The following is a 72,089-nucleotide window of genomic DNA, read 5'->3' on the forward strand; positions in this document are numbered from 1 at the left end:
CACATTGCACACTTCAGGATATTATTTCTTTCCAATTAAAGCCTTCATTTTAAATTTACACACCATTTGAGTTTGAAGATTCAGTTGGTATTGCAATCCCTTGGTAGTTATCCCTAGGGCTACTCACCACAAGGTTAGCAGTTCGGTACTAACAGCCTCTATAGAGAGTTAGCACCTCATGTTAAAACTGTCCTTGTTGGTTTCTGAGACTGAAACTTTTCTGAGAGTGGAAAGCCCCATCTTTCACTTGTGGTGCGGCTGGTGTTTTTGAACTGCTTACCTTGGAGTTAGCAGTCCAGCATTGCCACCAGGTCTCCTACGACAAAACACTTAGACCCTGGGAATGATTGATGTCAACAAACATGGAGACCTCCAAGGAATGCGGAACCAACAGATGTTGAAAGATAAAGGATTTTTGTCCTAAACTGAGTCAAAAGGAAGAAAACACTGACCTCTAAAGCTAGGACTATGAATTCTGATGTCAAACCTTAGAAACTGACAAGATATAAACTGTGGAAAGTTATCAACTTGTCTATTTTTAGCAGCACTAGATTGTTAAGGCAGTTACTGAAAAAATATCTATAGAAAGTATTAAATGAAAACTTAATTTGCTGTGGAAATTTACTGCAAAATCATAATAAAATGTATCATGGAAAAAGAAACAACTATGAGGACTCATTCTGAAAGATCAATAATTATTTGTTGAAAGAATAAAGGTATGTATCTGAAATTCAAATAAATGTGTATATGACAGAAAAAATATTTAAGAAACCAAAGACTCAAACCAAACTCACCAACACTGAGTTGATGCGGACCCACAGCTACCAGATGGAGAACTGCCCTTGGGGGTTCATGAGCCTGTGACTCTTCAAGAGTAGAAAATCCTGTCTTTCTGCTGCATAGTGGCTGGTTATTTTGAACTGCTGACCTTGCCTTTAACACACAAACAGGTGATCACTACAGTTCTAAGGCTTCTTATTTTAAAGTACTAGAGTTAAAGCTTTCTGAAGAATTTTATCTTACTTAGAAAATATCAATCAGATTTATTTGAAGAAAGAACACCATTAATGTAGAAAGTTTATACAAATTTATATACGGTTATGCAAACATCTTAACATTACATAATACATGTGGAAAACAAAATTTATTGAGGCTATATTTTAAAAACTCATCTTTTTCACTGCTTAAAATGTAGTTACTAATAAATAAATGAATTATATATTTTATTTTGTATGTTATTATAAATTTAATATATTACATGGAAATATACATGTTCTTAATTCCAAACTGAAATATATGAATTTGCATTTCTCTGTTGTTGTAGATATTATAGAAAATATAATAATGACTATATTTCTATAAAAACTAGGAAATAAGACTGATTTAGCTGTACTTAAGGAATTTAAAGAAGCCTAAGAAAGAATTAATGGCACAGATTAGCATTAATAAACAAAAAGGAAAATAATCAGGATTTTAACATTATTTCTGAAACTACATTTACTCAGAATCATGTCTCTCTGTTCTGATATCATTTCTAAAAGTTAACTATAGTTTTGTCAGCAATTATCCCAACACACACACACACACACACACACACACTTTCTCTCATAAATACACTTAATACACTTTCTCTCATAAAACACTAATTTATAATATAAAATTTGCATACTCAGTTCTATTCTTTCAGTTTTGTAGTAATAGTATATATATATATTAGGATTCGGATGATGCTCTTAATAAAGAATAACCAGGAGATAAAAGTAACATAGACACCATAGAATAGTGGATAAAAGTAGATAAGTAGGTAAAAATTCAGCGTTATATCTGTTGGGAAGAATAGCATTATATCAGACCTCCAGTTGGGAGGAGGAATGACTGAAAGTGCTTTGGGGGCCACTAGACGGTGATGGTCTCTGGTGACGTGCACCGAGTGGGCCACACCGACTCTCCGGAGGCCTCCTGGGCCGCAAGCCGGGCTCCGTGGAAACCTGGGAAGGTGAATCCTGGACCTTCAAGGAGCACAGCATTACTCCAGAGGCTGCATGGGAGAGATCACACACGGACACTCCACTGGGCAAGCTCTTCTCCCATCAAACACACTTCTAACTTAAGTCGGACTTAAGTCGGAAAACACAGGACGTCTGAGGACATAGAGGAAGCCATACCCAGAGAGCTGAACTTCTGGGAGGCGGACAAACATGGTCTTGCTACATCGATGCCCTGTATGCTGTATGAAGATATGTATTATTCCGGCAAACCTGTGATGGACATTCTGTTTTATTTGTTTTTGTTTGTTCATATCTCAGAGGTCTTGTGTTATTGGGATCACACTCTTAAAGTTATGCTATAGTTTTTCTGTTTCCTGGCAAATGACACCCAGGATTGATGAACCTATAGGGACAATGGGTAGAATAAAGGTTTAGGGGTGGGGTGGGGGTGAGACACAGGGTGGGGGTAAAAGGGAGCTGATGTCATGGAGTCCAGGAAAAAAAATTTTGTTTGGAAACTGATTGTGGAAGCAACTGTACATTTCTGCATGACATGATTGAAGTAAGGAATGATATAGTAACTCCCAATTGATTATAGTTTTTAACAAAGTCAGCATCACATGTAACAAATATTAATCCACTATGTATATATAACATTGACAAATATGGGCAAATGATCATAAAACTAAAAGTACCCTGCCAAGTTCTATCAGAGTCCTAATTACTTGATTTAGTAATTATTTGCTTTTAGAAAATAGTTGAGTGTATTTCCTATTCTTGAGTTAATTTAAACAATATCAAATAGAAATATATAACATTTATATGAATTTACTATATTTTTCTTCATATTTCCTTCTTTTCCTTTTTTATTCACACCCTCCCTTTTAGAAATCATTCATTCAGTCCATTTTTTTTCATTCATCCATTTCACTAGTATTTAACAGACACTGACTATGGTTCAGAGCCTGTATAGGTTCTTGGAACATAATAAGAATGACAAAAATAGATAAGAGGTCTGCTGAGAAGTTAGTGGTAAAAATAACCAAGTAAGTAATTAAAATTAAAAAAGATAGTATCCACCCAAAACGCTCCTTGATCTAATCTGCTATTGTCAGTGTGCTTTTCACAAATGACATATTTAAGAATGAAGAAAGTTCATTATTTGACTAATTGAAGTCAAAGAAAAGGTATAAATGCTTTATATAACTAATCCAGAAATAAAAATGAAATGACATATATGCATGCATTAGTTGAAATTAAATATCAATAATTATTCTGTGTATTTTCTTTACTCTGCTTCTTAATTTGTATAACAAAGAAGTGATACTCTCAACTCCACAGAAGTCTTGTAAGCGCTGAAAGAGGTAACAAGCACAGCATAGAGATATGCGCTCGAGTGATAACTGTTCAATGCATTTAGTGACCCTTTTTAATATTAGTCTTTATATGTCCCAGAATATTCTTACATAGTCATTCTAAAGTAGATGGACTAAGAACACATAGATAAATAGACCTACATCCTAGCCCAAATTATATGACAGTAAACAAAGATAAGAGAATTGCTTATTCCATTTATAAAACATTTTCCCATCTGAAAATATTCATAATAAAGAAGTACATTTCCAGAGGAGGACAAAAGCAGTGAATGCTTTATTTAGAAAAAAAAATAGCACAAGAAGTTCTGTTAGAATAAACTGTCAATGCTTCCATTCCAGGGATATTTATCTGAAAAGGTTTCTCTAAGAAAATATTTCAGAGTAACCTAAAGTGAGAATCTGGCATGTGGCATTTCCTGACAAGTGATTTAGGATTCTATTCTAACCCAACCCTTGTACTCTTCATTTGCTTCCTGTTTTCTAAGAAAATAATCAATGCAGTCATATTGCATATTTTACCTACTGATTCACTTTTTATCAATCATCCACTCACTGCTCCTGACATCACCATAATCTCAATCCAATAGACTGTGACTTTCTTGAAGTGAAAGGCTGTTTGGGTCTGATGCAGTTTCTTGTGTACCCTTGACACAGCCTGGAATAATTTTTTTGTTTGTTTGTTTCTTTTATTTTTAACATTTTATTAGGGGCTCATACAACTCTTATCACAATCCATACATATACATACATCAGTTGTATAAAGCACATCTATACATTCTTTGCCCTAATCATTTTCAAAGCATTTGCTCTCCACTTAAGCCCTTTGCATCAGGTCCTCTTTTTTTAACGACATAACTAAATGTTCTAAAACAAAACATAGAATATAGCTCCCCAATCTCTCTCTACCACAGTGAATTCTGATTCAAAGTGGCTCTCTATGACAGAAGATAATTAATTGCCCTGTAGGATTCCGGTGGCCACAACTTTTCTAGAAAGAGACAGCCTCACCTTTCTCCCACAGAGCAGCTCGATGCTTAACGTGCAGCAGAATGATCCACTGGACACAGCGAATGGTCAATAAATGGAATCATCTACCCAAGAAAGCATATATGGTTATTAGATGCCATTGAGGTGTTACCAAGTCAAAATGACTCTAGAGAACAGAGCCCTGTTGTCTTGTCCTGTAAACCTATCCCTGAGATTTTTTTTCTCTTTTTGCTGACATTCTACCAAGCATGATGGACTGGTTTCTTCCTATATGTGACATAAAGTCACACCATCCTGGATGATAGAGAGGGTTCTGCTTAGTGCAACGTGTCTTGTCAAGTATTTCCTCCTTGGCTTAAAAACAACACAAATTAGCCCCTCGGTGTCCCCCACAATTCATCTTAAATTTGGAATTTACCAGTTAATTATTCAGCAGTTAGTTAATCACTCCAGGTAATTCTGGGCATAAATCTGGGATGTAGGGGAAATGTTCTGAATGGTCAGAATTGACCATTTACATTTTTTAAAAACATGCTTAAAGATTTTTCTTAATTTCCTTTTCCCTTTGTGCTATGTGGACATTGAAAATAATTCCTGGTTGTTTTTATAGATCTGTAAGTAACATCACATAAAAAATGAAATAATTTTTAATTTTCAGCTTTGCATTCTATTTGTTAATTTACCCACCAGAAAGTGGTGTTTTGACAGGAAATTGTGTGTAGAAAGCACATTGGTGGAATAAGTGAAATGGATACTAAATCTTTAAACAGTATTTCTACATTGCCTGTGTATGTATGAAACAAAACCATTTAAAGTGTACCTGTGTACATAACTCTGTAAAGACACTGAAAAATTATACTAACTTATTTGTGTTAAAGATTTTTTTTAATCTAGACAATATACAAGCCAAATGGCATATTTGTGCATTTGTAAATGCTGTATTGGGTAGACTAGATTTTTTTAACTCTCCCTTTTTCTTTAATAATATGGCTATGCTTAAAAGATTGCATACTGAGCCAAGTATAATTTTTTTAGAATTCTTAGAAGAAGGTCATCCCCACAAGAGGCCTCATTGGTTATATATTGATTGACAGGTCAGATTCCACCCCTTCACTCATAATCCTCTCAAATTGACACCAGATTATGTAACGACCACAATCTTAATCTTCATAAAATCATATATACATTCCATTTCCTTTCATGACTTTGTGGAGGCTTGGCCTAGTTTTACAATACGAAACTATACTGTTGTTTGTTTTTCTTTTACATTAGACTCCTCACTTCTTAATGGAAAAATAATATTTCCATTTTCAGAAGCTTCTAAGAATTCATGTTAAACAATTGATACCTAACAAATTAAAACATGACATAATTCATAAAGCATTTTATTAGGGGCTCATACAACTTTTATCACCACCCATACCTACATCAATTGTGTAAAGCACATTTGTGCATTCATTGCCCTCATCATTCTCAAAACATTTGGTCTCCACTTAAGCCCCTGGTATCAGCTCCTGATTTTTACCCCTTCCCTCCCCCTCCCAATCCTTCATGAACCCTTGGTAATTTATAAATCATTATTTTGTCATATCTTGCCCTATCCAACGTCTCCATTCACCATTTTTCTGCTGACTGTCCCCCAGGGAGGAGGTTATTTATAGATACTTGCAATTGGTTCCCCCTTTCCACCCCACCCTCTCTCCACCCTCTTGATATTGCCACTCTCAACCCTGGTCCTAAAGGGATCATCCGCCCTGGATTCCCTGTGATTCCATTTTCTATCTATACCAGCGTGCATCCTCTGGTCTAGCTGGATTTGTAAAGTAGAATTGGGACAATGATACTGGGGGCGAGGGGGGGCGGTGAGAATTTAGGAACTAGAGGAAAGTTGTATGTTTCATCATTGCTACACTGCACCCTGACTGGGTCATCTCCTCCCTGCCACCCTTCTGTAAGGGGATGTCCAATTATCTACATTTGAGCTTTGACTCTCCACTCCGCACTCCCCCTCATTCACAATGATAGGATATTTTGTTCTAGTGATGCCTGATAACTGATCCCTTTGGTACCTTGTGATCACAAAGGCTGGTGTGCTTCTCCCATGTGAACTTTATTGCTTCTGAAATAGGAGGTCGCTTGTTTATCTTCAAACCTTTAAGACCCCAGATGCTATGTCTTTTGATAGCTGGACACCATCAGCTTTCTTCACCACATTTGTTTATGCCCCTGCTTTGTCTTCAGCAATTGTGTCGGGAAGGTGAGCATCATGGAATACAAGTTTAATAGAACAATGTATCCTTGCATTGAGGGAGTACTTGAGTGGAGGTCCAATATCCATCTGCTACCTTAATACTAAACCTAACATATATGCACATAGATCTACTTCCACATCCTCATATATATTTACATAGGTAGATGTCTTTATTTAGACCTCTATAAATGCCCTTTGCCTCCTAGCTCTTTCCTTTCTCCACTATCATGTTCAGCCTCCATTTGGGTTTCAGTCATTCCTTTCGGTTACATTGCCCTTGGCCAAACCCTCCCAGGCCACCTACACCCTCCTCACCAACAATTTGGATCACTTGTTAATCTCTTGTCCCTGAGTTTTTTAACACCACTGCCTTTCCCCCCAACTCCCCTTCTTCCATGTACCCCAAGAACTGTGGGTCCTATTGTTTTCTCCTCCAGATTGTTCATCTAGTCTATCTTATTGTGGAGATAATAAAATGCACAAAAATAAGACAGAGCAAACCCAAGTAACAAAAGGAAACAAAACAACAAGCCTATGACACACAAAAACAAAACAAAACACAACAATAAGAAAGAAAAGCTTGTAGTTAGTTCAAGGACAGTTTGTTGGCCTTTAGGAGTGTTTTCCAGTCCAGTCTGTTAGGGCACCAATCTCTGGCCCCAAAGTCTATTATTGGCATTCCCTGGAGACTTCGTTGCTCTGTTCCCCTTGCTATTCTGTTGAACACCCTTAGTCTTTGCCTCGGTGTGGTGGAATCAGATCAGGTGGAAGTCCCATACTGTGTCTCCAGTGGTCCCCTGTTGGGCTAGTAAGGGATGTTGTGTCTCATAATGGGGCCAGCCATATGGTCTTCTCTGTGGATTGGCTAATCAGAGCAGGAATATTGTCCTCAAGGCCTGGAGGGCCAGTTTGTGCTCCACTCTCTCTTCCTCCCCCTTCATTTGCTCCAGTGTGCCCTGATCTGATATGTCCCTCTCCCTGAACTGCAGATTCAGTGATGTTCTCTGAAGCAAATTCTCTGGGGGAAGGGGCAGGTGTTCACATAGTTGGGATTGTGGCCTGCCCCTCTGACATCTCCACTTGTTCCCTACTCAATGCCAGCATATTGCATTTGTATCTTGGAACACTGGGTTGAAGTACATGATATAATTTAATGTAAGTATAAACTTTAGGTTATACTCAACTTTGTAAAATATCTAATAAATACATACACTCATTCCCAGAATTTCAAAGTGTTTCCAAATTAATATAAAGAATATTTTATAAAGATTCATTAATAATATGGATGCCATCACATTTCAAGTTTAAAATCTCTCATTGATTAATTGTTATCGTAATTTTTTCTTAATATTTATTTAATATGGTATCATTAAGATATTTGAATGTATTAAGAATGAACCATTTTTATACTTTATTCACAGATTTTCATTGTATTCAAAACATCTTTACCAATAAATATTTAAGAAAACATCTCATAATGTACAGTAAAATTATGAAATCATTGTTTTAAGCAGAAAATCATTAGGGTATTAAAAATATTTTCAAATTCCATGTATCACACTTTATTTTAATGTACCCTGATCCATGTGAAAATTCAACTCTCACAGAAATGCATGGTTCTTCTCAGGAACTTACTGTACCATCAAAATGCATGGCCCTCATGCTCCTGTCCCTCTATTTAAGGAGGTTTTTCTTAAATTTTGCAGTTAAGCAAACAAATGATCATTATGAAATCCAAAACAAGAATCCTCTGTTTGAAAAGTCTAGATCTTTGAAGCATATTCTATACTAGTTCTTTTGTCATTTATGCTCTCAGTTGTGTGATTATTACTAGTAGTAATCAGTTGTCATTTAGTATTTTATCCATGATGATCCCATGTGTTTCAAAAGAGAAATATGTTCCATAGGATTTTCAATGCCTGTTTTTTCAGAAGTTGATCAGTGGTTGCTTTTCCCCGCAAGGAGTCTCTCAATAGACTCAAACCTTCAAATGTTCAGTTAGCCACTGATTGTTTTGGAAGTGTGTGTGTGTGTGTGTGTGTGTGTGTGTGTGTGGAAATATTTCAGTGCAGGCAGGATTCTCCACATAGCTTCTCCAGCTTCAGGGCTTTGGTGTAGCACCATGTGTCTTATAAACAAGAATGACTCACAGGGAGTTAGTGTGTCCCTCCTCCAGTGAGCTATTTATCTTCATCATCCTCAAAATGAAGTCATCAAGCTGAGACCTGATTGATAGGCAAAATTCCACCCCTTCCTCAAGTCAATATATTATGTAACTGCCACACCTACTAAATGTAGCTATATTAAAAATTAAGTCGTCAACATTTTGCTCTTGAAACTCTTAGGAAGATGATAATAAACATACGTAAGGCCAAAGTTTTATGGGAAATTTCATTGTGCCCATGAAGAACCAGTATATTGACCAAGAAGCAATCACTTGAAAAGAACAAGGAAATACTGTGTGGTTTAAAACTAGGACAGATGTTTGTCAGGCTTGTATCATTTCACATACTGGTACTTACTGAATTTGAGAACCCCTAAAGTGAATAACTGTGGAACCAGATTGAAGGAGGATTCATTACTATTCTATGATAAACACGTGACCCAATTTCACTTTTAGAAAGGAAAGAGGATTTGAAGAATTTACTGAAGAACTACAGACTTCAGGATGAGGTATGCCTTAAAAATAATAATCCCAACAAATGAACAAGCAATATCATGATAAAGAGATAGAACTTTAAAATGTGAACTATTTAATTTAAATTCATAAATAAAGTCCAAAAATAGATAATGCATAAAATGACACCTGCCATTGACCAATTGTGGTGCAAAGACCTCTTTAAAGTACAGCAATCTCCCTCATAGGCCTATGATGCTTCTGACTCAACCTACGCATTTTATATTGCCTCAGGTAAATGCAAAGCAGGCTAATAAATACGGAAGGCCTGATAAGAACAGATTTATTTGAATTATAGTATTGGTGAAGAATATTAAATATACTATGGACTGCCATAAGAGCAACTAAATTAGTGTTGGAAGAAGTAGATACAGCCATAATGTTTCTTAGAAATAAGCATGGCACTATTTTGTCTCATATTACTTGAACATACTATTGGGTGGACTAGTCCCTAGAAAAGTACATCATGCTTGGCAAAGCAGATGGTCAAAGAAAAAGAGTAAGGCCTTCAATCAGAAGGAGAAACACTCGGACTGAAACAATGAGCTCGATGTAGTAATGATCATTAGGATGGTGGGGTTTTATCCGAGTATATAGGTTCACAGAACTGACTAGAGGTCCCCTGACAATTGTATCTACTTCTCCATCTCTACCTCTTTTGCATCTTCTTCTCATTCTTTTTTAACATATACATTTTTACATATATACATATATATACTATATTTATGTGACACCTGAACATAATGACAGAATAATAGAAAATATAGATGTGTAAACATGCACCATGATATTCCAGTGGAACTAGTTTAGGAGTGGGGATGGATAGTTGAAAATTAGCTCTCTCTATAGAATATTCTATTCCATGATATAGGTGTGTAATTTGCCAGGATTTAATTATTTGTTGAGGAAAATATCTGTTGTTGTTGTTTGACTCTCTTATATTTTAGATGTTTTATTTTAGAGAGATGGTCAATGGTGGACCACTGGGAATATAAAGACTTTGTTGTTATTTGTATGTGCTGTTTATGTGTTGAAAAGTATTTGGAATGAAGAAATCATTAGTTTTGCAAAATCCTATCATTGCAGGGGGGAAAAAAGGAGCTGTTACCAAGGGCTCAAATAGAAAGTTAAAAGTTTAGAAAATAATCATGAAAACTTATATACAAATATGCTTGATATAATTGAAGTATGGAATATTATAAGAGCTCTAAGTATCTCCAAAAAATGTTTTTTTTTTAATCCTATCATGACATTTCTAATGTCATTTCTATCACCAAGGCCTATTTCTGACTACTTTTTCTTTTTGTTACCAACTTTCAAATTACAATCTCAAATAATTATCAATATTTCTTGACTATATGTTCTGTCATTTGTAGAATTCTCCATTTTCTTCATCACTAGTTTTAAAAGTCTGTACAAAAATTTGAATAATATTTGTTTTAAATATAGATTTCCTTGTACACATATTGATTATATTGCATCAAAAACAGCATAGTATTTCAAGATATAGATTTAAATGTTCTTTTAAGTGCTAAATGCTATATTATTACTCTTCAGTGTAATTATGGCTTAGAAAAACATGATTATTGATGCATATAGTCAATACCAATCCATTTCAGTTCTGTAAGCATCTCATTTCATATTTGATTACCTCTAATTTTCTTCAATTTAAATTTTGTACACTACATGATCTAATTATTAAATGATAACTGCAAATATTTCCCTTCATTTTAAGTCTTGCCAAATAAGAAAATGTATATACTGAAATCCTTACTTCATCTACATCACTATGACACAGTCTACTTTAAGGAGACCCCTTAAGCCTTCACTGCCCTGTCCTGCTCTTCCAGTACTGTGTCTGACACCCTTTCACCATTATTCACAATACGAGTTTTTCTGAGGCCAAACCTTACAAAGTGGCCAATGTTTTCTTTGTCATTTGTCCTTGGTCTGAAATCTTCACTGACAATTTTCAATATCAAAGCAACACACAGCCACTACAGCAGGACAAACTGACACTCAAGTGATAGGACTGAAGTGTTCAGAGAGGAAAAAGAAGGCTGTGTGAAGATGAGAAAATTAAGTCAGTGAAGGAAATGGAGCAGACAGGCCTGGGAGTACAAAGGGCATGTCTGTGGGCGGAAAACAGGGGAGGATTAACTTCCAGGAGGGGGAAAAAAAACTAACAATCCTTTGAAGGACCCTAAGTATGTCTGGGAATATGCACTTAATAAGCTACATTGGTAAAAGTTTCTGCACACACCTTGGGGAGCCAGGCCTTGAATTCTGAATCTTCAAGCTGTCCAGCTCGCTCCAAAGGCCACTCCAGAGGGATCCGGTATGGAAAGTCCACTAGGTGGACTCTGCTTCAGCACACTTTCCTGAAGAAGAAAAAGCTATACCGAGGGTCTTGGACTCTCAGGAGGCTCAAAAATATTGACTGAGTAGTACAGCAATGCCTTACTTGTGTTATTCAGGTGTATATTATTCCAGAAGAACTGTGATTGGCATTGTCAGTGAATATTATGGTAAAATTTGCCTGCCAACCAATTGTCACTGTTTTTGAAAACAGTGTCCAGTCAGCCATGAAAGGACTTACTCTGTACAAGTAAGTCATTCAGGCATGGTGATATGTAGTTAGCCTACACTGGTCTAATCGCTCTCTCTCAAAAGTGTTTTAAAAATTAGTACCAGTAATCAATGACATTATTGACAGAAGATCTGTATGCTCCAGGGAAACTGAATGATAACATTCTCTACCATAAATTAGCAAGGAGATCTCTAAGAGGAGCAACAGACAGATAAAAAACATATCCTGGAATGGAATTAGAGCTGAAATCCAAGCTCTAATTAAAGAACAATGAATTCTTCCAACATGGCTCTGCTCGTTACTCACCTTTGGGAAGGGAACACAGAGAAGACTGGTGCTATATCAAAATGTGGTGAAGAAATAAGATGGTGCCAGGTTATCAGATTAAAATAGCATCTGGGGTCTTAAAAGCTTGTTTCCAAACAAGCAGAGCTTTAAGTGCAATGTCCACTGAGTCCACATGGAGGAATACCACCACCATCTGTAACCCATGCATTGTAAATGAGGTAATCCAAGCCAGATTACAGCCAAGTCTTAGAGCTTTACATTGTGAGACTGTGGTTTGCAAAAGACTAAGGATGACAGGGGAAGCCCACTATGCACTTGTGAGATCTACGCATGAAATAAACCTCCAGTGATTTTCCTCGCGCCATCTCTGAAAGATGGGACTAAACTCGTGACCAACAGATAGCACCGGAGAGATGACCACAAGAAATCAAAAGGATAAATAAACCTGACTTGAACGGTTCAAATCTTGTCACTTGATCTCCCCTCTGATATTCTCTGGGCCTGGTGTGGTGTTCAATATTTTCTGTGTTTTAGTTTTATTTTTTGTATTGGAGTTTATATATGTTGTTATTTTGAGTAGCCTTCTTGAATGTTTGTTATGGATTTTTCTGTTTCTTGGTATATGAAACCCAGGGTTGATGGCCCTAGAGAAACAACCAGTAGAATAAGTGTTCCTGGGGGTTCCTTGGGGGAGAAGAGATGGGGATGAAATGGAGCTGATATCATGGAGGTAAAATAGGAAGGAAATGTATTGCAACTGATTGTGGTAGCAATTGTATAATTGTTTGATGCAATTGAACTATGGAATGATATGATATCTGTATTAGCTCCCATTAAAATAGTTTTGGGAAAAAAATACTTTTGAAGACAACAAGAAGGCCAGGGGTGGGGCAGGCACAAGAGGAGAGGAGGGATAGGACATTGTAAGAGGTTAAGAAGGAGAGGAAGGGGGAAAAAGAGAACCCTGCTTCTGAGGAGTTTAATGGTGTGCTATTATTTATTTCAGTTCTTGAGATGTACGGGGCAACTATTTAGAATATGCTTTTTAAAAAAACCATAATAAATAAATTAATTTCAAAAACAAAACAAAAGTGAAGGCTAACAGCTTTAAAAATTCACCAGATTCTTTACTTCTTGGGTCTCTGTGACATAAAGGGTCATTTCAAATGTATGGTGAGGGAAAAGGTAGAATTGACCCGTTTACACCAAACTAACACACCCAAAATTTTGTGCTCCTAAAGAATGTGTATTTCTGCTTACAAGGCCAAATGATTAATTAAAAAGCAAGAGATTGGCTCCCTGCTCCTGCTTGTGCAGCAGACGGCCACATCTTCCAGTGCAGTCCCAGCCGCATCCCGGAGTCATGTTGGTCAAGGTCAGAATGAATGGACTTGGCTGCCTTGGGCGCCTCATCACCAGGGCTGATTCTAACTCTGGCAAAGTGGATATCGTCTCCATCAAAAACCTCTTCATTGACCTGAACTACATCGTCTACACGTTCCACTGCAACAAGTGCAATGTCACAGTTAAGGCTGAGATGGGAAGCTTATCATCAAGGGGAAGTGCATCTCCATCTTCAAAGAGCAAGATTCCACCAACGTTGAGTGGGGTGAAGTTGGTGTTGAGTATGTTGTTGCCTCCCCTTGTGTCTTCACAACCGCAGAGCAAGCTGGGACTCATTTGGAGATGGTTCTAAAAGGGAGATTAGCTCTTCCCCTTCTGCTGTTGTCCCATGTTTGTGATGCGAGTGAACCATAGGAAGTAGGACAACTCCCTCAAAATTGACAGGACCGCCTCCAACACTTGTCCACCCCTGGGAAACTCTGACATCATGGAAGGACTCATGACCACCATCCATGCCATCACTGCTACCCAGAAGACCCAGGATGGCCCCCTGGGGAACAGAAGTTGTGTCATCTAGAACATTGTCCCCACATTTGTGGCACTACTAAAGCTGTGGTCAAGGTTATCACAAATCTGAATGTGAAGCTCCCTGCCATGTCCTTCTGCATCCCTAATCCAAATGTGTCCCTCATGGATATCTCCTGTCTTCTGAAGAAAGCCTCCAACAGGACATCAAGAACACAGCCAAACAAGCATCAGATAGCCCTTAAAGCCTCCAAGATGACATCAAGCATCAAACAAGCATCAGATGACCTTTAAAGGACATCTTGGGCTACACTGAAACCAGGTAGTCTCCTGTCACAACAGTGACACCCACTCTTCCACCTTTGATGCCAGGCCTGGCACAACCCCCAATGCACTGTGTCACATTCATTTCCTCGTGGGACAATGAATTTGGTTATAGAAAGAGTGGTGGACCTTGTGGTCCACATGGCAGCCAAGGAATAAGAGTCTCCCTGGACCATCAGCCCCATCAACAGCACTAGGGGAACAGAGAGGCTGCTGGGGAGCCTTTGCTAAAACTTGATCCCTCAACACGCTGGGACTATTGTATCACCTCCAAGAAGGGGAGGGACTCAAGCCGAACTTTGTCAAGAGCCATCAATAAAGTACACACATCCCCCCCTCCCAAAAAATCAAGAGGTCATATTTTTAACATAACTTGATTAAACAGTAGAGAGCACACTTATATTGCAATTGATAACTTTGATATAAAATTAAATCATTTACAAATTAGTTCTTATACTTTATTGAATTTTAAGTAAAATGAAATAATTTACTGACTTCATATTGTATTTGTTTACTTTGTCGAATTATTTGAGATTGTTGAAAAATTAATTTTCTTAAACGATTGGATTGTATTTGCTAATTATGTAATCTGGCATTCATCAGATACCAATAACTGCAGAAGAGCATGGATTAAATTGATTGTTTCATGTTTTAGTCTCTTTTACAATAATTACTGTTAAAGGAGCTGTACTTCTGTATTATAATGACAGCAATAAATACATTTTCATACTTAAAAGCTTTATAGTGGAAAATTAAATATAACAGCAACACTTCAAAAGTCTACACAGAATCTATATGGACTTTAAGATAAACAGACATAATAAGATATAGAAAACATGAAAAAAATTACATATTTCAGTACCAGACATGGAAACAACAAACGGGTGGTAAATCAGATAATCTGCTAAAAATAGTTTGATAAATACATTATTTCTGAACTTTTCCTCATTTTCACTATGAAAAAATTTAGTAAATATGATCTTGAATTATTTTTCTGTATTTAAACATGTGCATATGTGATTACTAATGTGACACAGATATGGAATAAAAATTAAGCAAGGTAGAGAACTTTGTCATAAACATGTTTCTGAAATTATATGTATTTCATGTTTTATAAGGTACCTAATTATCCAAAGTATATTTTTATAGTGGTATAAAAATCTGCTTATTTTTATGTGTACTTAATGTACCTTTTGAGGAAATTTACCATGCTATCATTGTTTGATATTTTGCCAGAAGGGAATTCTCATTAACTTTATAATATGTGTGGTACTAATAAATAATGAGACAGTTGGTTTATATCTTACAGAATTTTGGCAAAAGCATTGTAAGCACTGTGAAATAAATATTAACACTTGTTCTTGACTTTAACGTGTGACCTAAGGAAGGATCTTGTTCCTTATTGATAAACATACAGAAGTGTCTTCTGCTTTTAAGAAGATGAAATGCTTTCCATGAGGTTTAAGTGAAATTTAAAATATTTTCCATGTTTTAGTTTTAAAAAATGTGTGGTTGGCTCTTTGACAAAGTTTAGAGATCAACTTTAAAAAAGAAAAATAAACATTTGACTAAATATAGATTTTGGCTTAGGCATATTTTAGAATTCAAGATAGTTGTGTTAATGAGCAGGTTATTAACCTTTCTCGTCACTGTTGTTATTCATTTCACCTACCCAATTACTCACTCGCTTTAGTAGGACGTTGAAACCATCCATGTCTCCTACAGTCAGACATACATCAGTTTCTCACTCAGTCTCGGTCCCTCTTTCATGCCCCTCTGGCTGTGCTTTCACAGATTTCAGTCCACAGTGACTTAGACACCAATCCTCATGGTGCATAACTCTAACCACTCTCTTCACACACCTCCAATCTCTTTATTCTATTACTATTTGTCCAACTGCTATTCATAAAAAGTTTCCCATACCATACTCAAAGTGTGGTAGAAGTATTTTCTCTAATACAGAATATTAAAGGAAATCACAATATATTTTAATTGAATTTCCCATGAACTCTAAAAGCCGTACATGATAAGCATGTGTCTTGTTTACTTCAACAATCCATTTACATTTCTTGGAACATCCACTGTTCATTTGTTCAATTACCTTACTTTTTTTTGGCGCTCCTGTCTAACATGACATCAGCTTTCCAGATGTCAGCAACATGCTCTGTAAGGATGCATATGTAGCTACTGCTGCTGGGTGCCATCGGTTCAGTTCCTATTCATAGCAACCCTCTGCACTAATAACAAAGCACCGCACAGTCCTGCTTCATCCTCTCAACTGCTCTCACTGTTGCATCCGCTGAGTCAATCATCTCATTGAAGACTCCCCCCCCCCCCGTTTATTTTGATGCACTTGACTTCCCAAGCATGACACCAACTACTTGATATGAAGTCTCATCATCCTTGTTTCTGTGGAACATTCTGGCTGTACTTCTAAAAAAAATTGTTTGTCCTTTTGGCAGTACTTCCAATATTCAGCAGCAGCAGCATAATTCAAACACATCAATTATTCTTTAGTCTTCCTACTCAATGTCAAGCATTTTGCATACATAAGAAATCATTGAAAATACCTTGCTTGGGTCAGGCATTCTTCAGTCCTCAAAGTAAACTTCCTACTTTATAAAACAGGTTGATACATCATATTTACTCAATACAATGTGTTGTTTGATCTTTGGACTACTTCTTCTATGAGCACTGATTGTGGAGCCAAGAAAGACAAACTCCATGACAACTTCAAACTTTTCTCCATCTATCACGGTGTTATCTATTGGTCCACTTGTGAGAATCTGGGCTTTTTTACATGGAATTGTAATCTTTTCTGAATGTTGCAATCCTTGATGTTCATGAGCAAGTGCTCCAACTCGTGCTCATGTGCAGCAAACAAGGTTACAAATCCCAGCTTCTTAATAAGCCTTCCTCCAATCCTGATGCCACATTCTGCTTTCAGTCTCTCTGATTATTTGTTCAATATGCAGATTGAATAAATATGGTGGAAAGATAAAACCCTGACCCACGCCTTTCCTAATTTTATGAGATTATATTTTATTAAACACTTGGGCTTGTATGAAAAGCTTTCCACTGCAGCATTATAAAAAAAATCACATGGAATATTAGATGTCCCACAAATTTTTGTCTTTTTTTAACCTAGTACCAGTATTGTTCCATTCTCTCTTTGTTAATTAATTCATCATTTCATTGGGAGCTCTTATAGATATTACAGCAATCCGTTATCCAATTAGATCAAGAATAATAGTGAAACTGCTGCCATTATCAGTTTCAAACCATTTTCTTTCTTCTTGAACTTGTTGATATCAGCTTGCTCCCCTTTATCCTCTCCCTCCCTCACCCTACCCCCCAGGAACCCTTATTATTATATTATATATTATTGTGGAGGTTTTTTTCCTTCAAAGTATTTTTTTCTTTTTAAAAAATTATTTATTTATTTTAAATCCTTTTATTAGCGGCTCATACAACTCTTATCACAATCCATCCATACATCAATTGTGTAAAGCACATCTGTACATTCACTGCCCTCATCATTCTCAAAAGCCCCTGCCATCAGTTCCTCATTATTTCTCCTCCCTCCCAGTTCCCCCCTCCCTCATGAGCCCTTGATAATTCATAAATTTTATTTTGTCATATTTTGCCCTGTCTGATGTCTCCCTTCACCCACTTTTCTGTTGTCCATCCCACAAGGAGCAGGTCACATGTAGATCCTTGTAATCGGTTCCCTCTTTCGAACCCCCTCTCCCTCTACTCTTCCAGTATCTCCACTCATGCCACTGGTCCTGAAGGGATCATCTGCCCTGGATTCCCTGTGTTTCCAGTTCCTATCTGTACCAGTATACATCCTCTGGTCTAGTCAGACTTGCAAGGTAGAATTCGGGATCATAATAGTGGGGGGCTGGTGGTAGTAAGGAAGCATTTAGGAACTAGAGGAAAGTTGTACTTTTCATCGTTGCTACATCGCACCTTGACTGACTTGTCTCCTCCCCTAGACCCCTCTGCAAAGGGATCCCCAGTGGCCTACAAATGGGCTCTGGGTCTCCACTCTGCACTCCCTCTCTCATTCACTATGGTAAGATTTTTTGGCTCTAATGATGCCTTATATCTGATCCCTTCGACACCTCGTGATCACATAGGCTTGTGTGCTTCTTCCATGTGAACTTTGTTGCTTCTGAGCTAGATAGCCGCTTGTTTACCTTTAAGCCTTTAAGACCCCAGACGCTATACCTTTTGATAGCCGGGCACCATCAGCTTTCTTCACCACATTTGCTTATGTACCCTTTTTGTCTTCAGCGATTGTGCCGGAAAAGTGAGCATCATGGAATGCCAGTTTAATAAAACAAAGTATTCTTGCATTTAAGGAGTACTTGAGTGGAGGCCCAATGTCCAACTGCTACCTTAATACTAAACCTATAAATATAGGCACATAGATCTATTTCCCCATCCTCATATATAAATATATTTACATATGTACATGTCTTTATCTAGACCTCCATAAATCCCCTTTGCCTCCCAACTCTTTCCTCTTATTTCCCTTGACTTTCCTCTTCTCCCACCAGCATCCTCTGTCCCCACCTGGGTTTCAGCAATTTCTCTTTGTTACATCACCCTTGATCATGCCCTACCAGGACTCCCATACCCATGTTACCACTAATTTGGATCACTTGTTGTTCCCTTGTCCCTGGGTTTGTTAACACCACTTCCTTTTCTCCCACCTCCCCCTCTCCCACATCTCCCTGGAACTGTGGGTCCTGTTCTTTTCTCCTCCAGATTGTTCATCTAGCCTATCTTCTTTACACAGACCTGTGGAGATACTAACAAGCACAAAAACAAGACAGAGCAAAACCAAGCACTAATACACAACAAAGCAACAACAACACAAAGCCAATGACAAAACAAGCAAGCAAACACAGCAACAACAACAAAGAAAAGCTTGTAGTTAGTTCAAGGACTGTTTGTTGTATATATTATTGTTATTATTATTATTATTTTGCCTTATCTTACACTGTCCAATGTATCTCTTCACCTACAATTCTGCTTTTCAAGGCAAATCAGTACTCTCAAAGAGAAATCTTTGTTCTTTAACACTTTAAAGAGATATTTTGCAGATTTCTCTAATGTATTGTATCACTTGATTTCTATAGTATTGCTTTCAAGAGCATTAATTATAGAATAAATAAAATAAAACCTTGGCAACTTTTATTGTTTCCTCTATTTATTATGAATATGTCTACAGATTTCATTTTAAGGACTTTTGGTTTCCGTATGTAAGTCACCTGTAAGTGTTTCAGTTCCCCTTCACTTTCAGCAAACAAGGTTGTGTCTTCTGGGCATGTTAGGTTGTGAATGGCCTTCTTCCAATCCTGTTGCCATTCTCTTTCTCAAACAGTCCAGGTCTCTGATTGTTTGCTCAGAAGAGATTGGATAAGAATACTGGGAAATATTTTTTTCTGATTTTAAACCATGTAGCACCCCCTTGTTCTATTCAATTTACTGCCTCTGTACTACATAGAGGTTCATCATGAGTATGATAAATTTTCTGCAGTTCAACTTCTTTGAAATGTTATTTAGAATTTGTTAAGATATCCATGATTGTGTTCCTTTTTGCAGTCAATAAAACACATGTAATCATCCTCCTAGGACTCTTTTGTTTCTGTTAAGGTCCATCTGACATCAGCAAATATATTTTCTTTGCATATCACAAGTTGTGGATGATGACAAGCCTGCTGCTAATCCTGATCATCCTTCATGATTTAATTTACTTTCTCAGATTATTTGCTGAACATACAGATTGAATATCCTCCCCTGCCTTAACACTAAGAAACTGTTAATTAGGTTACTGCCTATAAATTTACCTATACTGGATATCATTAAAAAAAAAGATACAATACCCCTCCCCAAAACCCAACAATAACAAGAAAAGACACAGAAAAAACTAAATTGAAAAGAAAGCAGAAAATAATAAAAATTAGAATGAATTTAAAATAGGTCACAGGGAGAACAGACAGTACTTTGTTAAAGCTTAGCCTAACTACATTTGCATTCATTCATTTTCCAATGCACACTGCCTGGTAGCTAAGCTCTTCACGTTCCTGGTCCATGGTCAGAGAGCTGATCAATGTGGGCACCAGGAACGTGTCTGGGCTTTCACTGTCGTGCATAATTTTTGGCAAGCCTGGTGTTTAGGATTTCAGACCAAATACAGTTCCCTCTTCTGTTCAAAGACAAGTTTTAATGCCAGAGACAGCTATGCATTTTTTTATCCTGAAATCGAACATCCACTAACTTAACCAAAGAACACTAAAATAACTATACGATATTCAACTATTTCAAGAGGCAACTGATCACAGAGAACCAATGGTATTCTGAAAAGCTGCAGGTAAGGCTCTCTGACAGAATAGCACTGGAAGTGCTTATAAGAACCTGATAGAGTGCTGAAAATACTCACTAGGCTATGCCATGAGATTGGGAAAGCAGATACCTGGCCAGCAGTGTGGCAGAGATCCATGTGGAGATAATAACAGTTTCAGCTTTGCCAGGTTAGGCCAGAATCCTAAAATATGTTCCTCATTTTGGGACTGAGTATGAAGGGGACTTAAAAAATTCATGGGAAAAATCCATTAGCTTTCAGTTCGAAATTCCTGTGAAATATTAGACATAATATTGTCAAAATATCGTATTAGTTTTATAGAGAATAAGAAAAGTATAATATTTCCCAAATTACTTGCTCTCAAAAATCATCCCTCCAACCTGGGAATTATCTTGTGAAATTAGTGTTCTAGGGATCCTATTATGGGAAGTTCTGGACAGACTAGGCTGCTTGCTTGAGTGGACCCCAGTTTTCTTCTCTATATACAGATGGAAGTGAACTGGATATTGGTCAAGTTTTCATAAGATTTCTAAACTTCTTCATAAGGGAAATAACTCAGGCACCCCTTACAGAAGGCTAGATAGGGGGAGGGCTTTGGGGTCAAGAAGAACCCATTCTACTTCTTCTAATCATACCAGGCCTTCTCTACTAAATGGCCACAACCATGGCTTTGCTTTCACCAGTGAGCTGACCCTCTGATGTACAGGTGGGTGACCATGCTCCTTGCAGGACGGGTAGGGGATCAAATGAGCTCGCTGAGAGGCCCCTTGTACAGTACCCACTCACAAGCAAGACTGGTCTTGGAAAGGACCTTCTTTTTAACTGTCTGACTGACAACTGTCATACTAGTTTCAGGATGGCTCGCAGGTGCCAGCACACGTGGAAACAGCTCTCTGAGCCACAGACAGCGGGGTGCAGGCCTTGAGGATATAAAAGGAAAAGGTAAACGGCAGAACCCCAAAGGGGGCAGATTCTAGCTTTTCACTCGCAAGGTCCTGTGACATCATGACCTCTTAGTGCCTGGACTTACAGTCAGTAGAACAAAATGAGATGCTGTCTGCCGGCTCTCCCCCGAGAGTTTGTCAGCCCATGGGAGGAGAAAGTTCCTGATGCTTTTAAGGTCCAGAGACTGGAACTAGTAAACATTCTACTCAGATTGCTGGGCACCTGTGGTCAGCGAAATTTACTTCTTCCCCCCTCGATACTCATTTTATTCAGGTACTTTGTCTCTGATGTCAGCCATGAGAGTTTTCATTTTACTTCCTCTTCTGAATTCAGCTTGAATTTGTAGCAGCTCTCTTCTGATATTCTGCTGCAATAGGGTTTTTTTTGGGGAGGAGGGTGGGGGAATTGTTTTTTTTTTTTTTTGCTTGCTTTAAATCCCTCTGTAAAATTGTACTTGCGTGTGATTTGATAACTTCTTCCCCATCGTGTTAGGTCACTTTTGTGTGGGATGAGCACTCACATGGATCTCTGCCAAGCTACTGGGCAGGTATCTGCTTTCCCAATCTTATGGCATAGCCTAGTGAGTATTTTCAGCACTCTATCAGTTTCTTATAAGGATTTCCAGTGCTTTTCTGTCAGAGAGCCTTACCTGCAGCTTTTTAGAATACCATTGGTTCTCTGTGATCAGTAACCTCTTGAAATAGTTGAATATCGAACAGTTATTTTTGGTAAAGTGACCTTGTCTATTCTTTTCCATTTTTCTTGCTGCTTCCTAGCTCATTCAATATTTGTTCATAGAAATTATTCACTAGTATCAGTTGGACTTGAGGTTTTTCATCAGTTATTTTAGCTTTTAGTCAACATAAACAGCGATTCATGAGTTTTTCAGTGGTTCATTCCTCAGAAGTGGATTGCCTACTCCTTAATCCGACCTAGCCTAAGAACTTTACTGAAACCGGCAGAGACATTCTATAGTTTCCTGCATCACAGCAATGCACAACCACAAAATAGCAAGCAAAGAGTTGTGATCTATAGGAGTAATACCACGAATTGTCTCATTTTGCACATATACCCACACAGAACTTTGTAAGGGAAAGGTAGAAACCCACTAGTAAATTAAATGTGATCTGCACATCAAATATTATATAACTAAACCTTAAATGTGAATTTATATGGAATGTTATTATGAAAATACTGAGAAATTGCATTTGTGCTGAAAATTTATGAAACAAAAAATTAGAGTTAGAAAATGGTGCTATTATAATTTTATATCTATCTGATTTCATCCCAAATTTAATAAAGTTAATCTATTACCATTTCATTTTTTTCCATTAAAGTATTAAATCTAAAAGTCTCAAATAAATATTCTACTTTGAAAATAATTCATGATTGGATTTTAATCCCTTTTATGTTTTATATTGAAAAGAGCTTTTTCATTTAACATTTATCTTTACTTGTAAAAAGGAGAAAGATTTCAAGGCATAATAGTCTATATAAACCTTCTGCAAATATTTGGTATATAATTATATTACAACCACTAATATTAACAAATAGCATATGCGTTTTGGGAAAGATTTTCATCTGTGATTTTTTAAAACATAAATTTTATCTTTAAACTAGAATTGACCCTTAATTTTGTAGAGGATTTCCAAGATGTAATGAATATCAGTCATATTTTCTACACACAGATCCAAATATATTTCAGTAATTTCTTACTGCTTAATACTACAGAATTTTGAAAGTAATAGGGGAAGGCCCACAAGAGAAGAATGAAATTTGTGTCACGGCTGTCAAAGTGGTTTTAGTGACTATGATTTTTTTTAATATCACAATGTAACTTTTCTGTTAAGTAATAAAATCTATGCCTGTGTGACATTTTCAGAATTGCTCACTATTGAATTGTGAAAGGGATGAATAAATTACATCAAGTTTTAAACTATTTAAGTTATTTCCTGATGAGATCTGTTCCTTTTCCAAAGCAAATAATAGTTACAAAATATAAATGCCAAAAAACTTCTTATAAATCATATAAGAATTTAACATTATCGAATGTCACAATTTGTTATTTTGGGGGTATTTCTCTTCTTCTGTGGTAAGCATAATGCCTAATATACAATGGGGTATGCCAATGTAGGAAATATGCTACTATTTTATGAAATATGAGTACAGGTGAATGTCTAACCAAAATAGTACATTTAAGCAACACTCTTGTAAGAAGTATATTAAATTTAGCCTGAAAACCTGAAAAACTGAACCTAATCTTTTCTTTCTTTTAGAGAATATAATAACTTTTATACTTTTATTGTCATCACATTTAAAAGAATAAAATAAATGGAATGTTTGTATGAGTTCAGTCTATATACATAAACTTCTGGCATGCATTTAGGATAGTGTAAGGCCCCTTTGAGAATTTACACCACAGAAACAAAAATAAAATTTGGAGTTAATACTAAATAAACATTGAAAACTAGCAATTAACAAAAGCAGGTAGAATGTAGTGAGAAGTATATTCTCCGAGGAGAAATGAAATATAACAGGATGCTTGCAGGATCCTACTGATAGTTGTTCACGAGGGACACCAATTCTTTCTGGTTGAGAGAACCAGGAATCTGATGGTAGATGACTTATCACTAAAATTTTTCATAGAATTGTCAGGAAAGAAAAGCCAGACAAAAGATATTCAAATGCTCCCCACATGCATTTCCAATGACCTTTTCAATCATCATTGCATTGAACATGCATAGAGCAGCTAAAGACAATACGTCTTAACCAAGGCTGAAGCTATCTTTTCTGAAAAAAAATATGCAGATTAAGCACAGTCAAGAAAATAGCTGTAAAATAAAGGAAACAAATATCAGAGAACTATAACAGAAACCCAAAGCTCCACAATTTAACATTAATATTGCTCAAATAAGATCCCAAAATACCCGAGATATGAGGAACCAAGAAAATATGATCAAATATATCATTATTTAAAGCAATTTGTAGAGCTATCCTTGATGATATAAAATGAAATATGTTCACTGAAAACATAAAACAAAAAATCACATGAGTAATAGAAATTATTAAAAAGATTTCAAATAACTTTTGACTCACTCACGGAAGTCTCCAGTGGATTCTACCTTATAAAGACCATATAGGATCGTAGAACTAACTGCCCTGTGAATTTGCAAAACTAATTCTTCATGTGAGTAGAAAGGCTAGTCTATCTCCCTCCAACTGGCCAGTGCTTTTGAACTGCTGACCTTGCAGTTAGCGACCCAAGTTATGCTTGTTGCTGGTAGGTGTCAGAATTTAATGGAGACAGTTCTTTGTGAGCACTCAAAAGGGGGTCTGGAGCTATGACTCTAACCTAACGATAGCTTTCGGAAAACCACGTGCTCAGAATGTCAAATTATAAAACAAAGCAAAGCAAAACTCATTATTAATGAGTTGGGTAGAATTGCCCCTATTGTTTCTGAGGCGTTAAATCTTTAAGGGATCACGCAGTCTCTCGCATGGATATCCTGGTGGTTTCCAAACACTGACCTGGTGGCAAAGAGCTCGGCTCATAACCCACTGTCCCATAAGAGTTTACTTCAGTGTATACACATTAGTGTATATAGAACAAGGGGTTTCAACCAGCTCGGGGAATTTTATCATTGAATCCTGATTTTCCACAAACATTTGAAATCCCTTGGTGTGTTTCCTGTGTGTGTATGACTTTGTGCATGCATGTTTAGGTTTGCCATGAAACACGGAACTTAACACCACAGTGCAGGCTCTTACCCCAAGACTCAGAACTCACTAAGGACAACGTTGTAAGTAGCTTTGCAAACACCTTGCAAATTATAAAACACATTTCATTAATTCACGTGTCAACTAACTGAAAGACATTTTTCGTCTCTTACAAAGTTAACGTGTATGCAAATATGTACGATGCTGCTTAAATAGTGTACTGAATGTTTTAAATGTTTATGTTAGAAGGAAAAATGTAAAAGTAACTCACTAATTTCCTACTTGAAAAAATGATGAAAAACAGTACATAAAACTCAAAATTAATGGAAGAAGGTAATATTTTGTCTATTATGCTTCATCAAAATTCTCTAGGTATTTTGTTCATATTAATAATGTATTATTTTTGTTCTTATTTTTAATCACAGGCAGTTCATTATATATTCTGGATACAAAATATGTGTCAAAAGTATAATATAAAAATATTTTCTCCCAGTTTCTACATTCATTTTCCTATAGATATGTTTCACAGATAAAAAGGTTTCTTTTAATAGTATTTGTTTTTCTTGGCAGAAATGAGACATAAAATTAGATATATTTTAAAAGGGAAAATAAGAAGTGATTTAAATATTAGTGAATCTTAGTAATTCTAAAAAGAATGTGCTATTATTTTAATCATCAAATTATATTTTCATATACATTTCATGCATTGAGGAAAAATGCCCCTACCAATAAGCCTATTAGATACCTTTCTTTTACAACCCCAAAACATAGTATAAAATCTAAAGTTTAGTGATGTCTTATTTTTTGTGGTTGTTTAAAGATAATTAGGTAATGACAATAGCTTATAATTATACTGTACTTTACAAATAAATTTATTGTTGTAAGTGCTCTCTCTTTTATCATGTGCATGATTTATAGCTGGGGGAAATAGTGAAGTCTTAGTACTTCACATTTAATGTTAGTAAGGCTGAATCAGATCAAACATTTATACACTAAAATGTGTCAAAACTTTTGTTTATTCGTAGGTGTTATATATGTTTTAAAAGTTTTCCTTACAATTATTTTGTTGTTTCAGAAATTGTGAATATATTTTGAAGTCAGTATAAATTTTTGACATAGAATAAATAATTCATCTAAAGGAACGTATGCAAACAATGACAGTTAAAATTTGTACTTGGTGTATGGTAAAATTTGAACATTAAAAAAAAAGTCACTTAAAGTGATTGTTGTATCCCAGCCCATCTAGTTTCATGATACAAAAGATAGTAGATAAAAGAAGCTATTATTTTTTATTAAATTGTGGGTTTAACAAATCTTAATACTGTTAAGGATAAAGCATATTATTTAAACTGAAAATTTGCTTTAATTATAGGCGTAAGTCCAGCCAACCTGTGAACCATGGGGCTCTGTGCCCTGAGAAATCACCCTAAACCCTGCCAGGCATGGAATTGGCAGAATAAGTTCACAAATTGCTCATGCATAGATTCTGCTTTTAAACAATGAGCAAAGAGATTCTAAGACACTAGCTGGAAGACTAGTATGCATCTTAATTTTTCTCTATCATCACTGTACTCCTGATAATTCTTAGGTGTAGAAACATTATGTTGGATTATGAAGTTTCTTAACTTCCTGCTTGAAACAAAAAAGGGCTGTCCCGTAAAATATTTGAGATTATGTAGCTCAACATATTCAAGACATTTAAAACCCAATGGTAGATCAAGACGAACCAGAAATTATCCAAGATAATTGAAGATTAATAAAATAAACATCACATGATTTTCAGTAAACATTGCAGTAGAAAATTACAGGAAAAATTCTGAAAATTATAACAGAATATTCCAATAAACATAATTGTGAAAAAATAAGTGGCAACAATATATTGACCTACCTTTATCTGAAAGCGTATCTCTTTCAAGACACTTGATTTAAAATATAGAGTACAAAGATGAATGTAAATTAATGATATAATAATATTTAAGTATTAGAATGTCACAAAATATAAGCACTGTAAGAAATCATGGAAGTAGTAGAAGGGTAAATAAAGGTTATTTTCATTTCATCAGTGACATTCTTATGCACACGTGACTATGTACAATAGTACTGCCATTAACACTTCAATAGCAGTGCTAAATAAACGTAGAAGGCTTTCATACATGTCTTTTGAATAACTTTATGTACAACTTTAATATCTCCTGTCCTGCACCCCAGTCACTATGCATCAAATAAGTCCTTACATATTTTACCAAAACAAAACCACGGCTATCAAATTATTTCCAACTCATAGTGACTTTATAGGACTTTCAAGGCTGTAAAGCTTTAAGAAAACAGCCTCCTCTTCATCTTGCAGACCAGCTGGTGGGTTTGAACCAATAACCCTGTAGACAGAGCCCCTAAGTCTATCTAACAGTACCACCAAGGCTCTTGCTTTGCTCAATTGGATAAAACCTCTACCCAGGTGGAGCCACATGTTTTCTACTCCTTGTCCTTGTGCTGTCCTGAAACTGACAGGGGAGCCGCCAGGGACTGTCCAGACTTCCCAGCCTATTCAAATCTGGAATGTGGGTTAGATAAACGCCTACGGCTCTAATACTGGCTAAATGGTAACAGAGCTTATAGATGAGATCATTCTGATCAGGTCCTTTGTGTGAATAAGCTTCATCAGACATATATACTTATAGTTCTGAGATGGACGCGATACACACAGATTAAAGGGCCAGCTCCCTGTCACAGTGGTCAAATCTAGACACTCTTGATATTCTTAGATTTAATCGACTATAATTGACCTATATTGACCTTATTATATGCTGGGATCTATACGGAAGCAGAATGTCAGGTAGAATGTTATACCGTCTGAGCTTATCTTAATATCTAAAAATGCATTAGACTGGAGTCGGCTGCAATTAATATTGGCCTTATAAATCAGAGTAGCGCTAGCTCACAGGGTTTCCAAGGGAGGTTAGCTGCCATACATTTCTTTCGCAGAGCTGTTAGTGTCTTTGAATTGAGATCTTAACCACCATGTAACCAGGCAGCAAATCAAGATACGACTCTCACGTTTCATCTTTCCCATTCTGCTCCTTGTCAGGCATTTTTTGCTCACTGAGATATTATTTTTTCAGTTTTCACTTAAGGAAACCTTAGACTATGTAGGACATTATTTGTTATTTTATTTTTGTTTTTACATGATGGCAAGAACATGCAGGCTTTTAAAATTTTAAAAACATGATGTTCATAAACCTTTGAACATGATATTCACCAGCATTAAGTCAAAGAGAACCAAGTTTATAATAAAATAAAGTGACTTTATTAGTTATGGAATGTGATCCTCATAATTCCATTAATGACAACCTACTTGCAAAACTAGAAATTATCTAAATATTAACTGATCATGTTAATATCTTCATTAGGAAGATTAGTCCTAAAGCCAGCCAGAAATAGAGTTAATAAAGCAAATTTCACTACAAAAATTCAATATGCTCAAATATTAATTATTTTACATAGATTTGTCCCAAATCCTTTTAAAATATGCTATATCTAAGATTATATTTTAAGTGGCTATTTCTTTATGGCAATAAATATACTCTTTTTTAAAAAAGTGTATTTTCCATGCATGTTTTCAAAAACAGGTTTATTGTTTGGAGGAATAAATTTTTGTTTTACCGGACACAATAATGGCACCATTAGCTGACTATAAATGTCTGAATATTACCAGAGGAAGTCTATTCTATCTTAGGGTAGAAACTCCCAGTTAAGAGAATTCATTCAGTTACCATTAGAAATATGTGTCATAGTCACAATGTGAAAAGCCATTTATTTCCCTTGGAAAACTACACTCCTCATCAATATGTAAATATTTTATGAGGCCATATATTGGGTAATTTAAATGGTAGAAGTGAATGTCTCTATATCTCCATGTTATACTGAAATTATATCAAGTCTTGATGGACACTTGCAATTTTTGAGAATTAAATGACAAAGAACACATACATGTGTCAGCTTACCATGGCCATGTAGCCAATAAGGTTTCTGTGGTACATAATTTTTACTTGAAACATTCATTTGAGTTCTATATAGCAATTAACAGTGGTTTATGAAAATGTAGAACAGTTTTATAGAAAATATTAATTTCATTAACAAAAGTAATTGAAATAGAAGAAAAAATCATGAGACAAATAAAAGAATCACTGTATTTCAAAATTTTGATTCAAAAGTATACATTTGAATTAAAATTTTACATTATTACAGACTTATTTTTCCTTTTTCTGATGACTAATGATGTTTAATCTACATTCCTGAGGGTTTAGGATCAGTTAAACTGTAAATGTGTAATCCCAAATACAATTTATAATTTTTAAATTTAAATCCATCTACATTTTTTCCATCTATATTTCTTATTTAATCAAAGTTAATTCATTAAAACATTACGTAGTAGGGTTTTTTTTTTACATCAAGGAGGCTAATTAGTTTGTGTATGTGTATTTAAGCAGATAGGAAAAAGTTCAGCCTAAGTGAGTATATTTTATGTGTACCATTTCAAATTTTGTTTTAATTCAGGTAAAACATACTAATTCTTCAATTATACCAATAAAATTACAATTTATAAATACTTATGTAGTGTTGCATATGTATATCAACATCATGAAACTACATTAGACCAATGTGTCTCAAAGTGGGTGATACAACTTACTGGGAGACATGGGAATATTCCAGGGCACCTGAAAAAGCAGATACCTACATTTTATACTGAATTATGGGCTATTGAACAAAAAGTTTTAAATTAATTACCAGGAGCACCAAGCTTTTTTTTTTTTTCTTAAAAGGGGGTGGTAGGCCATATAGTTTGTAAACTTATGATTTAGACTCATAAAAAATTGTGGGGCAAATGAAGATTATTTTACACAGCAAAAAAATATGAATAAAGCAAATTATGTACGAATCTAAAAAGAAAAGAGGTCTTTGTAATTTAAAGAATGTGTCAAAAAAAATGTCTTTTATCAAATACAAGTAGACTTCTACCTTAATCTTATGGACCAACCAATCAAACAGATAATTAAGGAAAGTGAAAATCAAAGACATTTATTGGACAAATTTATTGAACAGAAATGAGAAATATATAATTTTTATACATAACACCTTTTATTAGATCAAATTTAGAAAATATTATATACTTGCAAAAATGGATAAATATATATACAATTTAAAAGGTTTTTCTCATTTACACACATATCTTCTACATATTTTATAATTTTTCCAATAAACAAATGATTTTTCACAATTATTCTAATTTTTATATAGGGATTAGAGGTCAAGCTTTAATGTTTTATCTAGCAAATATTATTTTTGAACAATACAAATAGAACATTAACATAAGATACCAATTTCTCTCTCTAAATATATTAATTTATTTTTCACCACTCTTTCTATACACACACAGATATTCACACAAATAAATGCATACTTTGCTTTATGACATACAATATACTACAGATCCTAGTTATTTCCGAGAAGTAAACTTTCAAGCTCACGGGAAGTGAGCAGGCTTGAGTCACTCTGTAGGCCAGGGAGAACTGCCTGCGGGAATTTTCAAGATTGTGACTCTTTAAAGAAATAGCAAACTTTGTTTTTCTCCGGAGAGCTGGTGGTAGAGTCTAATTGCCTCTTTTATAAATATATACATATTTACCCTTGAAAATATTTGTGTGTTAAAATTCAAAAGTATATAGATAAAAAGAACTTTCTAACAGTAAGATACAAATAGACATATTTTAATTTTTAAGAAATTCACCTATTGAGTATGGCTAATATTTTAACATATGAGGATCTAAATGACTGTAAGAAATGTTTCATTTTTCAGCAAACTTGATTTTGTTCTTTTCAAAGTAGTTCAATAAATAACCACATAAGGGACGTAAAATTTTATTTATTCCACAGCATGCAAGAAATTATTATCCATCTGATTTAATATAAATGAATGTTAGGTATATAGTGATACAATACTTGTTCAAAATCATAATATTATTTTATAAGTCGAATGTAAGTTTATATAATGATATATTTCCCTTTATTTATGTGAACAAAAGCAATAACCACTTGATATCAGTCATTTTATGTTATAAATTGTGGTAAAAAACAAGTAAAAGGGTACTAGTAATATTTATTTCAACAGTTCTTTAATATTCCTTATGTGCAAAATATATTAAATTCAATATTTCCACACTATCAGTCTGAAATTTGCCTTCATTTTAAATAAATATTTTACATTTTTATTCCTCATTCAAGAAATCAATTTTTGTTTTATTTTATAGTTTCAGCTAACACTTTCTAAAATTAATGCATTTGGTAACTTACAACAGATCTAATAAATTATTTTATCCCCTCAGTTTTTTGTTTAAATGCAAAGATCACAGAACAAATGGGAGTTCATTATTTCATTCTATTTATACACATTTCTTCCAATCGCAGAACACTTTTGACATAGCTGAGTTTGACAGGCAGTGCCATCTTACATGCAGGTGGTTCAAGGTCAGAGCTAAGGACTGGCAGAGAGGTAGGAGGAAATCCGGAGAAGTCAGCCACCATATACTTGGCTTCTGTCCCTCAGTTTCACCATACTAATTTCATTTACTCAGAATTTTTTAAAAGTAGAATTTTTGCTACCTCTGAAAATCTTTTCTGAATAACTTAAGTAAATTCATTTCCGTCTTTTCCATTTTGTATCCTAGTGTTACAAATTGTAATTTCTTCTAAGTAAACCATATTTCAAAGTCTATCAATCACTGGCTCACCTTCCTAGCATTTTCAAAAATTGATTTATGACATACTTTTGGCAAGTTTCTTGATCTCCAGTTAAAAGCAGTTCTCGTGCTTAAAAATGACATTGTAGCCTGTAACTCTACCTAGAAATATAACATTTATATCACTCTCCTATGGTTCTAGCTAGCGGTATTTGTTAAGACTACATCAATATGTCCCAAAATACTTAAGGATTACCATGGTGCTGTGCAGTGACACGTGGTCGTATCATCTTTAGAGTTTGAGCATTTGAAAGGAAACAGTACATTTAATCTTTGCTTTCCCCGATAGAGAAGAAGCGTTGTTCTATTTCTCTTGTGTTTGAGTAGAAGAACTGTGATGGAGGGAAAGGAGCCCTGGGCTCTCAATCGCGAACTAGGGACTTGGCAGGCTGACTCCAGAAGGAAGGACGACGTGGTATATTTGGGTCCAGAAAGGTTTACAACCCTAGAAACCCGGTGGGACAGTTCTACTCTGCCCTCCCAGCTCCCTGTGCATTAACAGTGCATCAACGTTTCCATCTGAGATGAGTCTTCACTTTATGGTTGTATACTAGTGAGCGGATTTTGACTCATAATGACGATGTGCAACAGAATAGAACTATCCACACAGCGTTTTCTTCGCACATCTGTCTGCCACTGGGTGGATTTGGAACAACCAACCTTTCAGTTGGCAGCTGAGTGCTTTAACTGTGCACTACCATGGCTGCTGTTGATGGGTATCATATATCAAACCGAAGAGCCCTGGTGATATAGTGGTTATGATTGGGCTACAATAGGCAGGGGCAGCAGTTTGAAGCCACCAGCCGCTTGTAGGAAAAGACAGGGCTTTCTACTCTGCTACGAGTTACAGTTTCAGCAGCTCCACACTGAACTACAGGGTTCTTGTCAGTCGGCACAGAGAGATTTGCTAGCAGCGAGATTTTTTTTTTATACATATAACAAACCAAGTTTCTAGTAAGCATGGAAATACTGATATCTTGGATTTGTAATAGATTAAATGTAGGCATTTTTATGTTTGCTACGTAGGTGTCAATGGAAGAAACACATATCAATTTTCTTTTATTTTTTTCCTAACCCTAATCTTAGCCCTAACCCTAACCCTCAATTTGCTTTTAAAAATAAGAAGCTTAGAAGAGTTAATATTTAAGCTATATTTACAGGCTATCTGAAACTAAAGGTGCATTTTTATTTACTTAAATTATATAATGTCATTGTGTGCTGTATTGGGTTGCTAACCACAAGGTTGGCAGTTCAAACGCAGCTGTGACCTCATGGGAGAAAGACGAACCTGCTTTCTCCCATATAACACAAGGACAGTTGTGCTCTGTCCTGTATCATGTCTCAGTGAGTTAGAATCATCTCTGCAGTGTGTGTGTGTGGGAGGGGAGTGGTGAATTATCAGTTTTATTCAGTATGAAACAATACAAATTTATTTATGTTTAGATAATGTACTTGCAGTGTTTTTATTATATATGTTAAAACCAAAATATTTTGTCAATGTTTCCTCAAACTATGAATATATATACATATATATATATATACACACACACACACCCTATGGGGAAAAAGTGCTCAACACACTCATATTTGTTCTGCTTGTGTTATCTATTTCACCACGAAGTCCTCTAAGAGCATTGGGGACACAATGGATGATGGATTGAGCTACTAAACTCAAGGTCAACAGTTTGCCATCATGAGTAGCTCTGAGGGAGAAAGACGAGCTTTCCGCTCCTGTAAAGAGGTGCAGTTTCAGAAACGTACAGGACAGCTCTACTCTCTCCTTTGGATCACTGTTATCAGAATTGATCTGCTGTCACTAAGAGATGTGGCTGTAGGTTTCCTTATAGATTCCCAGTCTCAAACCTCTAAAACACTTCTACTCTGAAGTCATGAAGTTGTATAAGACTATGTATATTATATATAAATAATAATCACATGGCATGCTTGTACTATTTAATATTATATTTGAGGTTATATGTAAATAATTATGTAATTACAATCTATGTGTAATTTAAAATTTTCATTATGACTTGGTAAAAATTCTGAGAAAATATTACTAAGTAGGTTTTTCAATATTTGAGTTCCAAATTTTTAATTTTAGTTTTTCTAAGACTTATAAATTTTTACCCAAACAAAAAAGAAAACCACTGTATTGTGTATAGAATTGACACTAAAAAACCAGAAAAATATTATATAAATTAACAGCAAAACTCTAAACATCTTGTTATTAAATGATGTGCAGGTGTTTAAAAGCAAAAAGTGAAATATGATATCCAAAGCATAAAAGATTTGTAAGTAAATGGGAAAGTGCCATAGTCATTGACGTAAAAGTTAATTTACTATCATGAAAAGACAATATCTATAGTCAAGTTATTCCAATAAAATACTTTTATGGAACTCTTAAAATACTTCCTGAAAAGAAAATGTACAGAGCAAAAACAATTTTTAAAGAATAAGATATAGCAATCAAATATATAAGTTGATAGTATATCTTTACAATGCACATTTGATATTTTGGTATGTGAATTTCAACAGTGTATACAGACAGACCTAGGGTAGATAAAACGATCAGTGGAATGTTTTCAAGAGTATTAATGACTTTAAAGATAATAAATCGATTACTATGATAGTTCTTGGGTGGGAATAAAAGCAGGCCAGACCAAAGAATATTTGGCAATGAAGACAATAATACTCTCAAAATCAAAATACCAAATTCATTGCCATCAAGTTGATCCTGATGTACAGCAACCCCCAGGCAGGGTAGGATTACTCCTGTGGGTTTCCGCGGCTTTATGAGTGGGACGGCTGCTCTTTCTCCCCTCGAGTGGTTGGTGGTTTTGAATTGCTGACCTTGTGGTTAGTAGCCGAAGGCATACACAATAAAAAGGAAGAAAGAAATGCAGAAGCAAGAGGTTTCCTGGAGAAATGAGTTCAGATCGTCATGTAGAAATTTTAAACACTTCACGTATTTACCTTTGGTTAATAATACACAAAAGAAATTGAGTACAAAAATGGGTGTGGCTTAGAAATAATCTTTTCCAAGTTTCAAATGTATGAGCAGGAAGAGACAGTAGCGAATGAATGCTAATAACATTCCATTCACCCAAACCCACTGGCATCTGTCCGACTGTGCCTCAGAGCAACGCTATAGACCAGAATAGAAAGGTTCCTTATTATTTCTGAGACTGTTGGATATCCCTCTCTTTCTTCTGGGGAAGGTCACTAAATAAATCTCTGATGTCTGCAGAGGGGCTGGTGGGTTTGAAGACAGGACCTTTGGGGCAGCACCCCAGGGCTTAGCTCGCGGCGCGACCAGGACCACTTGCTGATAGCATTGGAACAGAGGCAGGAAAGGATGAAAGCTTTGGTGAACCATCATTTACAAATGGCAGACTCAGATTTACAACAAAATTAAAGCACAGAGAGGGATACAGGAGAAAAATTGTTGAGAAACGGGGTCATGAAGAGTTTGAATTGGGCAATCAAAGGGAAAAGATTTAAAAATATGCAGGGAAATTTGTGCCTGAATAATATCACATTAAGTAGTAATTCCTATTTGTAAATCTCTCAACCATTCTCTGTTTCATAAATTAAACCAGCAATTAGAGCTTCAAGTCTAGATAAAACAGCTTTGTCACAAAGCAGCAAGAAACCACAGCTTAATCTGGCCCTTGTTCTTCAACTCAATTTGCACACAGTAGAAGCAAAGGATGCAGTTAGAGACACCTGATTTGTAGAGAGAGTGCTGTAACTAGTAAAGTGATTCTGTGGTTTTGGCATCGGATGATATAACATCTTTTTATACTCTACCTTTGGTTTTCACTTAAAATATTACATTTTATTTTCTGTTCTACTTAAGACGTATTTGTTCTGACATGACTTTGTAAGAAAAGGCAGTCACATCAATTATTAAGCTTTGACATTAAAATGATAACATTGTTTATAGTTTATTTTTCAATGATATTTACTAAGATGGATAATCAGTTCTGGCAGTTATATGCTTTTGAATATGAAAGGAAACACTCTTTTCAATTATATATATTGAAAAGTAATAGAAATATCTGTAGCTCACAAATTTTATATACAGTTCTGACACAGAAATCTCTGAGAGGAAATATGCAGACTTTGGTTATGTCAATATGTCAGAAAACTTATTCTGATAATAACCCACATCCAAACACCAAATATGTTTAACAAAATACAGAAAGATCCTACAAAATGCACTCTTGAATTATAGAGATTATAGAGAAATATTTTATGTTTTTAGTGGATTTAAACCATTAAAAATCTGGAATCCACTATAAATATAAGGGAAAGCCTAATGGACTTTAAGGTGATTGATGATTTCAGGAACTAAGGAATTTATAAGATCTTAATGGTTTTTCAGGATCAGGAGCAACTTTGGTCCATTCTAAGAAATTGGTGGCAAAAATCCCTTATACATGATCCACATGTTTCATAATAATGATCCCTTATACATGATACATATGTTTCATAATAATGATATGGATAGCTGAATTTGAAAGTTGAAAAGAGATCATTAAATACCAGATTAGACACAGAAGACAAAAAATTAGAACATATAAACTAATAATAATACTAATATTAGGCTATAATGAATGTTCAATATGTAGATGCTGAAGTTCCAGAAGAATAGTGAGATTTTTAGACCTATATTAATACACATTTGATAGAATTAGAAATATATATTAGAATAAAAAATTACACTGAATGAATGACCGTAAGATATTTTATTTTCATAAATAATTGAGAATGCTTTAAGCACTAGATACTTTGAAAAGTTATCAAAACAATGACAAAAATACAAAATACTTGAGAAATTCAAAGGATGAATGATGGGTAAAACTTTACTCCTTCATTTCCTCTAATCATACTTTCACCTCTCATCGCCTGGCATAAAGGTGATTCAGACAGAGCAATTCTACATGGGGCTTCTGAAGCTGCAATTTTTTAAGAGAACAGATTGCCTCATTGTTCTCCCATAGAATTCCCAGTAGATTTGAACCTCACAATTAGCAGTTCAACACCTATTTTAACATTTATCTTATAAATTGATATCTAGAAGTTTGACCCCTAAAACTATCAAAGAAAACCATTAGTTAAGAACGCTGTCTTGTGGCTGAGGCGTCCCCAATACTCCTTCTCAGCAATGCACAGGCACAGAATTAACCTTCTAGCTGCATATGCGTGCTAGCGCTCACAGCCGCTCGTGGACCCATCGCTAAATTTAGGTCAATCCTATGTGTATGTTGAGTTAAAGTGATTTTTTTCCTTGAAAATAATTTGACATACAGTTCGGTGATCTTATATTTTTTCCACTTTGGGGGAGATGGCAAGAACTCGATTAGCATGGACCCCAAACCGAAAGGCAATTGCAGATCTTAGCACAGCAGCTTCACGTAACTTGAATCTTACTCATCAGAAGAGTTGAAATTACATGTCTGTATTTATTTATCCCGTATACTTAATAGTTCCTCATTTCTGTCTTTTTAACAGAAGATTTTTGTTATTATTACTACAAATCTTAGACTCTAATATCAATTAACTAATTGGTATGAGCCTTAGCTACATGAAAATGTTTAAACTCTTCCTTCATTTTTCCATAATTTTAGGCTTTCAGTTATATAGTACACAGGAATATGTTCTCTATTATTTTTTTATTCACCAATTGAAACTTAAAAATAAAACAGTGCTTCATACTGGCTCTACCTGGAAAAATACTGTATAACTAAACACAGACTGTAAAATGTCATCCGGCTTTCTTAAGGCTGACAATATAAGTAGAACAGAAATCTCTGGTCAGCACACTAGTGAAGTAATTCACTATTAACCACATTCCTGTTTGTTTATATTGGACCATCCCTAAAAATCTCTATTTCTGAAAGGATTTTCCACTTCTGCTGGCAGTTCCTGTAATTTTCTTGGAATCAGAAATATATGATATATGAGAAAGCCACTGCATTAAGGGCAGAAGTTAAGTTTCAGATTCAGCAGCCGCTGCTGATAGCACTCCAATAGCCACACATAAAATCATTGATGCATTCCAGCTCAACTCAACAACGAAATTGTGGTTGATGTTGCAAAGAATGTTTTTAATTGACTCGTATGTACTGTAAAATAGTATAACTCTGATTTTGAGTGAGGAAGATACTTACTGCGAATGAGTCAATTTCTACTTTCAGTAGCTCTATAATCCAGAGTATGACTCCCCTATAGAGTTTCAATGGCTGTAAATCTTTATGGGGACAGATCCCCTTATCTTTCTCATATGTAGTAGATGGTGTGTTTGAACTGCCGACTTCTGTTTAGAGGGTGAATTCTTAACCCTTTATGCCAAAACTATGAAGTAGTGAGGCTAAAGTTGAATAAATTTTTTAACTAAGGCTGCACTATACACACACATGTTCATCTGTCTATAGAAGATGTGAAATTATACAAACACTCAAGCATCGCACGTCAAAGAAATGCCAAGCAAGTGTTTCCTGTTGGGGTTGCTTGCCGTTGATTTCGCTCTGACTCGCGCCTCCTCTCTATCCGACAGAATGAAAAGGTACAGGTTTTGTGCTATTTCTATGTTCTTTGGAAGGTTTTCTCTCATTATTGGAAGACTTTCAACGAGAGGGAATCTTAGATGCAAGAATGTTGAGACGCTGCCTCACAGCCTTGGGACATGATATCAGGAGAGACTGGAGAAGTCGATGGTAGGGGAGAAGGTCCGAGAAAGAGGAAAGCCCTTCACAGAATGGACTGGAACAGTACCTGCAAGCATGGGCCCAGCACTAGAACAATTGTGAGGATGGCGCAGGACCGGTGATGTTCTGTTCTGTGTTGCAGAGGCTGGAACGGACTCAGCGACATCGAACAACAGTAGTATCCCATTCTTGGTGTGATTGTGACAGTTCATTACGTTGAGGCAAACCACTTGGATGGATGGATGAAAAAGCTAATTCATTATTGGGCAACTTGTATGCGGGCTCCCTCTGGCTTCAGTAGGAAGCAGGGGTATCCAACCTCACACCTTTGTGATGTGTCTGCCAAGGCTAATTACCATAAGTGAGCATTCAGACGCACCTCACCCCTCATTTTTCTCTGTCCTATCTGACACCAACTTCCCATCCCATGGCAATCTACTTCTTTGTTGGGTTTGATAAGGAAGTGTGATTGGCAGTCCCTTCAATTTCCTTAACTTCGCCTGAACTAACAAGTTGTTTATTGCTGTTATTCGGTTCTACCCAGGCAGTTTGGACTCACAGCCACACTATGCAAAACAGAAAGAAATACGGCCCGGTCCTGCACCACCCTCACAATGTTCGCTATGTTTGGGTGCCAATTGTGTCCATCTGTCTCTTTGCTGACTGGCTTCTTCACTGACCCTCTACTTTACCAAGCGTGATTTTGCTCTCCAGCAATCGGTCTCCCCTGATAACACGCTCAAAGTGCATGAGACGAAGTTCACGTCCTCTGAGAAAGATTCTAGCTGCACTTCTTCCAAGATATATTTATTTGTTCTTCGGGCAGTTCACTGACTCTCAGTTTTCTTCACAGATAACATAATTCAAATGTATCAATTATACCATGGTCTTCCACATTTATTGTCCAGCTCGCATGTGCATATCAAGTAGTTGAAAATAACATGGCTTGTGTCAGTACCCCTTTGGCTCAAAGTGACATCTTTGTTATTTAGCACTTGAAAGAGGTTTAAGGAAGCCTTATTTCTTTAACTTCAACTTGAACTTGCCTATGACCAACTGATGATCTATTACACAGTCAGCTCCTGGCTTTGTCTTGAATGATAAGTGTATTGAACTTCTTCATTCTCTCTCCCCACAGATGTACTAAATTTTCATCCGTTGTGATGTATCTGGCATGTTCTATGTGAATAGTCCCCTTTTATGTTTTTGAAAAAAGTAGTGGCAATGAAGTTGGTAGGCTTGCAAAGTTCTTCTCTCACCTAGACAATATATCTAACTACTGAGACCTTCTTTTGGTTTTCATGTTTCACATTCCGGTTACCAGAAATTCTCACTCTAGATTTATTGCAATTTGACTCTCTTTAAGACAAAAGTTGGTAAAATTCTTCATGGTTTTCATCACTTGCTTCACTGGTTGGACAGTAATTTGAGTAATAGCTGTATAAATTGTTCATTCTTAGAGGCATCCAGGCACATAACACTTCAAGAAAGACCTTTGTGTTAGTCCAGATATACTAGAGAAACAAACTCATAAACACGCATATGTATATGAGAGAGTTTTACATAAAGGGTAATTGCACATTAAGAAAACATCCCAACCCAGTCCAGTCCAAGGTCATAAGTTTGATAATAGTCCATATGTCTGATACCAGTCTATAAAGTTCTCTTGAGATTCATGAAACACATACAATGATGCCAAATGCAGAATGATCCCAAACCAGTAGGTAGAAAGTCTTTGGATCCAATGGCATTGTAAGCATCTCAGTACTGGCAGAGTTCTGTGATTTCTCTGGCTTGATAGGTCTGCTAGCCTCAGGGAAGGTCCATGTGTCTTATCAGCTGCAATGTCTCCCAGGAGTGTCAGCCTTGTCAGTAGAGAGTCTCCAAGGGATGGAACTTAGAGAGAAGTGTCTCCTGCCTCCAAGAAGGAATACTGGATTTCTCAGAATTCTCAGGAGAAGGCCATGCTATCTCCAGATTGATAGGCTAGACTCCACCCGCCCCCTACACTCTTAATCCTCAAACTGATATCAGATTAGGTGACTACCACAACCTGGATATAATCTTTTTCATGATGAATGTGATGCCTTTCCTCTTGAATTGGTTACTATATGTAGAGAGATGTAGATGACTGTCTTGCTCAAAGTGGCTGATACCGGTCCATTTCTGATCACTAATTCTTAGGATACAGTATTTACAAGACCACTTGTCTGTCGCTTTGTGGTACTGTGGTGGCTGTGTGTTTCTATAACACTGGAAGCAATAAGAGGGTCACTGAATGTGAACAGGTCTCAACAGAGCTTTGACACTAAGAACAGATGATCAAGAAAGAGCTGGGTCCGCACTTCAGAGGTAGGAGCCACTGAAAACTTTGTGTACACTTTTGAAAGGTTTTCAGATCCTGAAGGTTAAATGAATAGAAGTAGAGTTTTGTCAGATCAGATGCCAGAGGGATGAGCCCCTTGGGTCGGAGGACATTTGAAATGAAAGGACCACCGTAATTTGAGTCTGGTGAAACTTCTAGGAATGGAGACTTCAGGATCTTCTTTTGCTAAAGGGTCATGACTCAAGATAAGGAGACACAGCTGAAAAAAATCTGCTAATGATGGGAGGGAACTTTGAGTGAAAAATCTGACCCTAGGAAAATGGAAGTGGTCAAAATGAAATAGATCACATGAAGATAGATTATCTGAAGCATCAGTGAGCTAAAATGGATTGGTATTGGCTACTGTGTATCAGAAAATAATTTATCATTCCTGGAATAACATAATCAAGAGGAATGGTATTGTGTTCCTTATCAAAAAGTACCATCAACTGCCAAAAGTACAAACAAACTTGTTTCGAAGAAGTTCAGCCAAAATGCTCCTTAGAGGCATATTTTGGACTAATGATCAGAGGAGACCATTCCCTGGAGCATAGGAAGCTTGGTGGGGTGGAGGGACAGAACAAAACAGGAAGGCCTTCAAGGAGGTGGATTGACAGAGCAGCTGTAACAATGGGCTCAGGCATAGGCGTGATTGTGATCTGGCTCTGCTTAGTTCTTTCATTCATAGATTAGCCATGGGAAGAACCAATTCAATAGCACTTCACGACAACAACAAGCCGAATTCAAGTGCCATATGTACCTGGATATACTATAGAAAAAAAGCATCCATCTGCTTAGTGAAATTGGCATGCTAGGTTGGACTGATCAGGATAAACCCATAGACTCACAAAAGGAGCGCCTGGAGGACAGACTTTTTAACAAGATGGTAATAAACAGATTTGTGAAGGGAACCCCAGCTTGTATGACCAATCCTGTATTGGTTATTTTATGTCAGCCAGGCTAGAAACCCAATTGTCTGTCAGTTTGTCTTTCTGTGCTGGCTGGTGTGCTGCTGTCTATCTGAAAGCTACTTCACTGGCATTACAAATACAAGCAGGGTCACCTGAAGTTTCAGGTTTAATCCCAATGAGTTTCAGTAGAGATTTCAGACTAAGAACAGATTATGAAGAAGGAATATGCTATCCATTTCAGACAATCAGCCACTGAAAAATAGAGGGATAGATTCAAAACATAGTCAGAAACTGAAAATCAAATGAATAGAAGCCAAATATTGTCAGACAGGGCCAGTAGGTGATTCTGTCTGGACAGAAAGCACTCAAATTATGATTGAGGAAGAGCTGCCTTCTCAAAGTAGAATTGACAATAATGATACGGATGGAGGGAAGCTTTTTCAATAAAAGATTCATTTGCTGATGGATGTGACTCAAAATAAGAAGAAAAAGCTGGACTATCAACAATTAGAAGTCAGAACTTGGAATGTGTAAGTGAGCTGATAAGAACTGGTGTTGGCCATTTGAATCAGAAAATCACATGGTTTGCGATGGCAGGAAGGACAGATTCCAGAGGAATGGGGTCCTATTTGTCATCAAAAGACGAACAACAGGAAAGTGGGTAAAGGGTGGCAGAGGGTGATGTAAGATATGAAAATAATAATCTATAATTTATCAAGAGTTCATGGGGAGGAGATCGGGGGTGAGGAGCTGATATCAAGGGCTCAAGCAGAAAGGAAATGCTTTGACAATGATGATGGCAACAAATGTAAAATTATGCTTGACACAGTAGATGAATGTATACATTGTGATAAGAGATAGGAGCCCCCAATAAAAGTAGTTAAGAAAAAAGAAGATGCTTCAAGAGCTATCTTGAAGTACTATGCTGTCTGTGAGAGGACACTATCTGTCCACACACGAGAAAATTCAGCCAATGCAAATAGTTCAATTTACTGACCAACATCTAAAGCTAGCGATGCAGAAACTGAAGAATTCTACCAACTTCTTCACTGTGAAATTGATCAAACATGCAATCAAGATACATTGGTAATTATCAGTGATTGAATGCAAAAGTTGGAAACAAAGAAGGATTGGTAGTTGGGAATTAAGACCTTGGTGCTAGAAATGAATCCTGAAACCAAATTTTGAAATACCAATGACTTGTTCAAAAAAATACTTTTTCTCAACAACATAAATGGCAACTACCTACACGGACTTCTCTTAATTACATGGAAATCAGTTTGACTAGATCAGTGGAATGGGATGATGGAGAAGCCCAGTATTAGAAGCTACAACCGGGGCTGTGGTAAAGACCATCAACTACTCAAATATAAATTAAGGTTGAACCTGGTTGAAATTAAAATAAGTCCATGAGATCCAAAATAAAAACTTACGTCTATACCACCTGGATTTTGAAAACACTTCAAGAACTGATCTGATGCTGTGAATGCTAATGAGAGAAAGTTCCCTGAGCTGTGGATGACATCAAGAACATCATATATGAAGAAAGCAAAAGTTATTATATAATCAGAAAACAAAGAAAGGTCAGAGTGGATGTCAGAAGAGACTGACACTTGCTCTTAACCATGGAGTAGCTAAGGCAACTACAAGAAATTAAATAATCAATGTGCTAAGCAGAAACTTTTAAATGACAAAGTAACATATTGTAACAAATGTGCAAAGGCCTACAGTTAAAAAAACTAAATAAAAACATGTTTAGAATATCTTAAGCTAAAATAACTTTTCAAAAAAGCCTTGAGTTGCAATGTTGAAAGATTTTATTGGAAAAATATTTAATGATTTACAATATTATTTTTCTCATTTGCTTAACTACTCTTCATTCAAGAGGATATTTCATAATCTCTTTTGCCACCCACAGTGGCTCTTTCCTTTATTTGTAGTGATCTTTGGGTTTCTTCACATATGAGATCTTTTTGTCCTCCCAGAACTCATGGGGTCTTCTGTTTTTGCAATCCATATGTCAAATTCTCCTGTGATGGCCTGTACACTCACTTGGGATATGCTCAAGGCTATATTTTGGATCTTGCTATTATGTTTCAATTTTCCTTAACTTCCACCTGAATTTAAGTGTGAAAACATGTTGGTCTGTTCTGTAGTCCACCTCTGGCCTCGTTTGGGTACATTGTATTCAGCTTCTCCATGGTCTCCCTGCACAGATGGAGTAAACTGTATTCCTGTTGATTCCATCAGGAGAAACCCACATCTCTAATGACCATTTAGGTGGTTGAAAAAAGGTATTTACAGTGAGCAACATGTTGGACTTAAAACATTGTATCATGTTATTGCCAGCTTTATTTGATCACCAACATCATATTTTCCAACTACCACTCCTTCCTCTTTGTTTCCAAGTTTTGAGTTTTAACAGCAATGATTTTCAATGAATCTTTGATAAATTTCAAACTGAAGATGTTTATAGAATTCTTCAGTTTCTTCACTAGCTTTAGTGTTCACTGTGAAAATATAATGAATAGCTGTATTACTGGTTTTCTTGTATATGTATAGAAGTCATTCAATCACAGATAGCATTGTACTTCAAGATAAATCTTGACATGTTCTTTTTAATAATATGAATAAATCATACAATTTTCTGCCACATAACAGCCAACATCCCCACATTTCTGCTTACTAATGACTTTGATATTGACAGTTGCAATCTATTGAATTTTTGACCATTTACTATTTCCCTAGATTCATAGTTTGTACATTGCACATTCTGAGAACTGTTGGATGTTTACAGCTGTTTCTCCTCAGTTTGAGTTGTGCCTTGTTAGCAGATGCAGGTCCCTAAACCTTTATTGCATTGGCATCATCGACTCCATGCTACTTTGAGACCATTCTTCCTCAGTCATGTTTTGCAGGCCTTGAAAGCTGAGCGGCTCTTCTTCTCATATCATATCTGCCAATTTCTCCTTGCCAATTCCTAAGGATATCAGTGAGTAATGCCTCAGAAGTGGGCAACTTATTTCTTTTTTATAGTATTTTTTTATTAGCCTGGAAAGTCTTTGAAACCTATCTACATTGGGTGACCTGTCTGGTATTTGAAATTGGTGACAGAGCCCCTCTCTCACAGCAATGTGCAAGCCACCACAGGATGACAAATGGACAATTGGTGGAGGTGGATCTGTAGGCATATGTATGTACTCGTTTCTGTGAGCTGCCACATAGGTGGCATTTACAGAATCTTTCAGGACACACACACACAAAACCCAAAGAATTAGTGAAATGAGTTACCACCATCTCTGTTAACACTTTATCAACTGGTGTAACATAGTTCACAGAGCTAGTGCTTAAACCCTAGTGTCTGAGGTGTGAATATTCTGAGAAGCAAGATAAGATGGAGCTACTGGCCTCTAATTTTATGGACCAAAGCATCAGAAAGATGTTAATCAACAGGATGAATAACTCACACAAATCCCAACTTCCTTTAACCCAACAAGATTTATATGATGGAACCAACTGTTCTGAACAGGAAACACAACACACAATAGACAATCCCAAATAAAATAGGAGAAGACTAGAGAAAACAACTTAAATTCTTAAGAAAGGGTAGTTTTCCTGAACGGATACAGACTAGAGGAACCCACAAAATTGTGGATTTGAAATTATTCCTGTAGATTACAGGTCAAATAATAGGGTAACTTATAAAATAAAAAAATGTCACCCCTGAGTAATGTGCTCATTAACTATGACTAGGTAACTACTAGATAAAAGTACTAACGACCAAATGGTCAATATTTACCTAAAAGACAAAATGAGGAGGGATGGAGTCAAAAGCGCAGCTAAATCAATGGACATAGAACAAAGGAATGCAAATTATGATGATCCATAGTAAAAATTATAAATAATGGCATGGGATAGTTTGAATCCTTAGAGGAGAACCTAGTTTGCTAAGTAAACTTCCATTTAACACATAATAAAGTATTATTTGTCAAATAAATTAAATGATGACACAAATCCTTTATTGTTGTTACTGTTAATAATTAAGAGCGTGTTCTTATGAAAACTATTTTTAAACTATATAATGAAAAATATATTTTAGTCCATGCTAATATGGTTAAGGTGAAGCAAAGTAGTTTGGAAATTACTTCATTTAAAAATTATTGGGGCCTCATATAGCTATTATTATAATCCATACATACATCCATTGTGTCAAGTACATTGCACATATGTTGCCATAACCATTTTCGAAACATTTTCTTTCTACTGAGCCCTTGGTATCAGCTCCTCATTATTTTCCCTGCCTCCCTCATGAATCCTTGATAATTTGTATTTTTTTTTCATTTCTCACATTGACCGCTGTCTCCCTTCACCCATTTTTCCTGTTGTCTGTCCCCTTGGAAGGGGGTTATTTGTAGATATTTGTGATCAGTTCCCCATTTCTCCCCACACCTTTTCCTTACCCTCCTCATTTCACTTACTCTCATTGGTTCTGAGGAGTTTATATGTCCTGGATTCCCTATGTTTCCACATTTATCTGTACTAGTGTACGTGCTCCAGTCTAGCTGGATTTGTAAAGTAGAACTGGGGTCATGATACTGGGGAGGAGGAAGCATTAAGGAACTACAGGAAAGTTGTATGTTTCATCGGTGCTGTATACACCCTAACTGGCTCGTGTCTTCCTTGTGACCCTTCTGTAAGGGGAATCCAATTGTCTAAAAATGGGTTTAGGGTCTCTACTCCGCACTCCCCCCCATTCACATTGATAGGATTTTTCTTTTCTGGGTCTTTGATGCCTGATACCTGATCCCATTGACACCTCATGATCACATAGGCTAGTATGCTTCTTCCAGGTGATCTTTGTTGCTTCTCAGCTTGATGTCTGCTTATTAATCTGCAAGCCTTTATGACCCCAGATGGTATATTTTTGATAGTCAGGTACCATCAGCTTTCTTCACCATGTTTGCTTATGCACTCATTTTGTCTTCAGTTCATGCCAGGAAGATGAGAATCACAAAATGCTAGCCTATTAGAACAAGTGTTCTTACGTTGAAGAAGCACTTGAGTAGAGGCCCAATGTCCGTCTGCTACCTTAATCCTTATATGTACTTAGATCTATTTCCCTATTGTTATATAAAAATATATTTACATATGTGCATACCTGTATTTAGACCTCTGTAAATGTCCTTTGCCTCCTAGTTCTTTCCTCTATTTCCTTTTACTTTCTTCTTGTCCCCTTATCATGTTCAGCCTTCATTTGGATTCGGTAATTCCTCTTGGCTTCATTGCTTTAATCAAACCTCACCAGGCTTCCTATAAACTCACCATCAATTTTATATTACTTGTTGTGCCCTTGTCCCTGGGTTGGTTGACTACCCCTTCCTTTTCCCCACCTCCTCCTCCCTCTCCCTTGTCCCCTGGAACTGTGGATCCCATGGTTTTCTCCTCCGGATTGTTTATTCAGCCTATCTTATCTAGATAGGCATGTAGAGACAATAATAAGCACAAACACAGGACAGAACAAAACAAAGCAACAAAAGAAAACTAAAACAACAACAAAACACCACCGACAAAATTTTTTTAAAAGCCTATAAATAGTTGCACATCTGCTAGTTGGCCTAGTGTTTTCAGGTGAAGTGTGATGCGGTACCATGCCCTGGCCCAATGTCTATTTTTTGTTTTGTTTTATTCTCTGGGGACTTCGTTGCTTTTCTCCCTGCTGTTCTGCTGCACACCCTTAATGCTTCACACTGGTAGGCTTTCTCTTCCTAGGTTTTGGGTAATTCCCACAAAATAATTTGGTGGAATCATGCAAATAGGGTGAAGAGAACTCTAACTAGGGAATTGGACAATTTTGTGGATACACTTAGCATAAAGTAAACTATCTCAGAAGGAGGAACAGAGAATCCCACAACCATCAAGAAGAAGAGTCTCTGGGTGGAACAGCGGTGGCAGTGGCAGCAGATGCCTAAGCACTGAGAGCACGATATGGAACAATGGGCCATCCAATGCACAGGCTGAATAAAGCTGAAAGTCTTTCAGCAAGAGGCTGCTTGAAGAGTGAGTGTCATTTGGGCTTGTACCAGCACAGAAGCAATGTTGTAACACTTGCCAAGTAGAGCGGATGCCAAGGGATCACATATCTGAGAGGCCGAGGACCAGAAAGAGACCGACTGACATGGTTGAAAAAGTGCTGCAGACAAAAGAACTGTATCCTTAATATTTTTAGATCTTGACTTTTAACCTGTTAGCATTCCCAGTGAACCCATTATCATGAAACTTGTCTTTGAGTTCTGTGTGGGCACTGGAATGGATTATGAAACACAGAAGAGTAGTAACGTACTTGAAAGGGATGGTTGCTGTAGGATATGCAAAAGAAATTTGGGGGCTGGAGGTATGTCTGACATCAGTCTGCTAGGAATCATTAGGGAGACCTTTCTTTCTGTGCATGAGAGAGTTCAGACATGTCTTCCATGCCATTTCTCAACCTCCATCACAATATCTAAAGAATGAATAAGCAGGCATACAATTTCAGGTGCAATAAGAAAAAAAGAACTTTAATCACATCAACAGAGTGAGCAGTTTACCGCTAGGAAAGATGTTTGGAAAAGTATTACATATTGTAGTTGACTTTGAATTCCAGGATATAACATTCTGTGTGTGGAAAGATTGATACTTTTAGGTTAAGTGTATAGAAGATCTAGTTAGAGTTGAACAAAAGATTTATAAACTGATGGCAATAAACTAGCAGGGTTGATTTAAACAAATACCAATAATTGCAAGACATAGCAGATGTAGGAATTTTCAACCTTGGAAAGCAATATATAAAAGATAATTAAAATTTAACTTAAATATTTGACGTTGAATTCTATTTTAAAATCATGTTCAAAACCTGACAACAATTGAAAAATCCTGGCCATTTTTAAACCGTATAGTGGAATCTACCAAATAGGAATTTACAAAAATTTGTGACTTCATTAAATGATTATTGAGCCCATATAAATGAACTTTCTGTTTTGAGTGACTTCACAGAAAGTTATCAAGTTGATAAATTATTAGAAAAATATCACATCACTAAATCCAACAATATAAATAAATATAAATAAAATAAAAGTATTAATAATTTATATTTATGAAATATTTATAAATAATTTATATCTATAAAATACTTATCTTCATTGAAATATTAAAGTGTGCCTAAATTCCTAAGGGAATAGCAAAAATAAAAGGTGATCATTACATTTTTTTAATGGGATTGAGACAGACCGAAGAGGAATACATAATAAAATGAGATAAGAGGAAATAAAAATATAATTGGCTCTTTTTGGTTATTGATAGAAAATAAGTTGCATGAATTATAAATTATAGTTAGAAAATGACATATATTGCAAAGTCAGATGGAACTAGACAATTGAACTGTGCGTTATCACACTTATAGTAATTAGCTCATGATTTTATTCTCTAGGACATAGTTGTATACCTAATAAATTTGATCCATTAATAAACTAAAGGAATTAACAAGCACTGCATATTTATAAAACTATGTTATGACTTGACTACATTAAAAAATATCTCCCATTCTATTCTTTTTTTAAATCATTTTACTGGGGGCTTGTTAATTCTTATCAAATCCATACATCTATCCATTGTGTCAAGCACATTTATACTTGTGTTGCCATCATCATTTTCAAGATATTTGCTTTCTACTTAAGGCCTTGATATCACATTTTCATTTTTGTTCCTCCCTCCCCACGATCCCCTCCCTCATGAACCCTTGATAATTTTAAATTATTATTATTTTGTCATTTCTTACACTGTCCGAATCTCTCTTCATCCACTTTTCTGTTGTCCACACACCTTCCCTCCACCCTCCAGGTATTGTCACTCTCACCACTGGTCCTGGATTCCCTGTGTTTCCAGTTCCTATCTGTCCAGTGTACATCCTGTGGTCTAGCCAGATTTGTAAGGTAGACTTGGGATCATGATAGTGGGGGGAGGGAGCCTTTAGAACTAGAGGAAAGTGAAGTTTGAAGAACTAGAGGAATCCTTTTTACTCTGCGACCAAAAAAGAGAAAATATATACCATGCATTATGGAAAGCTTCCATGTTAAAAAAAAGAAGAACAGCAACTAAAAAAATCTTCCTTCAATGATTTCATAATTGGGGATGAGTTGAAGAAAAAAAAGGGAAAGATGAATTGGTCTTTACATATTCAAGGGTACAGATGTCTATTTTTGAAACTCTCCCCACATCAGATCCTCAACTAACTGTGGCATAAGCAAGTGAATAGGCAATTAAATCTCATTCATCCTTTCTCCCAACAAGAGAGCATGTTTTCATGTGCTGGCTACAGTGCCATTTATGAGTGTACACAAAGGGGTTTTCTGCCAATGATAGCTGGCCTTGTCATCTAACTGCTGGGCTTCATTCAAGATGACTAACAACAGAATCTTTTATTTAGCACTCTTGTTACCTTTTCTTTTCTCAGAGGTGTTCTGAATTCCTGATAGATAGAAAACATACTTTCCAAAATCAGCACAGATGTCTTGTTCTCCAAACAATTTCAGATTTAAATGAAGAGTAACTCTCAATCACATAGTCATCAATATGCATAATATTAAAATGAATTTTCAGTGACAGCATCTGTCCCCAGATTTTACTAAATAAGATACTATGTAGAATTTCTGAATATTGAACAAGTTTTATTTTGTTTTTAAGATTTGTTTTCTGGATAGTGCCCCATTAACACTTCTTTAATTTCAGGGTCCTTAGTTGAAAAAAAGTAGTCACACCATAAAAATAATATGATATTAAATGATTACTTAACATATCTTAATGTATTAAAATGTCCTTTACCCCATAAAGTGCAAAGCAATCGTGGGCTGCATATTTAACATACAACTAAGTTCCTCCGTTTGCTTGAGCAGCTATGCGATCATGAGCACTTGTGCCCTCCATGGTGAAAAGGACGGGTGCCGTCAAAGAAGTGCATCGACACAGTGGCCGTATCAGTGGACTCACACATAATATCCAACTTTGGCATGCATACTAAGCAACTGAAAATATTATGGCTTGAATCAGGCATACTTTAGTCCTCAAAGTTACTGTGGTAGCTACACAATGTCATGCCAACTCGATAAAAGAATGAAGGGGCGCAGGCTAGCCTGTCAAGCAGGGAACAATTGTCCGAATGGCACAGGACCTGGCAGTGTTCCATTTTGATGTGCACAGAGTCATCTTAACTTGGAGCTGACTCAATGGATCCTAATAACATCCATAAATTTATAGTTGGAAATGTACTCACTCTTTAAGCCCAAAACAACTTTATGTAATCTTTGGAAACTTTTTTTCTCATAGATTAAGTATTACTAAGCATACTCAGTCTACGAAATGTCAAACAATGCTTTTCCATTTTATTTCTTAAAAAGTACAGTTCAATTGTGAAATCTTGAAATGGGTGGAGCACTGTTGTTATCAGGTGGCACTATGTCCATTCTAACGCAGAGAGACACTGTGTATAACAGATTCAAACCGTGACCGCTCCTTCACCATCTTTCCAATTCTTCTTACTTTTGAGCATCTGATTTTATTTATGCATTGGTACAACTGAAAGAGGACTAAAATCTTCAGTTGTATTAAACACTACTCTCTCCAACCATGTCACAAGCAGTCAAGCAACATTATTGTTTTTGTTGGTAGGTGCCTTAAATTGACTCTGACTCCTGTCAACCCTGTGTGCAACAAAAGGAAACAGCGCCCAGTCTCAGCCATCTCATGATTATTCTTCACTCTGAGCCCATTGTTGCAGCTACTGTGTGAATGCGTCTTGCACTGCCCCTCTGCTTTACCAAGAGTGATGTCCTGTTGCAGGGACTGCTCTCTCCTAACTACGTGTCCCAAATACATTGAGACCAAGTCTTGCTATGCTCAGCTCTTCTGAGCATTTTGATTGCAATTCTTCCATGATAGCTTTGTTTGTTATTTTGGCAATTCATGGTACTTCTGATATTCATTGCCACCCCAAAATTAAAATGCATTGATTCTTTTTCAGTCTCCAATTAATATCCAACTTTGACATGCATACTAAGCAACTGAAAATATTATGGCTTGAATCAGGCACACCTAAGTCCTCAAAATAACTGATAGTTACTCAATTTCATAAAATAATGCCTTGTGAGCATGGTCTTCTCATAGAAATTCTGGGAACTTCCTCTCTCTTGATTCTGCCATCAGAAGAGGCGACCTCTCTCTGTCTCTGTCTCTCCTTCATATTCCTGTTGACAGGCCACATAGAGCCAGGCTGATAGGAGCCAGTGCCCAAGAGATGCATCCACTGCCATTGGATCCACAGGACTTTCCACCCACCAGCCTGGGCTCTTCCTGCACTCAACAGCATTGCATGTCCTGTGTGACTCTAAAGAATTCATGAGCTAATATTGGACTTATGGGCTAATGTCAGACCTAGAGTGTTGATTTGGACTGGGCTGGGATTTTTTTTGTTGTTTCTTTTGTAAACCCAGTCTAACACAGTAGCATCCTTGTTTTTTCAATAATTTAAAGACATCTTGTGCAGCAGATTTGCCCAATATAATGTGTCCTTTGATTTTCTGACTGCAGTTTCCATTAACATTGATTGTGGATCCAAGAAAGATTGGATCCTTGATAATTTCACTCTATTATGTTATTAATTGGTCCAATTGTGAGGATTATAATTTTCTTCACACGGAGTCATAATCCATACTTAAGCCTCCAATCCTTGATCTTTACAAGCAAGTGCTTCAAATCTACCTCACTTTCAGCAAACAAGGTGTGTGATATGCATATCTCATGTTTTTAATAAGCCTTCCTCCAATCATGATACTACATTCTCCTTATATAAGTAAACTTCTCTGATGATTTGCTCAGTGTACAGATTGAATAAGTATGATGAGAAGATACAATCTTGATGCACACATTTATTAATTTCAAATCATGCAATACACCATTGTTCTGTTTTCACAACTTCCTCTTGATCCTGTACAAGTTCCAAGAGAGCACAATGAAATATTCTGGAATTCCCATTCTTCTCAAGGATACCTATAGTTTGTTATGATCCATGCAATTGAATGCCTTACTTGTATAATGAGAAATTACTGAATAACAACTCTCAAAAATGTACCTCAAAATGTTCCTGTTAGCTCCCCTTAATGTGAGCTTCGTCAAAATTAAAAACTTGATAGCTGTGTCATCGCCATCTTAATTCTGAGCCAAATTAAAGTATTTCATAACTGTAGCACATGTGTGTATACCATGAGGACAGGGAGGGCATCTGTGCTCTGTAGTGCCATATATTTTCTTTTGAAATCTTGAGTGTGGTCTAATTCAGACTATGCCATGTTTTCATGTTGTGCCACTATGTCGACACAAGAGTATAATATTTGGAAAGCTATTGTTTCTACAGCTTGCACTGATTTATACTTCATTCTATTTGAAGGCCTATGTGGTAGCTCAAAGCCAAATGTCACATGTAGCAATGTTCCAGCAGACTGTTTCTCACCATCATAAGCCATATGCTATTAGATCATCTAAGATTGTTATGTTAACTTCACTTGGATAACTGTTTACAAAAGAAGTTTCAAGAGACTCAAATAAATGAAGAGCATTCCATCTAAAGCTCTACTGATGAATGCATATGACCTTACAAGACTGTCAAAAGAAAATATATGTCAGAAAGAGTGTGAAACATGTCTTAATACAAAAATATTTGTAAATAAGATTTTATGAAATTATCTAAGAAAATGGTTACTCCCCAAAGTTGAATTCTTTATTACATTGGTCAATCTTATTTAACTTTGAGATGGAAAACTCTTCATTTTGTTAATGAATGTCACCAAAGACATTTAGAGTACTTTATCTTAAGAGCAAATGCAGCTCATTTTCTACTAATTTAAACCTCATTTCAGGCTCAGAGGGGCACAGAAGCAATCTAAGCCACATCTCCAATTAATTTTTAAATGATCATAATATTACAGAATATACCAGTTTAAAAAATCACACAATTGTAATCATTTCTGATGAATTCAGCTAGCAAAAAATTATTTTATTCAATTTACATACACATTATTTATTTACATTACTAAAAAGTTTGGTTATTTTATACCAAAGTGCAAGAATTCCATACCAGTCTATCTATCTATCTATGCATCATCTATCTATCTATCTATGTATTATCCCATGCTCTAAATTCAAGGAATGAGGTTATTGTACGTTTAGTTTTTTCATATTGTGCAACTGAGCATGTCATAATATCTATTAATAGAACATGTACAAATAATCACTTCAAAATATTTAAAAGCATGCTGAATTATGTAAAATTACCTTTAAGTGTTAAAATAGGATGCATGTCTTCACCTTACACAATTCATCAGAATGAGCACCTTAAAATTATTTTTAAAACATCTATTATTCTCATGAAATACCAGAAATCATTCACTATTTATATGCCTTGATCCTCCTTCCTACATAAGGTCAGAGAGAAGCCAGGGTTGTGTAATAAAGTGGCCAATTTTAAAACATGGGGAATTTGAACTTGGGATTTATTGAATTAAACAGAGCAAAGCAGTAGCCATAACATATCAGCTTTAAAATAACAAAACATAATAATTATATATCCCTATAATCCTTACAAATAAATCCGTGTTGAAACACTCCTTAAGATAAAGACTTTTATGAAATGAGACTCTATGAAAATGAGAGATCAGAAATAGTAAAACCAATTTAAAATTTCCACAGCTTATAATTATTTTACCCAGACCTGACATTAATGTCTTCCACTTGCCTAATAAACCGAGTGGAACTGGTGCCAGTCTTTGGAACAATGAGACTTACTTTAGATGTGTGTTTCTCTTTTAGAGGAGTTTAAAGTTTTATTCCCATGATAAATGAATCTCTTCATTCCACACCTTCTTTGACAAGGGGATGAATTTAATCTGTGTGTTTGTTCCTGAAGTGAATTATATGTAATATGTTTTGAAAATTAAAAGAGAAACAAAGTTTGGTGCACTGGAAAGGAAAGTGCTTTACCTTTGATCATTTTTTCCTTCTTGATATTTCCATAGGTTTTAAATGTTTTCTACCACAAAAATCTATTTTCATAACTAATTGAGACTAAGTGAATTATTGGAATATTAGCTTTCTTGTTTTGAACTAAACCTTATGCAAATCCTTCTCTTTTCAAAACTTGTTTTCAATCCATTTATTTTGGCACATACATCTGTGCAGTTATGGGCGAAGGTAACATAACTTTTATAAATTGAAAGGGAAAAAGGTACTAACTCATATAGTATATACAAAATAAGCATATCTGGACTAATCATATAAACAATTATATTCTTTGGTACATTTATCATCAAGGTAACTGACCTTTAAACAGAATGTCGACAAAGAAATAGATAAATATATCTTATTTTTTGAGACTATTTTTGAAGTTAAAACTTATTAAACCTGGTTTCTGTCATATTCTCAATGGTCTATCTATGTCCTTATATGAATATGCACTAACTTAGAATGTTTTTTCTTCTTACTGTAACTGAAAATCTTGTGTTTTGTTAAGAAATGATGCTCCCCTTGGATTGGTAACTTTATTTCATATTTGTGAACATCAAATTTATACTCAATACACGTATGTGGAGTTTTAAAGCACTCATTAAAGATTTCTACACTGAGTGAATCTCCTTTGTTTTAAATAATTACTTTAACTAACATTTATTATTATGATAAATAAAATAAATTTAAGTATTTAGAAAAAAAAAGATCCCTGGTAGTGTAAAGCCTAAGACATCAGCTACTAAAAAAAATGTAGGTGCTTCAACCTCATTAGTCTGTGAGAAAAAGGTACAGTCGCCTGATTCTCTGTGGTTTTCAGCCATTGGAAGGCTGTTCAGCAGTTCTTTGTGTATTAAAGGGTCACTATGACTTCGATGTAATGTCAAGACAGTATAATTTGGCAGAAGACTTTTGCTGATTGTAGCTACAGGTATTTTAAAATATGGTACATACGGTTCTAGACATCAGAGTAAGATTAATAGACATAATTCATGGTATTAGAGTTGATTCTGACTCAGGATGATCCCACGGGATAAAGTAGAATTGCCTCAGAGTTCCTCCAAAAGCGGGCTGCCGCATCTTTCTCCCTCAAGTGACTGATGAGCCCAGCCTGGTGTCAACAGCTGAGTGACTTGAACTAAGATGCTACTAGGGGTCCTTACCTTGCCCTGTGGAGTGCCATGTAACTGTAGAAAGCACCATGGTTAAGCATCCGAACTATAAATAACAAACAACCACACACATCAAGTTGATTCCAACTGACAGCGAGGCTATAAGGAAGGGTAGAACTTCCCCCGAGAGTTTCTCAGACTATCACTCTTACGAGAGAATAGAGCCTCATTTTGCTCCGGTGACATGGCTGGTGGTTTTCAATTATGAACCTTGTTGTTAGCAGCCCAACATGTAACTTCTATGCCACCAGGACTCTTTCTGTAATTGATTTAATATAGACTGACTGCAAATCTAATTAGCACAACTGTGTATATAAAATGTGCCACAATTTTTTCAGAAAATTAAAAAAAGCAAGGGTTCCTAAATCTTGAAAGCCACACGCAAGGTTTTGGACAAGTTATGCCAGTTTTAGGACAGCCTATATAATTACATTCTCATTAATAGTTCAGGTCCACCATTTCCTTGATTTTTGCCAATGCCTTCAGTGTAGATGGTTTGTTGGGGTGTGGTGGCTTGCTTGATGCTGCGATGCTAGAAGCTGTTACGTCAGGACACCAGTAGATTACCCAAATGAACAGAGTTCAGCACAACTTCCAGACTCAGAACAAACTAGGAAGATTGAGGAGGCAGTCTACATAAGAAAACGTAATCACAGAAAACCTTGTAAGAGACAGACAGAGATTGTCCTCTATAGTGTCATAAGATAAGCCCTTGGGTTGAAATGCACTTCAAAAAACAACGGGGAAGAGCTGCTTTGTGAAAGTGTAGTTGGCTGCAATGAGGTGGAGATGAAGCAGACCTCTCCGGACCTCCGTCTGACATGGGAAGGAACTCAAACCCAGAGGAAACCACAGTAACTCTCTATTAATGATAACACTGGATCTAAGAAAATCGGAAGTTTCTAAAAATGGAATATAATATAATGCATAAAGATCAGTATACAAGGCATTAGTGAGCTGATCTAAATGGATCTAATAGAATGGATTACTGCCTATATACAACTTGCAAAATGGGTTGAATGTTATAGTGCCAAGTAATCTTGCATCTAGTGCCACTAGCCTTGCACCTATGAAACCTCATGCAACGTGACTGGAAATGGATTTAGGGAATGGGAGAAACACTCGCTGGGCTGATTTTGCTACTAGCAATCTGGACTGGCACAGCGACTGAACCCAATATCCTATACCAAGGTAGGAAAATTTGGCTAAAATTAAATAACAAATAGGAGGAAGGAGAAGAAATAGCTGAAGATAAAGTAATGAAAAATTTGTTTATACATCAGGGGAAATTTAACATCATGCTTCTTCTTAAGAACGATTTAGAACAAGAGACGTTTTTATCAATTCAAGCACAAATGGCTTAATGGCTAGAATAGCCAGGGGGTGGCCTGAGTTATTTTCAGCTAATACGGCCTTCCAGCCATAAACCCTTAAGCAATATAGCATAATTCTCTTTCTGAGACGCCTGTAGCTCTGGACCCATTTTGGAAGGCATTTTCTGCTGACAAACATAGGGTAAGATTAAATTTTGACCTCAGTAGATGGTGTGAATTGAACCACATTTTTTTATTTAATGGCTATCATGGTTACTGTTCCTTCTTATAATGTGAGGAATTATCTAGCCCAACTGAGAGGAGAAATAAAACTGTTTCTGGGACACACTGCCGATTAAGATTAGTAGAAAGTCAAAGCCTATGGGAAACATTTTGCCACAGGCCCCAAGTCATAGATGCATAAATAAGATGCAGTCCAAGGTGAAGAATAGATTATTTCATTTGGGTAAAAATTGATTCACTATCTAACTACCAGCGAAACAACTTTTCCCTACATAGGTCTAGTAAGAAGATGAGGAAAAATCCTGATAGAATTTTCCCTTGAGTAATAGTGAAGAGGATTCCCAGCCATATTATTCTGCCACTTACAAGTGAATCAATTAAGAGTCGGGGGAGGTTAGATCACATCACTGCTAAGGGCCAGGAGTAGAGTTTGTCTTCTGGCCCCAGCGTTTCTCTGACCCCTGCCTGACCTTCAAACTTTGGACCAAAGAGCACCCACCACCTCATGAGACATTTCCTTGAACTGCTGAGAGGTCTGTGGGACATGGCATTAATAAGTATTGCCCATTGGAGCAAAAGTTGAGAACAAAGAGAAAGGAACAGTAGTTGGAATATATGTGATCATATATTTGTGGTGATAAAATCAAAACTAGATATTACATGAAAGAATTTTGCAAGAAAGACCAACAATTCCTCCATGGTAAACACCTTTTTACAACAATATAATGTTACTGTGCACATGAACCTCCCCAAATGGAAAAGACAAAAACCAAATTGATTGCATCTGTGGGAAAAGATGATGAAGAAGTTCATTATCAGCTGCTAAAATGAAACCAAGGGCTGACTGTGAAACAGTCAATTGCTTATATGTAAGTTTAAATTGAAATTGAAGAAAAGTAAAACAAATCCACTGGGGCCATAATCACGACCTTGAGTACACCCTACCAGAATATCACAAGAATACATTTGATGCCTAGACCACTATTGGCAAAAGATCAGTTGAGCCATGGGGAGGCATCCAGAATATCATACATGAAAAAGGCAGAGAGTCATTAAAGGACAAGAAATTAAGAATCGAAGTGGATGACTTGTGAGACTCAGGAGCTTAGCCTTAATCATAGAGATCTGGACAGAAAAATTTTACAGGAAGTTCAAGAAAACAATGTAATGAAATGTACTAAAACCTAGAGTTAAAAAAACCAAAAGGAAGAACACACTCCCAATATCTCAACCTGAAATAACTAAAGAAAAAAAATCCACACTTTAAGTTATAATATTAATGAATTCCCTGGACATAATGTTGAAAAATGATGGAGACATCAAAAGAAGCTGGAAGAAATACACATAGCCACTGTACTCAAAAGAAATGGTCTCTATTCAACCATTGCAAAGGTACATTATGATTAAAAACCGATGATACTACAGGAAGATGTCTAAGATGTACTAAACATATTAGTAAAAACAAGGTTCTAGAAATGTACAGAATACCAATGGGAATGTTTCCACAAGCTGATGAACTGCCAGAAGCCCTCACTTGCCTAATCAAAGAACTTTTGAAGATAGTTTTCCAGTTAACTGGTTGGAAAAATCCATATCAACAACCATTCTAAAAAAAGGTGAACCAACAGAGTTAGTGATAAATTATCATTAATTCCATATGATATGGAAATATTGTTGAAGACCATTCAATAATGGTTGCAACAATGAATTGACAGGGAATTCCCAAACAAAGCAGTGTTCAGAATAGATCATGACACAAAGTATCCTTTTTGATGTTAGATGAATCTTGGCTGAAAGCTGAAAGATTTTACTTGTGTTTTATTGGCGGTGCAAAAGCATTCAACTGGGTAGATCATAACGAACTATGGAAACCATAGAGAAGAATGAGCAGTCTAGACCACGTCAACATTCCCACACAGAACATGCACATGGATCAAGAAGCAGTTGTACAAGCAGCAAAGGTGAAGAAAGTGTGATTTCAAATCAGGGAATGTGGTCCTCAGAGTTGCCGCGTTATTTCACCATGCTAATTCAATCTGTGCGCTAGCAAATAACCCAAGACGCGGCACTACAGGGAGAAGGATACAACGTCAGCTATTTAGGAAGGCTTCTTATCACACTTGGATATGACTGCAATCTTGCTTGCTGAAAGCAAGGAGGACATTAGACACTTATGCTGAAGATCACTGCAACTTTCAATATTGATTAAAACTTAATGTGAAAATATTTTTTAAAAAAAGAAAATATAAAAATCCACACTGTAGACCAACTCAATATAAAGAAAACCAAAATCCCCACACATAGACCAATAGATAACATCATCGTAGGCAGAGGAAATGGAAGTTGTGAAGGATTTCATCTTGCTCGGGAACCATAATCCATGTTACTGAGAAGTTCAGTCAAGAAATGAAATGACACTTTGATTTGTGTAAATCTTCTGCACAAGACACAGTGAAAGCATTAAAAAAGAAGGATCTTACTTTAGGACTCAGGTGCATTTGACCCATGCCATGGTATTTTCAATCTCAGATGCACGTGAAAGTTGGACATTGAATTAATAAAACCAGGGAAGCATAGTAGCATTTGAATTATGGTGATGGCCAAGAATATTGAAAATATTATTTGGGCAAACAAATCTCTCTAGGAAGTATTATAGCCAAAATGCTCCTTAGAAGCAAGGATGATGAGACGTCATTTCCAGTGCTATGGGCGTGCTGTAAGGAGAGACCAGTCCCAGGAAAAGGGCAGCATGACTGGTAACGTAGAGAGTCAGCAACAAAGAGCAGGAACCTCAATCAGATGACGTGGCCCAGTAGTTGCAACACTGGGTTCAAATAGCACCATTGTGAGGCTGGCAGAGACCAGCGTTGTGTTCTGTTTGACACAGGGTCACTCTGATTGGATCAGACTTGATGGCACTGAACGACAGCAACCCCGGCAGCCGTCTGTGAGCAAAATGGTGGCCAAGGTATTCAGAGCCAGCTGGACACTTCATTAGGGCATGGAAATAAAGAAAGTTGAGGCAAAGTCTTGGTTGACTCCAGATCAATTAATCAGACCTAGGAGGAACTACAGCATCAGGAAAGGGGCCATGTTTTGAATATCAAAAATGCAGATTAGAACATGTTATGTGATTGGTTCTGAGGCCCTTTGGTGAGGGCGTGGCTCATCATCATGAGACTCTTTCACTAAGGCTGCATTGATTCTGCTGTATCGTGACTGTTCGGGACAGAGTAGATTGTCTCTGGTGGGGTTCTGAGACTGTAAATATTTAGAGAAGTAGACAGCCTCATCTTTCTCCCTCAGAGTGGCGGTAATTTTGAACCATTGATATTGAAGTTCGAAGCTCAGTGCATAACCACAGTTCCTCATGAGAGTTTAGTACCCCAATTTCTAGTCAAGTTCTTGAGGATAAAATTGAACCTCTCTGAGTGGCTAAGGTAACAGCAAACATACACTGACTTAGGGTAGATTTTTTTTTTGCATTGCTGATCAATGGTCAGGAAGAAGTTAATGAAGACAAGCTACTTGGAAATTTTAAAATGGGTATAGCTCTTTCGTGGTAACTTTTCACCTAATGTAAAACTAAAATCAAACTGTTGATTCTGACTCATAGAGAACATAGAGGAGACAGTAGAACGGCCCTGTGGGTTTCAAAGACAGTCTGGATGGGCGTGCAAAGCCTCACCTCAATTTTTCTCCCAAGGAAGACTGGTAGTTTCCAATTGCTGACCTTGTCATTAGCAGTCTGAGGAATGCTCTAAGCCACCAGGTAAGCCAGTGAGCATAATTGCAGCTCAGCAGAACTAATTCAGTAACAAATTAAAACATTAACTTTTATTGGACTAAGCAAACTAATTGCCAATTAAAGGTTGAGATTGCAAGACAAAATAATCAAGTTCCAATTATGTGTAGCTATTATAAGGAAAAATGGAAAAGTGGAGTTAGAAAATCATAAAGGAAGATTATGCTTGGCATTTCTCAAGCTGGAAAAAAAACTGATGAGAAAAATTCCAGCTCAAGTTGTGACATCGGAGGATTCTGTGGACAAAAGAACGTGAAAGGAATATACGGAGCCAGTTACCATGTCAAAGAACAACTGAAGTTTCGGTTCCAAACGGAGAACTTATGGAAGTAGCCTGGGGTAGCATCTCTGGATTCACAAGGTACTGCAGCAAAAGAACATTGTCAACTTGGCAATACAGAGAATTCAGGGGATTTGGGTTTGGTGACATTTACAAAAGGAGACTTTAATAGACACAGACAAGGACAATTCCCTTCAACATTATCTTGCTAATATTAAAGTCTGAGTCATTTAGCAGCTTATTTTATGGGTAATATCAAGGCCACTCAGAATGAATGCTCTTTGGGGGAGCGTGCTATTACAGGAAAAGATATGAAGGAAGGAGCACATCTGAAAGTTTTCTGAGGTAAACCTTTGGTAGTCAGCCCAGAATAAACAATGAGGGCGAGAGAAGAGAGAGAGAGAGGAGAGAGAAATGAGAGCCTGGTCTGCATCTTTGGCCAAAGTCTGTCTCTCTCTCTCTCTCAATCATTTTCTTGGGGGCCCATACAACTCTTATCACAATCCATACATCCATCCATGGTGTCAAGCACATTTGTACATTTCTTGCCATCATCATTCTCAAAACATTTGCTTTTTGCTGGAGCCCTTGGCATCAGCTCCTCATTTTTCTCTTCCCTCCCGGTTACCACCTCCTTCATGAACCCTTGATAATTAACAAATTATTATTATTTTGTCATATTTTACACTGTTCAATGTCTCCCTTCACTCACTTTTCTGTTGTCCATCCCCCAGGGAAGAGGTTATATCTAGATCCTTGTAATCAGTTTCCCCTTTCCACCCCACCCTCCCTCTACCTTCCTGATATCACCACTCACAGCACTGGTCCTGAAAGGATCATCTGTCCTAACCCAACCAAGAGAGGGTATTGTTTATATCTCCAAAGGTAAAGAGGGACCAGACTTCAACCTGGTGCTCCAAGATGTGAATATAACATACTGGCATGGAGCAGGGTACCAGTGGAGAGGCTTGAGGGGCTGGCCCCAATCCCAACAATATGGACAGCTACCCCTTCCCCCAGAAGAATTCACTTAAGAAGACAGCACTGAAGCTACAGCTCAGGGAGAGGGGCATATCTGATCAGAGCACACAGGAGCAAATGAGAGGGGAGGAAGAGAGCATGGAGCACATCCTGGCCCACCAAGCCTTGAGGACAATATTCCTGCTCAGAGCAACCAATACAAAGAGGTGACCATATGAGACAGGGCATCCCTCACTGACCCATAGCCCTACAGGGGACAACACTGAAGACACAGTGTGGGAAATGCCCCTAATCTGATCCCACCACATCAAAGCAAAACACTAAGGGCTTGCAACAGGGGAACGGAGCAAGGAAGTCCCTGGGAAATACCAAAAATAGACTTTGGGGCCAGGGCTTAACACCCATCAGACTTGACCAGAAAACACTCCTAAATTCCAACAGTCCTTGAACTAACTACAGGCTTTTCTTTGTTGCTGTTGTTATTATTTTTGTCATTGGCTTTTGGTGTTGTTATTGTTTTGTTTTCTTTGTTCCTTTGTATTGCTCTGTCTTGTTTTGTGCATGTTATTATCTCTGCAGGTCTTTCTAAATAAGATAGGCTTGGTGAATAATCTGGAAGACTCTCTTTTTGTCAAGAAGTCAAGAATCTAGTGCTTTTGAGTTCCTTCAATAGCAAAAATAATTGATGAAGATTCAACCAGTAGGTATGATAGGATTCTAGTGATGGAGAATCTCCAAGCTGCACCAAAAACAGTGGCAATAAAAAAAAAACTCTCCACAAATTAACAGGATACCAGTTGAGATGTTTCAGAAATGAAATGAATACTTCACTCATCTATGCCAAAGAATATAGTAGACAGTTATTTAGATAACAGAATCCATTTCAAATAAAGGTAATTCAAAGGAATGTAGAAATTATTGAACCATATCATTAATATCAAGCACATGTTACTGATGATAATTTAAAAATTATTGCAGCAGTATATTGACAGTAAACTGCTAGAGATCCAAGTTAGGTTTCAAAGAGGATATGAAAGAAAGGAGACCACTGTTGATGCCAGATGGATTTTAGCTAACAGCAGAAAATATCAGAAATTTAACAGTTATAGAAAGCTTGTGATTTTAAAATATTTTCTAAAATGAATTTAACATTTCAATTGAAATCTTCATAAAAATCAGTTAATTATACTGAGTCTCTTCTTTTTATCATTATCATGTACAATATTTTGTGCCATAACTAATATGCATTAAATGTATTTCATTGCCACTCACTAAATGATAATATTCTATAAATGAATATTGTCTTCATGTCATGTCCTGACAAAAGGTTAAGTTATAAGTTCTCTATAAAGGAAACAAATTGAAATAACATAATCAGTCATGCTGGAATGATTTTAATATACCTGAAAGAGTATATTATGTTTTTCTCATTATGCTTTGGCATAAAGTCTAATACAATTTTTTTCTAGAACTATAATATACTTATGCTCTAAATAAATCAGGGTTATTTCTGGACATTACCATGACAAACTATGAAAATGTAATCTGATTATCTATTGATTGTTCACAGTAGTATAAAAATGACAAAATTATTATATGATAAATTATATTAAAGGTGAACATAGAAGTAAAATTATTTTTGTGTTTTCATCATAAATATAATTTAAGTTTAATTCTTACTTTTATAATCATAGCATGTTCCAGAAAGCCCCATTTATATACAATTCAATGTATATTTTATTCTTTGAGATTCAGGTTTAAGTTAATTTTTCTTAAATCAAAAAGATGAGAATTGCTATGACAAAGAGATGACAACATGGAAAAGAAAGCTGGAATTTATAAAAGAGAAAAAATTAAACTTTGGTAATATCTGTAGAAGTCACTTTTAAAGGGATATTCAGGCACAATATGCATCATAAAGACACCAAAATTAAGATGATAAGAGCTGGAAGACCAATACAAATATTAAAAATAAGATGTTTCTGACTCCTTAAGCACATACAAGGGGAATATATTTACCTAGGTTCAAGATTACTGAATTATATTTTCACATCAAAGTACCTATATTAGATAAGAAAAAGCAACTAAAAATTTGCTACTTACATGTACTCAGCAAAACTGTTGGAGAAATAAACTTTGGGAACTTCTCACATCTCAGACTTAAACTGGCTCAATGTAATATGTCAACATTGTACTTTGATGTTAACCATAAGAAGTTGATACTACTGCATACCCAATTGAATAGCTATACATAAAATTTTTTAAATGATTGACTATACAATGTTTGAAGACTATGTAGTCACTACTGTTTATGATAATGTGAAATAGTAAAACCCATTTAGAATACAGTTTTTTTCAGACATGAGGAATAATACATTCAACCTTCTTATAAGTTGAAACAAAATTAATTATGTTTCCATAAAAGATTGTTATATAAATACTCCTGTCTTTTGTTGTAATCCCAGAATGGAGCATCTAAAGGATTAATAGGTATATCATAAGCAACCTCTTGTACATAAATATCATAGATTATGAAAAAGCTACTCAAAATAATCATGGGTGCTACCAAAATTAGCTAATCTCAAAATAATTATTCTAAAAGTTAAAAAGAGTACAGAAAATGAAAAATAATGCATAATTATTGAGAGCAATTCAATGTTTGCTTTGGGGGCATGGAAGAATTACAAAGGGCCTAATAAAGTACTGGGAATTTAGATGTGCTCCTTATCTTGATTTTGCTAATGAGTCATCTCTACTGACAGAAGTAATTTTATCATCATTGTGTGAATCCCTGACGATGACTCAACAGATAGTTATATTTTTATAAAACACTAGAAGATTAAAAGAAGTTAAAGATGGAAACAATCTATATATTAGGCTCCAAACCTAAACTCTCTAAAATTTTAATATGTTAGACTTTAATATGAAAAAAAGAAAAACAATAGCTTGGTGGCAATTTCTTGAGAGCTTATATAATGAGAAGAAAGTTTAACTATCTCCAAGAGATCAGAAATAGCCTAATTATTTATTTTAAACTAATGTTCTATAGACTCAAAATGCAATGCTAATAGAAATTTATCATTTCTGCATTTTAATGGCATTACTTTAATCCATCAACGAATTTTCCTTGTGTTTTTGTAGATTTGGAAAACACACGAATCATTGTTTCATGTTTACATAAGATAAACATTTTAAAATTCAAAATAAAATTTATTTTAGGTTACCTCCAAATGGTCAACTCTAAAATGAGAATTGGAGTGCATAGTGAGAACTGGTATGTAGAGAATAGAGACAGAAACTGAATAGAGAGCTGAGAAGTCATCGCAAGAGAATGTGGTTCTATCATCTACCTATCTATCTATCTATCTGGAGAAAATGAGGCAGATTCTTAAGCTTGAATAAACCTCTCATGTTCAGGGAAGAGATAACAAGATCTACAAACGGTCTATGAAAGTTTTGGTTGGGGGAAAAGGAAAAAGATATCTTTTCATATAAAAGAGAAAATAAGTAAAAACTGTGTTCAATACTGCTATCTAGAAATATTAGCCATAGGTGAGTATAACAGTGTTGAAGTGAAGATAAATGTCGATCAAATTGGGAATAGAATGATTTCTATAATTGTTTAATTTCTACAATCATGTCGGGCTGTTTGGGTGATTAAAAATATTTACTGGTCCAACAACATGGTCATGAAAAGTTGCTTATCTTTTAGACATAGACATCAGGAAAAATGACCCCCAAAACCTGAGTGAGAGTGAAAAAAATAGATAGAAAAATAGATAGCTGTATTAATCAGTGACCTGAGACGAAACATAACATGTTTTAATATCTTATCTGGGTAATTGGAGAAGAGTTTAGCATAAGGTTAATGAAAACTATATGAAATTGCAACCTGGGGTTAGTTATAATTGCAACCAGCTAATGCCCATAACCCAAAAGAGGAGCGAATGGCTATCAAACTCAGCAAGAACATTGTAAGCAGAATCAGTTATATGAACTCTGGCACTGAGTTTAGAAGTTCACTTAGCTTATCAGAACAGCACTAAAGTGGAGAGGAGAATGTGCAACTGGAAAGCACTTTCCTTCTTCCTTTGATGCCTGCTTAGTGAATTGCATTACTGAAACCCAACCATTTTAGGTTCACACACGCACACACACACACACACACACACACACACACACGCAGCACATGGAGAGAACAGAAAGAAAATATAAAGGTTTTGAAGGGGAAAAATATTTAAAACGCTATAAGAGATAAGCGCAAGATGCCTCTTTAGCTTCCCCCACCCCCTCACAGGATGTTATAGGACCATTCATTATTACATTATTATTGTTATTAAATACTTCTGTTGTGGGCTCATATCTCTCTTATCACAATCTATACATGCACTCATTGTCAAACACATTTGTACATATGTTTCCATCGTCATTCTCAAACATTTTCTTTCTACTTGAGCCCTTGATGTAAGCTCCTCATTTGTCCTCTCCCTCCCCACCTTCCCTCCTTGATGAACCCTTGATAAATTATAATTATTTTTAACCCACTTTTCTGTTGTTCATCCCTCTGGGAAGGGGTTATATGTCGATCCTTGTGATCAATTCCTCCTTCACCCCCCCCCCACCTTCCTATAACTTCCTGGTATCTCTATTCTCATTGCTGATTCTGCGGGGTGGGGGTGGGGGGTCTATCTATCATGGATTCCCTGTGTTACAAGCTCTTTTCTGTAGCAATGTAAATGCTCTGGTCTAGTTTGATTTTTAAAGTAGGATTGAGGTCATGATAGTGGGGAGAGAGGAAGCTATAAAGAACTAGTGGAAAGTTGTATGTTTCATCAGTGCTATATTGCACACTGACTGGCTGGCCATTTTCTTGTGAGCCTTCTGTAAGTCTGTAAGGGGATGCCCAATTATCTACAGATGGGCTTAGGGTCTCCACTCTGCACCTACTCTCCCCGTTTCACATTGGTATGATTTTGTTCTGGGTCTTAGATGCCTGATTCTCAATCTCATCGACACCTCACAATCACACAGGCTGTCATGGTTCTTCCATGTGGACTTTGTTGCTTCTCAGCTAGATGGCCGCTTGCTTATCTTCAAGCCTTTAAGACCCCAGATCTTTTGATAGTGGGCACCATTCGCTTTCTTCACCACATATGCTTATGCACCCATTTTGTCTTCAGCGATCGTGTAGGGAAGGTGAGCATCACAGAATGCCAGATTATTAGAACAAAGTCAAAGTGTTCTTGTGTTGACGGAGTACTTAAATTGAAGCCCAATGTCCATCAGCTACCTTAATTCTTAACTTATAGATATAAGTACATAGATCTATTTCCCTACCACTATATATAAATATATTTACATATGCACATGCCTGTATTTAAACTTCTATAAATGTCCTTTGCCTCCTACTTCTTTCCTCTATTTCTTTTTACTGTCCTCTTGTCCCACTATCATGTTTGGCCTTCATTTGTGTTGATTAATTCCTCGCTGTTATGTTGCTCTTGTTCATGCCCAAGTAGGCAATGACTTGGTGGGGTTGGAAATGACTTGATAACACCTTACAACGACAGCAATTGTGAGTATTGTTTGCGAGTTCTATGTGCCCATTGCAATGAATTATTTGATTTAGCATAGAAATCAATATTGTGGGAGCAATGGGTGGTGTCAGAATAGAGCAATAAAGGATGGGACATGGGGACATGGGGACTGATCTCTTCTTCATAGAAAGCTAAAGATGGTCAGATGTGGCCCAAAGCCCTTTAATGTAGGTGAGAGAGAGTGAGTGAAAACAAGGAATACTCTCAATTAGATCTATTGACATAGTGCAAGTAACAGGCTGAACCACAATGCACATGATGAGTATTGCTGGACAGTGTTTCATTCTATTGTCCTAATCAATTAGATGTTGTCCTAATCAATTAGATGGTACCTGAGGTAGTTAGTTTATTGTGACAACCTGGCCGATAAAAACACGTGGGGTTAATTGAAGGGATAAATGGCTTTGTGAGCCTTGCCTTTCTAGTTCTCAGGACTCTTGTTTTGTGATAATCGGACCAGGGTGCAGCTGCCTTAGCCAGTCCCCTGCTTTAGCTGCAAGGCTCACTTCCTGCAAGACATCCCTGAGGAGAAGCCACATGGACCTACTGATGCACCTCTGGGTGCTGGAGCAGCCGTGTGGAGACCCCTGCCAGCGCTGAGATGCTTACACGTTCACTGACTTGGCTTTCCCCCACAGTGGGTGTCATTGTGTGTGTTTTGTAAGATGGAAGAGGACTTTGTGGATTGGTGTCAGACAGATGGGTTAATGTTGGACTTGTGGGCTTTGGCAGCACTGGGTTGGGATGTTTTCTTGATGTGCACTTAACCTTTATATAAATCTTTCTCTTATACATGAGTTTCTATGGATTTGTTTCTCTAAAGTACCCAGGCTAATAGAGTACCTAACAAACAAACAAAAGAGTGAAGGGAACACCAAGACGAGATGTGTTGTTGGACAGGTACATCAAAAATTCAAACTCACCATCATTGAGTCAATGCTGACTCAGAGCGACCCCTATTGTTTTTTGAGAGTATTACTGTTGAAGGGAATAGAAGATCCAGCCTTTCTCCTTTGGAGCTCTTGATGGTTTTGAACTGTGGTGTATGCGGATCACAGCCCAAAGAGTAACAGCTACACCACCAGGGGTCTTTGGACAGGTGCATATTAAGGGGTAAAGAGTGTGACAGCTAGAAGGTGATTACCTATTCTTTTAGTATCAGCTACTTGAGGATGACTGAGAGAAATTTCTACACAGAGAACGTTAAGAAATCCCATCACAGTTTACACCCAAATTTTCAATAATGTCGTATGCATAGTCATCTAACATGATCTCCACTGAAAAACAGTTTAATGTTTTGTCATAAATTCACTCAAATTTTTTGAAATAATAGCAAGTTATTTTGAAGTGATGCAGAAAATAAGGTTGTAAACCTTATTTTGCCACAAAAAAAAAAAAAAAAAAGCCTTGGCAAAAGCAAAAGTAGGCTCCAGGCTTTCTTAGGAATGAAAACAGAATGTGACTCAGAATTCAAGGTTGCATCCTTATGGTTATATTATTTTTAGTGTTATTTTTTTCATGGAACATATCCATATGAATAAAATCCACACACATAGAATGCATAGAAAACAAATATATGAGGGTCATGCAATTTGCAACACTCTATAGCATGTATTACTTGCATAAAAATATAGTGTTTGCTTTGTGCTTCTATTATTTCCACAATGTGAAATATATATGTGTTTCTATTACTTCATTTGAAAATATCATGAACACTTTGCTAGTAATTGTTATTCAGACTGGGTGATGGAAAAATAGCTTGTCCTTGAAACTAGTATCCATCTGCAATTCAGTAACAGGTTGAGAGTCATGGAAGGGTGCTGCCTGTGATTATTTTTCAGCACAGATATGAGCATGACTAATTTCTCAAAAGTGTGAGGAGACACTGAGATGAATGTATGCAGTCAGCTGTGAGACAAGGACCTTGCAGAGGACTCCACCATGAGACTTGGCCACAAAACTCTTTCACCAAATTGTTTAGTTCTGTAAGCTCAAGACCTGAGAAGTTGTCTTAATCAATGAAGTAACCTCTTTGTTTTGAGAAAAACCATTGCACATGTTGTTATTGTTAGACATTGTTGCGTCACTTCCAAACCATTGTGACTCTGTTTACAAACAAACAAAATATTGCCTGGCTCGGTGCCATCCTCCTAACGGTGCTAACGTGTGAGCCCATCCATGCAGCCATTTTGTCAGTCCATCTTGTCAAAGGTCTGCCTCTTTTTCCTGCCCCTCTACTTAAACAAGCATGATGTCCTTCTTCAGGAAATCATCTCTTTGAACAAGTCCAAAGGACTTGAGACAAAATCCATATCCTTGCCTCTAAAGACCCTTCTGACTGTACTTCTTCCAAGACAGATTGTTTTTCCCTTTGGCAGTCCATGGTACTTTCAATATTCTTCTCCAGCACCACAATTCAAACCATTGATTCGTCTTCAGTGTTCCTTATAGAATGTCCAAATTTCACTTGCATATGAGGCAACTAAAGAAATACCATGTAAGGACAGGCACAGTTTAGGTCTCAAAATAATCTCTTGCTTTTCAATATTTTACAGAGCCCATTAAGCAAATTTATCCAATGCAATGTGTCTGCTTCCATGAGCATGTAGTATGGAGACAAGCAAGATGAAATCCTTGACATCTTCAATCTTCCCTCCTTTTACCATGGGGTTATCTATTGGTCCAGTTGTGAGGACTTTGGTCTGAACATTGAGTTGTAATCCATCCTGAAGTCTTCAAGCACTGCTCACTTTCAGCAAGCAAGATTGTGTCATCTGCTCATCACAGATTGTTCAAAGTTGTCTCCAATCCTGATACCAAAATTTTTGTATTTAGCTTTATATTATTTAGCTTCTATGATTTGTTTAGCATACAGAATGAATAAGTATGGCAAGAAATAGAACCCTGATACACAGTTTTTCTGAGGTTGGACTATGAGCTATTCCATTGTTGATCCATGTATGGCTTCTATATGAGCCCTAAGAAGTTTCCTGGGATTCCCATTTCTCAAAACTATCCTTGGTTTTATTTTTTATGATCCATATAGTTGAATGCTTTTGCATAGTCCAGAAAACAAAAGTAAACATAGTTCTGGCATTCTCTGTTTTGAGTGAAGATCCATCTGACTTCAGCAATTATGTCCCCTTGTTCCATGTACCCTTCTAAATCTGTCCTGATACTTGAGCAATGTTTGGTCAATGCACTCCTGCAGCTGTGTGGGATTACTTTAGCAACATGTTACTTCCATTTGATGTTGTCCTAAAATGTGTGCATTTTGTTGGGTCACCTTTATTTGAAATGGTTACAAACTTCAAAGAAAGGTTCTAGGCATGTGCCCAAAGAGACGTCTGTGAGGATGTACCACAGGATAGGGATCGTTCTGAACCATTTTCATGGAGTACTTTTTCTACGGATACTTATTTAGTGACTGTTATTGTCACATAAAAT

General features: G+C 36.4%; 1 pseudogene; it reads left to right on the top strand.

Annotated features, from left to right (window-relative positions):
* The first annotated feature begins 13,520 nt into the window (after positions 1 to 13,520).
* Positions 13,521 to 14,509, top strand: LOC142451350 (glyceraldehyde-3-phosphate dehydrogenase-like; annotated as a pseudogene).
* The last annotated feature ends 57,580 nt before the right edge of the window (positions 14,510 to 72,089 follow it).

The sequence above is a fragment of the Tenrec ecaudatus genome, chromosome 6 (genome assembly GCF_050624435.1).
Source record: "Tenrec ecaudatus isolate mTenEca1 chromosome 6, mTenEca1.hap1, whole genome shotgun sequence".
NCBI lineage: Eukaryota > Metazoa > Chordata > Mammalia > Afrosoricida > Tenrecidae > Tenrec > Tenrec ecaudatus.